Genomic DNA, 59,713 nt, shown 5'->3' on the forward strand with positions numbered 1-59,713 from the left:
GAAGGATAGGGAAGGGAGATAGTTTAAGGAATTGGCTCACACAATTATGAGGACTGGTTTGCAGGGCAGGCAAATTCAGGAAAGAGTTGATGTTGCAGTCTTGAGTGCAAAGGCTGCAAACAGGCAGAACTTTTTGTTAATTAAGTTTTTAATTTTAATTCCAGTATTGTTAACATACAGCATTATATTAGTTTCAGGTGTACAATATAGTGATTCAACAATTCTATACATTACTCAGTGCTCATCATCATCAAAAGTATACTCCTTAATCCCCATCACCTACTTCACCCATCCCCCCCACCTCCCCTCTGGTAACCATCAGTTTGTTCTTATAGTTTTAAGAATCTGTTTCTTGATTTGTCTCTTTTTTTTCCTTTGCTTATTTGTTTTGTTTTTTAAATGCCACATATGAGTGAAATCAGGTATTTGTCTTTCTCTTAACTTATTTCGCTTAACATTATACTCTCCTGCTCCATCCATGTTGTTGCAAATGGCAAGATTTCATTCCTTTTTATGGCTGAATCCTATTCCATTGTACATATATACCACATCTTCTTTATTCATTCATCTATTGATGGATATGTAAGCTGCTACCATAATTTGGCTATTGTAAATAATGCTGCAATAAACATAGGAGTGCATGTGTCCCTTTGAATTAAATTAGTGTCTTTGTATTTTGGGGGTAAATACCCAGTAGTGTGATTACTGAATCATAGGGTACTTCTATTTTTAACATTTTGAGGAACCTCCATACTTTTTTCCACAGTGGATGTACCAGTTTGCATTCCCACCAACAGTGCACGAGGGTTCCTATTTCTCCACATCCTTGCAAACACTTTTTATTTCTTGAGTTTTTTATTTCAGCCATTCTGACAAGTATACTTTGAAGTGATACCTCATTGTAGTTTTGATTTGTATTTCCCTGATGGTGAGTGATGCTGAGCATCTTTTCATGTGTCTGTTGGCCATCTAGATGTCTTCTTTGGAGAAATGGCTGTTCATGCCTTTGACCCATTTTTTAATTGGATTATTTGCTTTTGGGGTGTTAAGTTGCATGGGTTCTTTTAACCCTTTATTGGATCTGTCATTTGCAAATATCTTCTCCTATTCAATACATTGCCTTTTAGTTTTGTTGATCATTCCCTTCGCTGAGCAGAAGCTTTTTATTTTGATGTAGTCCAAATAGTTTATTTTTGCTTTTATTTCCCTTGCCTCAGAAGACATATCTAGAGAAATGTTGCTATAGCTGATGTCAGAGAAATTACTGCCTGTGCTCTCTTCTAGGATTTGTATGGTTTCAGGTGTCACATTTAGGTCTTTAATCCATTTTGAGTTTATTTTTGTGTATGGTGTAAGAAAGTGGTCCAGTTTCATTCTTTTGCATGTAGCTGTTCAGTTTACCTAATACCATTTGTTGAAGAGACTTTTTCCCATTGAATATTCTTGCCTCCTTTGTTGTAGATTAATTGACTGTATAAGTGTGGGTTTATTTCTGGGTTTTCTATTCTGTTCTATTGATCTATGGGTCTTTTTTTGTACCAGTACCATACTGTTTTTGTCACCACAGCTTTGTAATGTAACTGGAAGTCCAGAATTGTGATGCCTCCAGCTTTGTCTTTCTTTTTCAAGATTGCTTTGGCTATTTGGGGTCTTTTGTGGTTCCATACAAATTTTAGGATTGCTTGCTCTAGCTCTGTGAATAATTCTGGTGTTATTATGATAAGGATTGCATTAAATGTGTAGATTGTGTTGGGTAATATAGATATTTTAACAATATTGCTTCTTCCAATCCATGATCATGGAATGTCTTTCCATTTCTTTGTGTCATCTTCAATTTCTTTCATCAGTGTTTTATAGTTTTCAGAGTACGGGTCTTTTCCCCACTTTGGCTAGGTATCTTATTAATTTTGGTACAACTGTAAATGGGATTGTTTTCTTAATTTCTCTTTCTGCTGCTTTATTATCGATGTATAGAAATGCAACAGATTTCTGTACATTGATTTTGTATTCTGCCACTTAAGTGAATTTGTTTATCAGTTCTAGCAGTTTTTTGGTGGAGTCTTTTGGGTTTTCTATATGTAGTATCATGTCATCTGCAAATAGTGAAAGTTTGACTTCTTCCTTACCAGTTTGGATGCCTTTTATTTCTTTTCTTGTCTGATTGCTGTGGCTAGGACTTCCAGCACTATGTTGAATTAAAGTAGTGAGAATGGACATTCTTATCTTGTCCCCGACCTTAGGGGAAAAGCTCTCAGTTTTTCCCCATTGAGGATGATGTTGGCTATGGGTTTTTCCTGTAAAACCCTTATTATGTTGAGGTATATTCCCTCTAAACCTACTTTGTTGAGGGTTTTTTTTTTTTTTTTTAATCATGAAATGATGTTGTACTATGTCAAATGCTTTTTCTGCATCTATTGAAATGATCATATGGTTTTTATCCTTTCTTGTATTGATATGATGTGTCACATTGATTTATTTGCAAGTATTGAGTCACCCTTGCATCCCAGGAATAAATTCCACTTGACTGTGTTGAATCGTTCTTTTAATATATTGTTGGATTTAGTTCACTAGTATTTTGTTGAGGATTTTTGCTTCTATCTTGATCAGAGATATTGGCCTGTAGTTCTTTTTTCCTGTGGTGTCTTTATCTGATTTTGGAATCAGTTTAATTCTGGCCTCATAGAATGAATTTGGAAATTTTCCTTCCTCTTCTATTTTTTGGAATAGTTTGAGAAGAATAGGTATTAACTTTTTTAAACATTTGGTAGAATTCACCTGTGAAGCTGTCGCCTCCTAGACTTTTATTTGTTGGGAGTTTTTTGATTACTGATTCAATTTCATTGCTTGTTATTGGTCTGTTCAAATTTTTTATTTCTTCCTGCTTCTGTTTTGGTAGATTATATGTTTCTAGGAATGTATCTCTTTCTTCTAGGTTGTCCAATTTGTTGGCATATAGTTTTTCATAATATTCTCTTACAATTACTTGTATTTCTGTGGTTTCGGTTGTTTTTTCTCCTCTTTCATTGGTGATTATGTTTATTTGAGTTCTCTCTCTTTCTCTCTCTCTCTCTCTCTCTCTTCTGAGGAGTCTGGCTAGAGGTTTATCAATTTTGTTGATCTTTTCAAAGAACCAGCTCCTGGTTTCATTGATCTGTTCTATTGCTTTTTTAGTTTCTATATCATTTATTTCTACCCTAATCTTTATTATTTCCTTCCTTCTACTGGTTTGGGGTTTTGTTTGTTCTTCTTTTTCTAGTTCCTGTAGGTGTAAGGTTAGATTGTTTACTTTTAGATTTTTCTTGCTTCTTGAGGTAGGCCTGTATTGCTATAAACTTCCCTCTTAGAACTGCTTTTGCTCCATCCCAAAGATTTTGGACCATTGTGTTTTCATTTTCATTTGTTTCCATGTAATTTTTTATTTCTTGGTTGACCCCTTCATTGTTTAGTGGCATGTTCTTTAACCTCCATGTATTTCTGATCTTTCCAGATTTTTTCTTGTGGTTGATTTCTTATTTTATAGCATTGTGGTCAGAAAAGACACATGGTATGACTTCAGTATATTTTAATTTGTTGAGGCTTGTTTTGTGTCCTAACATGTGATCTACTCTGGAGAACGTTCTATATACACTTGAAAAAAATGTGTATTCTGCTGTATTAAGATGGAATATTCTGAATATATCTGTTAAATACATCTGGTCCAGTATGCCATTCAATGAAATAGGCAGAATTTCTATGTTGCAGTCTAAAGGCAGACTCCTAAGGCCTTTAGGTGATTGGATGAGGCCCATGCACCTTATGGAAGGTAATTTGTTTTAGTCAAGGTCTACTGGTTTAGACGTTAATCACATCTAAAAAAATACCTTCACAGTACATCTAGATTGTTATTTGACCAAACAAGTGGGCACCATAGCCTAGCCAAGTTGACACATAAAATTATCCATCTTAGGGTTATCTTCACTTTTTGGCTAGTATGAATAATACAACTACGAATATTCATATACACATTTTTGTATAAATATGTGTTCAATTCACATGGAATGTATACCTATAAGTAAAATGCTGGATCGTATAGTAACTACATGTAAACAAAATGTCACCTGTAGTTTGCTCCCTAGTACAATTCAGTAAGAATTAAAATATCTGCAGACACTTTCACATTCTTTCTTACTGGGCACATTATGTACTTGTTGGACCTTGAAGTGTTCAACCTTATGGCCAAGGGAAGGGGATATTCCAGCAGGGCCAAGAGGAGAAAGAGACTCCCCCTAGACTACGTGATGAGTCAATGGATGAGCTAAGAGTAGAAAGCAACAGTTAAGATCATGAATCTTGTACCATTACCAGATCACTTCCCTGGCACTCCTGCCTCTCCTACTTGGCTTTACTACTAAAGGGTACCCAAGCCATAAAAAACTTTAGCTCTAATTAAAAATTTTTATAAGATGGAGTTATTATTAGTGGAAAAAGTCACAGCAGCAGGAAAAGTAGGGTAAACTAGGTTGGCAACTTCAGACCCTGGAAAGAGAAATCAGGTAGAGACAAGCTGGTGAGATCACAGTGGGCCAGATAATGCACAGTCCTGCCTGTCAGGACAGAAACCAGGTCATGCCAAATCTCTCTGACAGACAGCAGTGTGTAGTCAAAAGAGTTACATTATGGACTGGGGTAAAAAACTGTGCATTTTAATTCTGGATCTGCTTCAAAATCTCTGTGTGATCTTGGCCCTCTCTGGGATCTCTAAGATCCCTTCTAGCTTCATATCCTGTGACATCCGTGTAGTTAGGCATGGCTAGGCCTCCTAGAACCTCTGATTCCACAGTGACTGGCTTAAGGGAAGAGAAATGGACAACTAGGGAGATAGCAGGGAAAATATGCATTAATCTGTTCAAAACATAAAAAGAACCTTTGCCCACCATGTCACAGAACCATCTTTTTCAACCATCTAACAGAATTTACGTGAACACAGTTAGGAGTGGCTTTGTTTCTGAAAACAGAAAGAAGAGTCTAAGACAATTTTCTTGTGCAGCCTGTCTCAGAAGTGTTTAGGTGGTTATGACGGGTCTGTAGCTGTTTCCTTCCCTCTCTGCCCTCAAGACTTGAAGGTGTATCTTGAGAGTGGCTTCAGGAAGCTAACTGTCAAAGGAAACTGGAGAGGCTAGGAGAAGCTTCTGTTCAGGTGAGGCCTGGAAGAAAAGTGAAGCCAGAAGTCCATAAGTAGCCAGGAGTTCACGAACTACCAAGTGAGGCACATAGGAGTTTCTCGTTCCTTGTAAAAGCTGTTGCTGTATGCCATGGTCCATCATGGGGTCACTAATAGCAGGCCATATACCCAGATGAGAAACGGAATTTTATTTTATTTATTTTTTAGATTTTATTTATTTCTTTGACAGAGAGAGAGAGTGGGCATACAAGCAGGGGCAGCAGAGGGAGAGGGAGAAGCAGACTCTCCGCTGAGCAGGGAGCCCCATGTGGGCTCGATCCCAGGACTCCAGGATCATGACCTGAGTCAAAGGCAGATGCTTAACTGACTGAGCCACTCAGGTGCCCCCTGAATTTTATTTTAATTATCAGTCCCCTAGAAGAACAAGTAGAGGTCATTCTTTTTCTCAAATAAATATCATAGACAGAGTTCATTGAAAACTAGTAACAATGTAAAAAGTACAAAGATTAAAAAGGTGTAACTGATAGCCAGGAACTAACCATAGGTTAATAGTGAGAAGAACAATTTGTCCTCTATTTAGATTTATTTTATGAAGGATAACCATATGTTAAGTGAAGAATTAAGTTTTGAAATATGACTCAATAAGCAAAAAGTGTAGGGCTCGGTTTTAATACTGTAAGTGGGCAAATTTAACACTTTTTTGTGGAATGCACCTGCTTAGATTTAACTATTATACAAATTAGAATAAACTAAAAGAGCTTTTTAGTTGAAATAATATTAACACCAACAATGAGTGCTTACTATGTGCCAGGTACTGTTGTAAGCTATTTATGATCTTATTTACTCCTCACAATGCCAGGGCTCCTGGGTGGCTCAGTCAGTTAAGTGTCTGCCTTTGACTCAGGTCATGATCCCAGAGTCCTAGGATCGAGTCCTGCATCGGGCTCTCTGCTCAGCGGGGAGCCTGCTTCTCCCTCTACCTGCTGCTCCCCCTGCTTGTGCTTTTTTTAAAAAATACAATGTCCTTATGAGATAGGCACTAGGATCATCTCCAGCTTATGAATAAGGACACTGAAGCACAGAGAAGTTAAGTAGGTACTCAAAGCTAAAATAGCTTAGGTAGTAGGGTTGGGATTTGAACCCAGGAAGTCAGGCTCTGGTGTCTGGGCCCTAGTCATTTCAAACAGCAAACAAATTGTGTGGAAAATTCAAATATAGGAAATATTAGGAATCAATTTTACAATTCCAAGGACAGCAACCAGAAAGATCTGGATTTGTGAAATTCATATCTGAACTATTTTAACAGTCACCTGATTTCCTTACCTAATTTCTATATGCTACACGTTGCCACCTTACCAAGCTTCCTGTGATACCTCTATTGTCACATCAATCCTTTAACGAAAAGCCCTTCTGCTTATCTAATAGATCTCAAACTTGAATGTGCAGCATACACACCAGGGGAGCTTGCTCAAAATACTGACTTCCTAAGCTGCAACCCCGAAAATTTGATTTAGTCGGTCAGGGTGGGGCCCGGGAATCTGTGTTTTAAGTAAGCTTTGCAAAAACACTGACCTATGTGCACGAAGCCCAAATACTTTGTTATAGCATTCAAGGCTGCCCATGACCTGACCCAAACTCACCTAAATCCTAATATAAAAGCTCTATTCTAGAATGGCCATTGTCCTCAAACTTCTCATATAGGAGGCATTTCTAACTCTAAATCTCTGCCTACCCCTTCCAACCCATCTGGAATGACCTTCCGCCTTCTTTCCTACTATCCAAAGACTATATATCCTTCAAGGTCAAGCCCAAATTTCAACTGCTCTATAAGACTCTCCTTAAATTCTCCATCCCAGAAAGGTTATCATTCTTCTTCCGAATAATTAAGTCTATACTGGCTGACCCGAATCCTTTTGGTATTTAACTGGTTTCAAGAGTATATGCCTTGCTTCCTCAATGAGACTGATGGTTGCCACTACCCTCACGTGGTTATTTAAATTTGAACTAATTAAGATGAAATAAAATTAAAATTTCAGTTCCTCAGTCACACTAGCCCCATTTCAAGTGTTCAATTGTCACAAAGAACATTTCCACATCACAGAAAGTTCTAGTGGACAGCATGGCAAAAGTCTGTGGCTGTCACAGCTGCCTTCTTACATATTCTCTCTATAAACACTGCTTGCTCTAAAGGTAAAGTAGATACGTAACCAGACCACAAAATGTGATAGATTTTCTTTTTAAACCGATTCCTATTTTCAGTAAAAGGTGCTCACAAGATAAGTGTAAATATTCTGCGTTTCTAATCAAGTTTCAAAATCCTTGGCTTTTCTCACGTCTCATTCTCCTTGACCTCTCTGCTGCATTTGGCATTATATACAGCAGATTTCCCTCTCCTACAAGAAATGCTCTCCTCCTTTGCTTCCACGACGCTGTAACAACAAGAATGATCATCATTAATTTATTGAGCTCTTACCATGTGCCACGCTAAGCACTTTATATACTTCAACAACCATATTAAGTAAATGGTAGTATTCTTGCCATTTTATAGATGAGGCATCTGAAGTTCAAAGAAAATTAATTTGCTCAAGGGCACAAAGCTAGTAAGTGGTGGTGCTGGGACTAGAACCCAAACACCTCTTTTAAGGCTCTTCTTAAGAGTCATTACTAGATCAAATACCCAAAAGAGGCGGGGCAGAACATCAATTCCAACATCAAAGAAGGGAAATAACCCACTCAAGAGTCTCCTCTTCTCTTTTTTCCCTGCCCTTCTAAAACTCTGTCTTATTCTCTCTCACATACTCCTCTGGTAGATTTTCAAGGTCTTAACAGCCTGGGGAATTTAAAGCCAATTACTCAGTAATTGAGAAAAAAGTAACCACAGTAGGTCAGGGAGAACAGGGAACCAGGTACGGCCTTCCGTTTTCAAGAATTTTGTTTTCTCCTAAATACCCTGTAGGCCCTTCACATTAAAATCTGTGTTGTTCAGGACTTACAATTTTGATTCAAGTACTCTGCCAACAGTCCATTTTAATTACACTGGGAAGTATTTATAGCTTTTCTGTTTGCTGGGTTGGGCCTTGTGTCAAGTAGCTGCTACCCAGAGCTAGTCAAATAAGACAAGTGAAGTGCTGGAGGAGTCCAGCTTGAGGTTGGAAGAGTCACCTACTTATTAGTGTTTCACAATACACTGTTTACTGAGACCCTTTAGCAGGTCAAACTCACCATTCCTGGTCAGTAGCCAGAGGGTCAGGATACAGAAGAAAAAGCCTATAGCAACCTTGCCCCCTGCCTTCCTGGATAAGAGACCATCAACCCTGTCCATCTCCCAAACTCACCAGGCTCCCATAATGTAGTCTCAGCAACACAAGGCCTAGCTACTGGAGACAGGGAGCTTAAGTTAATGACTGTGCAGATCCTTTGGAGTTGGAGGCCTCTATTACTTAGGTCAAAGAAGAATAAAGATTATGGGAAATCTCTGTACCTTCCCCTCAATTTTACTGTGAGCTTTAAACTGCTCTAAATAAATTAAGTCTTAATAAAAAAGAAGAAGGAGGAGGAATACTGGCTTCTTGTCCTGCCTATACAACTAACTGGCTCTCTGGGGTGGGGGGGGGGGCGCGGGGAGGTTCAAATATTTAGTGAGAACTTCTTTCCTTTTATTATTGCATGTACCATAAACATAGGATATTGCTTTGTATTCTTATATTTGACATAAATCTGATTATATGGAATTGGATGCAACTTTTTCCTCAACAGTATGCTGTTGATATATTTTGCTCAAGTTCTATGTTGCTACATGTAGTTATAATTCATTTTAACTGCTTTATGGAATTCCATCAGATGAATACACCATAATTTATATATTCATTCTGTTGGTGGTCATTTAGTTTGTTTTCCTTTTTTTTACTATCACAAATAAAATTCTTCAGTGGACATCTGTATATGCATGGGCACATGTGGGAGAGTTTCTCTTGATTAAAAAATCCATGAGTGAGGGCGCCTGAGTGGCTCAGTAGGCTAAGCATCTGCCTTCGGCTCAGGTCATAATCCCAGAGTCCTTGGATTGAGTCCTGTGTCGGATTCCCTGCTCTGCGGGGAGTCTGCTTCTCCCTCTGCCCCCCCCCCCCACTCATTCTCTCAGTCTCTCTCTCTATCAAATAAATAAATAAAATCTTTAGAAAAATTAAAACAATAGAAATCCATGGGTGAACCACAGGACTTCTGTTGATGACAGTCTGTATCAGTACTAAGGCACGATGGTAAAATCCTTCCTCTAGTTACTGCAATTAAAAAATGTTTTGAAATGTATCTAGATTTTTTTTAAATGATGGTAAAGATTTTTAAAATAAAATATTTGAAATTTTAAAAATCATGAATAAATAAATAAAAATTCATAAGTGGAATTACTTGGTCATAGGGCATTCATAATGCTTTAGTAGATACTGCCAAATAGTTTTCCAAAGTAGTTGTACCAATTTTCATTACCACCAATTGATCTAAATCTTCATTAATACATGGTATTGTTAGTCTTTTCTCATTTTAGCCACTTTGATGGGTGTGTAGTGATATCTAATGGGGTTTTTTTTTTTTAAGATTTTTATTTATTTACTTGAGAGAGAGACCATGAAGTGGGGAGCACAGAGGGAGAAGCAGACTCCCCCCTGAGCAGACAGCCTGATGTGGGGCTCGATCCCAGGACCCCGGGATCATGACCTAAGCCCAAGGCAGACGCTTAACCGACTGAGCCACCCAGGTGCCCCATCTTGTGGTTTTAGTTTGAATTTCCTTGATAACTAGTGAGATGGAGCACATTTCATGGGTTTATCATCTGATACGCTTTCTTAAAGCAGATATTGACAGGGACAAGAAAGGGGTAAGAAGGACATGGGGGTAGTGAGCAAGGGCTGGGGGTGGGAAGCAAACACTGTAGAAAGGAGAGACTAAGGGCATTAAATCAAACTTTCTGAGCAGACCAGTTTTTCTGAGGACTAGCCAAGTATACACAGATGCAGGAGCCCCTTCAGAGCAGTAACTACGGATGCTGTAAAGTGCATGCAAACATGTATGTAAAACGTGCTTGAAGTCCAACCATAAAAAAAAAATCCTGGCAGCAACCTATGTCCAAGCTCTCCTTTCTACATCAGCAGCAGTTCCAGCTGCTTCCTGGCATCTCTAACCAGGTTAGGTTCCTGACTGGCTCTCAATGCCCTTGTCTCAAAAATGACAGCACTGACTTTGCAGAGTCCAGCTAGAAGACTATACGATGCCATTGTTGAAGAGCACAGAATAGGAAATATTCTTTTTTTCTCCAGCTTTATCGAAGTATGATTGACAAAATAAAATTATATATATTCAAGGTATACATCATGATGTTCATATATATACATATATATGCACACCCATTGTGAAATGATTACTACAACTAAGATAATTAACATATCTGCCACTGCACACAGTTACTTTTTGGGGGGTAAATATTCTTTTTACTCAGCACAAGTCAAATACAACTTTCTACAGTAGTCGGGCTGCAGAGCAACATGGTTTAGAGGGCTGCTTCTCAAACTTTCATGTGCATGTGAATCCTCTAGGGATCTTGTTAAAAATGCAGACTCTGACTCAAGAGTTGTGAGGTAAAGCCTGAGACTCTGCATTTCTAACATGCTCTCAGATGCTGCTGATCTGAGGACCACACTTTGAATTTAGAACATGAGCTATGTCAAGCAGAGAAAGACAATTATCATATGGTTTCACTCATATGTAGAACATAAGGAATAGCACAGAGGACCACAGGGGAAAGGAGGGAAAACTGATGGGAAAGAAATAAGAGAGGGAGACAAATCACGAGAGACTCTGGACTCCTGGAAACAAACTGGGGGTTACAGATGGGAGGGGGTGGGGGGGATGGGGTGAACAGGTGATGGGTATTAAGGAGGGCATGTGTTGGGATGAGCACTGGGTGTTATATGCAACTAATGAATTGTTGAACACTACAACAAAAACTTATGATGTACTATATGTTGGCTAACTAAACATAATGAAAAATAAAAAAGAAATAATAATAATAATAAAAAGAACATGAGCTATGGAATCACACAGACCTGAGTTTACAGCCCAGCTCACTGGGCTATGGCTTTCTTAGCTGTGAAATCTCTGACAGGCTATTTAATCTCTCTGAGCTTTTGTTTCCTCACCTATAAAAAGATTTAAAAAAAAAAACATTACCTACTTCATAGGGTCGCTGAGGAGGTTAAATGAAATAATGCATGTAAAACGTGTTTAGCACAATGCATGGAAAGAATAAGAAGTGCTAACTATTGTTAATATTCCATGAACTGCCACTTCTACACATCTATGATACTCTGTGGACTGAGGTTCAGAATGATTATCTGGAAGCACGGTAAGAGCCTAGATTAATCAGAGGAAGATAGATTGAATCATATTTAGTCATATTTTATGTTAGGCTTCTTTTATTGTATTCTAAGTCTTTGAAAATTGAGACTTCATCTGTATCAGTCAGGGTCCCAGCAGGAAACAGATGGCACACTCAAATTAGTAAAATTAGTGGAAATTTTAACAAAAGGACTATCTACAAATGTATGAGCAGAGTGTAGGAAAACCAAGAGGGATACAGAGTACAGTAACTTGGGGCTGTTACCACCCATATGCCCAAAAGGATGAGGGGAGGGAACAGATACCAGGAAAAAGGAGAATGTGGCACAGAGGGGTTCCCTTGAGAGAAGCTGTGAGCTTTAGGTAAGAGACAACAGTCAGCCTACAGCAATCCTACAAGGCAAAAGCCAGGAATAAATACCCTAACCTTAGTTTCTTCCCTCCTTTTGATGTCAGATCAGGGATCTCCACTGCCCAAACCCTACCAAGAAGCCAAGAAGGGATGGAAACTCACTGATATAATCCATGTAGGTTAGTCTCCCGGGGCAGAGAGCAGGTGGAGAGTGGATCTGGGGGGATAAGCAGAAGATATATGGTATACCATCTATGACACATATACTCAACCAAAATACTATCCAAACCAGAACACTGTATTCCCCTACCAAGCCAAGAGAACAAACTACTGTTTTGACAAAGCTAAACTCAATTAGTTTATCACTGAATGAGGATCAATAACTTCCAGGCTATTTCCCTTTTGGCTGTCCTATAATCATCCAAAACTCGACACATCTAAAACTGAAATTTATCTTCCTGTACCACCACAACTCAACTTTCCCATTTCCATGAATGGTAGGCTTTGATATGCCAGTCTCTCAGCCTGAAACATTTTTCCATTTCCTCTCTGCATATTTAAATTGTACCTATTCTTTAAGGTCTAACTCAAATACTCTCTCCTCTAAGAGGTCTTCCTCCAACTAGTTTAGCCTACACTGATTTCCCTCTTCTCTGAACCACCATTACCAGTAATTTAATCGCTATTGTCAGGTGCTGTTGTTAACTGGTTTGGGTATACATACCATCATCCCAACTAAATACTATACTTCTTGAAGACAGGAACTATGTCTTAACTTTCTTTTTTCCTGTTTGTCAAGACCAAGCATCTTGAGATTTGTTGAATGTAAGGGTACAATAAACACTGGAAGAATGAAGAATTGGGAAAGAATAGCAGGGAACCAAATTTCAAATCTCATTTTTCTATTAGAGCTTCTTGGAAAAAGCCTAACTGAGGATTTGCCTGGCCTTGTGTAGAAATATGCAGGCATAAAGCACAGCTCTGTCTTCCATCTATCCACTTCACATTTTAAAAACACTCTTCTAAATAACCCTTGGGTTAAATAGAGAATCAAAACAGAAATTACCAACTGTTCAGGAATGACTAACAGGGATATCAACACCCATCAAAACCCATGATATGCAGCTAAAGTGGTACTCATAAGAAAGTTGTAGCATTAAATTCATTTATTTATTCCAATATATTCAAATATATTTCAACTGATAATATGAGCTATTTCAGCTGACAATAAATGAACTAAACAGTCAACTCAAGAATACAGATAAATAACAACTAAATATATCCAAGGAAGGCAGAGGAAAGAATAAATATTTTTTTCAAAATTAATGGCCCATTTCTCACCAGTCCTCCCTCTTACAACAACAAAACAACCCTGGATGAAATAACAATCAAGCATAGGAAGAACCTGAAAAGTAGAAAGGAGAAAGTGGACTTCCTAGGGACTTTAAGATATAAGGAACACTACAGTGGTAAGTTGTCTGGGGGCTCTTTTTGCCAAAATCAGGCAGGGAGCTGAACTCCCACCCCCTCCCAGCAGTAACTAGAAAGAAATGAACCAAGCATGAGGACTTGTGGGAAAATGAAAAAAGGACAGAACATTCATATTATGGGAGTCATAGAAAAAGAGAAGAAAGACTATAGAGCTGAAAAGGTATTTGAAGAAATAATGGCTGAAAGCTTTCCAAAGGCTAAGATGTTGACATTAGTGGACTGTGGTAAGTTACTTATATATAATGTAATAATTAGAGCAACCACTAAAAAAATCTACACAAAAAATATACTCAAGAACTGTATAGATGAACCAAAATGGAATTCTTAAAAAAGGTTCAAGTAACACACAGCAAGGCAGGAAAAATGAAGAGGAACAAAAAAACAGAGAGAACAAACAGAAAACAAAAACAACAAAAAACATAGCAAACTTAGGTTTAACATATCCACAATTATGTGAACTATAAAAGGCCTAAGTAAACCAATTAGAAAATGAGATTGATGGGCACCTGGGTGGCTCAGTTGGCTAAGCATCTACTTTTGGCTGGGGTCATGATCTCGGGGTCCTGGGGTCAAGCCCCTGGGAGGAGCCCCATGCCAGGCTTCTTGCTCAGTGGGGAGTCTGTTTCTCCCTCTCCCTCTGCCCCCCCACTCATGCGTTTGCTCTCTCTCTCTCAAATAAATAAATAAAATATTTTAAAAAATAAAATAATAAAATAAAAAATGAGATTGACAGAGTGGTTAAAAAAACATGACCCCTGGGTGCCTGGGTGGCTCAGTTGGTTAAGCGACTGCCTTCGGCTCAGGTCATGATCCTGGAGTCCCGGGATCAAGTCCCATATCGGGCTCCTTGCTCAGCAGGGGGTCTGCATCTCCCTCTGACCCTCCCCCCTCTCATGTGCTCTCTCTCTCTCATTCTCTCTCTCAAATAAATAAATAAAATCTTTTTAAATAAATAAATAAATAAATAAAACATGACCCAAACATGCTGTCTACAAGATATCCACTTCAAACATAATGATATAGGTAGGTTGAAAATAAAAGGATGTAAAAAGATACATCATACAAAAAGAGTGAAAAAATCAGGTAGACTTTAGAACAAAGAACATTACCAGAGACAGAGGAAGACATTACATAATGATGAAAGGGTCAATTCCACAAGAAGACAGAGCAAACCTAAATATGTAAGCACCAAAACACAGCTGCAAAATACATTAAGCTAAAACTAATAGAAATGAAAAGACAAACAAATCCACAATTATACTTAGAAACTTCAACATCCCTTTTTCAACAATTGCTAGAACTACTAGAAAATCATCAAGGATATAGAAGAACTGAACAATACCATCAACCAGCATTTGCAAGACATTCCACCCACCAATAGCAGAACATACATTCTTTTTGAGAGCCCATGGAACATCCACCAAGACAGACTATCTCCTGGGCCATAAGATAAACCTGAACAAATTTTTAAAAACCACAATGATACAGAGTGTGTTCTCTGACCACAGTGAAATCAAACTAGGAATCAATAACAGAAAACAATGGGGAAATCTCCAAACATTCAGAAATTAAACAACTCACATATAAATATATCATGAGTCAAAGAAGTCTTTCTAGATGTAAAAAAAAAAAAAAAGCATTTGACTAAATTCAACATCCATTCATGATAAAAGCTCTAGAAATCTAGAAATACAAGATAACTTCATTAACCTAGTAAAGAACATTAACAAAAAACTAGAACTAATATAATAATTAAGCTTGAAAGACTGAATGATTTCAGAAACAAGGCAAAGGTGCCTGCTCCCACCACTGTTATTAAACATAGCACTGGACATTCTAAACAGCTCAATAATGCAAGAAAAATGAAATAAAAGAAATAAAGATTGGAAAAGACAAAATAATATTCTCTCTATTTACAGATGACATGATTATTAGAAACCCTCAAGGAATCCAAACACACAATAAAATATTAATACTATACACAATAAAACTATTAATACTACACACAAGAAATTGAATTGATCTAAAGGGAATTATGTTGAGTGAAAAAGCCATTCTCAAAATGTTACGTACTGTATGATTCCATTTATATAATATTCTAAATGATAAAATTATAGAGATGGAGAACAGATTAGTAGTTGCCAAGATTTAGAGACATGGGAAGAGAGATGTGACTATAAGGGGGTAGCAGGGATCTTTGTGGTTACAGAACAGTTCTAGGTCTTTATTATGATGGTAGATACATGAATCTATGCATATGTTAAAATTGCACAGAATTTTGGGACAACTGCATATCTACCTGCAAACAAATATAGTTGAAACCCTCTTATGCCATATATAAAAATCAATTTAGGGGTGCCTGCTGGCTCAGTTGGTAGAGGATGCAACTCTTGATCTTGGGGTTGTGAGTTCAAGACCCACACTGGGCATAGAGTTTACTTAAATAAAAACAAAACAAAAAAATTAAAATAGATGAAAGGCCTAAGTGTAATGGATAAAATTTTAAAACTCTTAGAAGAAAACAAGCATAAATTTTCATGACCTTGGATTAGGCAGTGGCATCTTAGATGTGATACCAAAAGCACAAGCAACAATAGGAAAAACAGATAAATTGGACTACATCAAATTAAAAAATTTGTGCTACAAAGGATACCATTAAGAAAATAAAAATGTTATTACCCAGCCATAATAAAGAATGAAATCTTGCCATTTGCAACAACATGGATGGAGCTAGAGGGTACTATGCTAAGCGAAATAAGTCCGTTCACAGAAAGACAAATATCATGTGATTTCACTCATATGTGGAATTTAAGAAACAAAACAAATGAGTAAAGGCAAAAAAGAGAGAGAGGCAAACCAAGAAACAGACTCTTAACTATAGAGAACATACTGATGGTTACCAGAGAGGAGGTGGGTGGAAGGATGGATGAAATAGGTGATGGGGATTAAGGAGTACACTTTCGGTGGTGAGTACTGGGTGATGTATGGAAGTGCTGGGTCGTCACTATGTTGTACACCTGAAACTAGTACTAATGTTATGGAACCTGGACTGGATCGCCTGATGGAAGAACCAAGTGGCACTCAGAGATCTTGGAGGATAGGAGATTTAACGCTGGCGGGCTCAGAAGAGAGTAGTCTTCAAAGGTCTGAGCCCCAAGCACAAAGGGGGCAATTTATACACTTCTACTTCTGCATACTTGGCACTTTTGGCACCTGCGTGAACCGGGGCAGGGAGAAGAACCCGGATTGGTGCGCGCGGGACGCAGAACAGGGAGAAGAACCTGGAAGAGCCCCAGGGCAAGGACTGGGACTCTCTTGATGGCTTGGTCAGCCATCTTAGGACACAGATTTTCCTTATCATTCCCCCCTTTGATGCCCCTTTAAACACCTAGTTTAGAGGGCATCATTCTGTTTGACTCTGAGGGTTGACTGCAAGGCTTGGGGCGAACACGGACTTAATCATAAACTTAACAGCACACCAGGTAGCAGAAGACCAGGACTGACTGGCGCCAGGAAAACCATGCGCTCAGGAGTAGATAGCAGACGGCCAGTAAAAGTGGGATCTATGACCTTAGGTAGAAGCCTCTGGGGGAAAGTCCAGTCAGGAGGGGCAACAGTGTAGAGTCCGACTCCCAAGATGAGGGAAATCATGCTGATGAGAGCCAGGGACCACGGTCAGCAGGTGTCCATCAGTCGGTGGGGTCTCATGTTCGTGAAATCTGGCTGGACTCTCCACTGGTGTGGCTCCTTGCCCGAATAATGAGCTTTCTTCTTTCTTCCAATCTTTGACCCAAACTGAGTCCCCTGTCTGGAAGGAGTGTACCTGAGACCCTAAGGAGATTGGGGCCCTCTCAAAGGTGTACTTTTGTAATTTATTTAGGGTGGCCCCCAGGGCGTGAAGCTGCTCCTTTATCCCTTTATCTCCAACTTGATGCAAGTTTCCTGGAAGGCTTCCCAAGCACGGGGGAGGCCATCCATATATTAATTCAAATGGGGAGAAACCTGATGTCCCAGGTGTGCAGCGAGCATGCAGGAGACCTAGGGGTAGCAGATCCGGCCATGGAAGTTAATCTCCTGACAAAACTTTGCTAAGGTTCCCTTGAGGGTGTGATTCATTTGCTCTACTGTTCAGAGACCCTGTCTCCTCTTGCCTTGGGTTCAATCAGAGGCTAGTGTGTCCAGTGGACTCAAAGGTTATCTGAGCTTGGAGATAATGTCTCGGCCCAGGAGAGGGATGGAGCAATCAGGCAGATAAAGGAATTCATGTTGGACCTTGTGGCCCCTGAGTTCACACCGGCGAGCCTGGCAAAAGGGCTATTGTATCGCCTGCGTCCCGGTGGCCTCAAGGTTGGTCGCAGTCCTTTTGCTGAAAAGGGCCACTGGGGAGGTGACAACAGAGTGCTCAGCCCCAGTATCAACTATAAAAGTCACTGGTTGGCCCACCACCTTCATTCTGACCGTGGGCTCATGGGGGCCAAGGAGGAAAGAGCCCGGTCCCCCTCAGTCTGAGTCCATTCCCACAAGGCCTATTGGGTCCTCCTCTTGGGGTTCTTCCTTGTAGTGGCTGGGCATTCGTTTTTTTCCAATGCCCTTTCTCTTTACAGTAGGCATATTGATCCCTTGCCAAGGGGGTTCTGGGCTTCCCCCCTTTCAGTGGTTGGGGTCTCCCCGTCTGTGTTGTCCTTTTCTTTCAGGGAGGCGGTGAGGAGGCTGATTTTCTTTTTCATCTTTTTGTTGGCTTCCCATTCGGCTGCGACCTCCCTGTTCACGTAGACCTTATTGGCAATCTCTATTAGTTGGGTGATGTTCATCCCGGCAAAACCCTCTAGCTTCTGAAGTTTTTTTCTGATGTCTGGGGCGGCCTGAGCCACGAAGGAGGTGTTTACTATCTGTTGGCTTTCCTGTGCCTCAGGGTCAAATGGAGTGTATATCCTCTAGGCTTCACATAGTCTTTCGTAGTAGTCCCCAGGGGACTCCCCTGGTTGTTGAGTGACTGAGGATACCTTAGTCATGTTCATGGGCTTCTTAGCTCCTACCCAGATTTCCCAGAGGAGGGCCTCCTGGTACCGGCAGATGTGGGCCTGTCCCTCAGTTGTGGTGAAGTCCCATGCTGGGTCCTCTTCAGGTGCAGCTATATTAGCCCAGGCAGCAGGGTTGATGACTCCTGCTGGTGCATGCTTTTGCAGGTACTCCTGTGCACCTTTCATTATTCTCCTCCTTTCCTCTGTGTTAAACAGGGTGTGGAGTAACTGTTGGCAGTCTTCCCAGGTTGGTCGATGTGTCTGGAAGAGGGATTCTATAAGGTCTACCATGGCCTGTGGTTCCAGTTGCATGAACGGCTGGGTTGGACCGTCCCATCTTCATCGCGCCTCTCGGGTTCCCGCGTCTCTCCTACCAGCATTTGGAGGGTGCTTGCGCCCGGCCTGGGGTGCAGCCTGGCTGCTGGTCCTGGAGAAAGTGGATCCTTTGGGCCTGAGGGCGCCAGTGAAACCGATGGTGGTGGAGTGTCTGGAGCTGAAGGACCAGGTGTAGATGGTCTTGGGGGTATGTACGGTGGGGGCAGGTTCAGTTCATCCTCAGGATCTCCGACTAGGATTTGTGGAGACTGGGGCTTTTGCTGATTTTCTTTAGGTTGCTTGGATGAGGTGATTAAGACCCTGGCCTGTCCCTGCCTATTGCAAGCAAATCGCACCCAGGTGGGAAGGGTCTGAGCAATTCCTAGCCAGGAGTCAATGTACGGAAATTGGTCAGGGTGTCCTGGTTCTCCTGTTACGACTCGCCATACTCGATGAATCGTTGGGGCATCCAATGTCCCTTCTGAAGGCCACCCAACATCAAAGGTGGGCCATTCCAATTCACATAGGGTTCTCAACTTGCCGGGGTTCATCCTGACTCCATAGTCTCCCGAAAACCCCTTTCCCTGAACCTTGGGGCCGGTAGGTGGTGTGGAGTCTCCAGGTGATGTTGAGAGATTTGGTCAAGACCTGTACAATGTCTGCCACAAATGTGGGTCCATGGTCACTATGGATTGTTAATGGCAGGCTGAACCAGGGCACGATCTCCCACAAGAGGACTTTAGTTACTTCCCGGCTTTGTTCCGTCCTGGTCGGGAAGGCTTCGACCCACCCAGAGTATGTGCATACTATTACTAGGAGATATTTGAACCCCCTGCTGGGCTGCACATCTGTGAAGTTTACCTCTAGATCTTTAAAGGGGTCTGCTTCCATCCTCTGGACAGGTGGCGGGGACCGTGGTGCAGACCGAGCATTATTTTTCGTTCACTCATTGCTCGGCACAGTGCTGGCAGCTGACTAATGTAGTAGTGCTTCATGAGAAGGGCCTCTAGTGCAGTTTTTCCCAGATGAGTGAGTCAGTGGTATTCCTTGACTAGATGCCCTCCAGTTGCTGTTGGAACAAAGATGCGCCTGTCTGGCATCATCCACCATCCCTTTTCAGTCAGGGTGGCTCCCTCAGCCACGGCCCAGTCCTTTTCCTTTTTAGTGTAACTGGGCAGAGGGACTTATTCTGGGGGTATTAGGGCCATGGTGAGGGAAGGGGCTCTGTCTATGTCCTCACTGGCTGTGGTCTTGGCTGCCTTATCTGTCAGACGATTTCCCCGCGCTATGGGGCCGTCTCCTTTCTGGTGTCCCTTACAGTGCAGGATTGCTACTTCCTTTGGAAGCCAGATGGCTTCGAGGAGCCTCAGTATCTCCTCCTTGTTCTTGATAGCTTTTTCTGCTGCGGTTAGGAGGCCCCTTTCCTTGTAGATGGCTCCATGTATATGTACAGTAGCAAAGGCATACCGAGAGTCAGTATAGATGTTGACTCACTTGCCTTCACCAAGGGTGAGGGCTTGGACTAATGCATACAATTCAGCCCATTGAGCTGACCATCCAGCTGGTAATGCCTTAACTTCTAGGACTTCAGTGGTTGTGGTTACTGTATAACCCACTTTCCAGGCACCCTCTTGTAGGTAACTGCTGCCATTGCTGAACAGCGTGAGCTCTGGATTCTTTATGGCTTGATCTCGCAGATCTGGACGCCTTGCGTAAACTTCATCAGTCACCTCGGAGCAGTCATGGTCTGGTTCCCCCTCTTCCATGGGGAAAAAGGTTGCTGGATTTAATGTCCTTACTGTTTCGAGGGTGACCTGCGGGTTTTCGCAGAGGAGCCCTTGGTATTGTGCTAGCCGAGACTTGGAAAGGAACTTGCGTTCATGAGGGACACAACTGCATGAGGGACCTTGACGTTAAGTTCTTGCCCCAGGGTAAGTTTGTCTGCCTCCTTGATGAGTAAGACTGTGGTTGCCAGCGCCCTGAGACACAGTGGCCATCCCGCTGCCACGGGGTCCAGCTTCTTTGACAGGTAAGCAACTGGCCGTTGCCAGGGCCCAACGGTCTGGGTGAGTAGCCTGAGCGCTATTTTTTCCTTTTCAGTCCAGACAAGGGGTTCTTGATCTGGTCCCCCTAAGAGATCATAAAGGGGTCTTGCTATTGCCAAAAACCCAGGGATCCAGATGCAGCAGAATCCTGCAGCCCCCAGGAATTCTCCTAGGCCCCTTTTTGTCTGGGGCTGTGGCAGGGAGATGATGACCCTTTTCCTCTCTGGCCCTAGTTCTCTTTTCCCTTGGGTGAGGAGAAAACCAAGGTATCAGACCTGTTGTTGGCAGATTTGTGCCTTCTTCCATGAGGCTCGGTATTCCGAGTCTGACAGTTTTTTTTCTGAGCCACTTAGGTGCCCCCGGGGGTTGCTTTTTAAACACACAGATTCTGGGATATTCCCCCCATCCCACCCATTTTGATTCAGTGAGTTTGCATAGGCAGGGTAGTATTATACCCTGTGCTCATCACAACACGTGCCCTCCATAATACACATCACCTGGCTACCCCTTCCCCAAATAGTTGTTTTAACAAGGTCCTCCCAGGTGACTCTTATAAAGGAGGTTTGGAAACAATGTCTAAGCCTTGCTGTTCGGAGTGCAGCCAGTGGACCAGCAGGATCTGTATTGCCTGGGGTAGCTTGTTTAAATTGCCAGTGTCAGCCCTACCCCAGACAGACAACCAGAATCTGCCTTTGAACAGTGTAGTAGCTTGGCTTTTGATCTGACCTCTTCTCTGTTTTCATTTTAGTAGGGTTCCTCCCCCGACTTCCTTGCCCCAGTCCTCTCCAGAAGAGCCAGTGTCCCCTACCTCTCCCTACCTGAGACCTGTCCCATCCCTGGGGGATGCTTGCCCCAACCTCCCGCCACCCAGAGACGACAGGGAAAGGTGCTCTGTGAAGCTAAAGAACCTAAACAGCTGGACATCTTGCCTTGTTAGAGAACGCTGACTTGACTCCCAGGTCCTCCGACCTCCACAATTTCCAGATCCCCAGGCCTGTCTCATGATCTCAATTTTAGTTGCTCCGCTTTGTCTCCATCAAGTGTTCTGAAGCATTTCACATACGACTGGGCTTAGGCAATTTGGCCAGACCTTCTTGAAATTTTTGATCATGGTCTCTAGAACCGTAGGTTTACTCTGCCCTGACCCCATGGTGATGTCCCGGGTGCAGTGGCGCAGAGACAGACAAAGGGGGAGGTGCCTCCTGAGATGAGGAGACCAATCAGATACCTGTCTGGCCATGTCCGGAAGGAGCTTAGGTGAGGCTTAACCGTAGCAGTCTCAGCGTTGTGACTTACAATCGGAAACTATTCCGATGCCGCCATAGACTGTATGCCATTCACCACGGAATCACAGATGGGCCCACTCAGACTCTGTAGGCTTCTGGGGACCTTAAGGGTGCCTACCCGTGGAGTCACAGAATCAGTCTGCTTGAGCAAGCTAGGTTGGACTGCACATTCACTCACACATTCAGACTCCAGAAGTTATTACATTCCTTCCCTGGGAATCCCTACCTGTGAGACCTCTAAGACGTCTCTGGGAGGTGATCAGGCTCCCCTTCCACCCCAGTAGGGGGTGGGCCTGTCTGGGTCCTGGGGCCTCAGGCCTTACCGGAATCTGACGTTGGGACCAGGTCCTCACCTGCCAAGTCTCCTCGAGTCCAGCGGGAACAGCGGAGCATGGCCAGCCCGAGGTGACTGGGGTGGGAGACTGCCGAAAATTAGGCAGGGTGCCCCTTCTCCATTATGATGCCTCGTTCCATCACCACCCCGCCATTGTCCCCAAAGCGGTGGCAACAATGCACTAGTGTGGCTGGGTTTCCCAGTCAGGGAACCAAATGTTACAGAACCTGGACTGGATTGGCCAACGGAAGAACCAAGGAGCACCCGGAGATCTTGGAGGGTAGGAGGTTTACTGAACGCCGGTGGGCTCAGAGGAGGGTGGTCTCCAAAGGTCTGAGCCCCGAGCACAAACAAAGGGGGCAATTTATACACTTCTACTTCTGCATACTTTGCACTTTTGGTGCATGTGCAAAGTGGGGCAGGGAGAAGAACCCGGATTGGTGTGTGCGGGAAGCAGAGAAGGGAGAAGAACCCTGAAGAGCCCTGGGGCAGGGGCTGGGACTCTCGCTGGCTCGGTCGGCAGTCTTAGGACACAGATTTTCCTTATCACTACACTTTATGTTAACTAACTGGAATTTAAATAAAGACTTAAAAAAAGAAAGTGAAAATGCAACCCACATGATAGGAGGAAATTTTGCAAATTATATATCTAATAAAGGACTTGAGGGCGCCTGGGTGGCTCAGTTGGTTAAGCAACTGCCTTCGGCTCAGGTCATGATCCTGGAGTCCCGGGATCAAGTCCCGCATCGGGCTCCCTGCTCAGTGAGGAGCCTGCTTCTCCCTCTGACCCTCCCCCCTCTCATGTACTCTCTCTCATTCTCGCTCTCTCAAATAAATAAATAAATCTTTAAAAAAATAATAATAATAAAGGACTTGAATCCGGAATACATAAATAACTCTTACAATTCAATAATCCGGAATACATAAATAACTCTTACAATTCAATAATAAAGAGACAAATAGCCAATTTTCTTTAATGGACAAAAGATATAAATAGATACCCTCCAAAGAAGATACCCAAATGGCCAATATGAAAAGATGCCCAACATCATTAGACATCAAGGAAATGCAAATCAAAACCACAATGAGATACCTTTTCACACCCACTAGGATGGCTATAATAGGAAGGACATAAAAAAGGGTTGGCAAGGATGTGGCAAAATCAGAACCTTTATCCACTGATGGTGGGATTGTAAAGTGGCGTAGCTGCTTTAAAAAACAATCTGGCAGTTCCTCAAAAAGTTGAGCATGGAGTTACCATAAGACCCAGTTATCCGACGTGGATGGAACTGGAGGGTATTATGTTGAGTGAAATAAGTCAAACAGAGAAAGACATGTATCATATGATCTCACTGATATGAGGAATTCTTAATTGCAGGAAACAAACTGAGGGTTGCTGGAGTGGGGGGGGGGATGGGGTGACTGGGTGATAGACACTGGGGAGGGTATGTGCTCTGGTAAGCACTGTGAATTGTGCAAGACTGTTGAATCTCAGATCTCTACCTCTGAAACAAATAATGCAATATATGTTAAGAAAAAAAAAAAAAGAAGAAGAAGAAGGTAGCGGGAGGGGAAGAATGAAGCAGGGGAAATCGGAGGGGTAGACGAACCATGAGAGACAATGGATTCTGAAAAACAAGCAGGGTTCTAGAGGGGAGGGGCGTGGGAGGATGGGTTAGCCTGGTGGTGGGTATTGAGGAGGGCACATTCTGCATGGAGCACTGGGTGTTATGCACAAACAATGAATCATGGAACACTTCATCTAAAACTAATGATGTAATGTATGGGGATTAACATAAGAATAAAAAAAAAAGACCCAGTTATCATATGATCCATACTTAGGTATATGATCAAGAGAAATAAAAAGATATGTCCCCCACACAAATTTGTACATAAATGTCCATCACAGCATTATTCCTAATATCCAAAAAATAAAAACAATCCGAATGTCCATCAATTGATGAAAGGATAAACAAAATGCGGTATATCCAGTAAACTGGAGTATTATTTAGCAATAAAAAATGAAGTACTGATACATGCTACAACATGAATGAATCTTCAAAATATTATGCTAAGTGAAAGAAGCCTATCACAAAAGATTATGTATTGTAGGATTCCACTTATATGAAATGTCTGGAATAGGCAATCAATAGAGACAAAAAGTAAAGTAGTGGTTACCAAAGGCTGGGGGTGGGAAGAAAAGGCATGTGACTTTCATCCAAGAATACCCTACCCAGCAAAGTTGTTATTCAGAATTGAAGGGGAGATTTCCAGCCAACAAGAGCTAAAGGAGTTCATCACCACTAGACCAGTCTTACAAGAAATGTTAAAGGGATTTCTTTAAGCTGAAACAAAAGGGTGCTCATTAGTAATAGGAAAACATATGAAAGTACAAATCTCACTGGTAAAGGTAAATACATAGTGAAATTTAGGATAATCAAATGTTGTTAAAGTGATGGGTTAATCACTTGTAAAGCTAATATGAAGGTTAAAAGACAAAAGTAGTAAAAATAACTACAGTAATTTGTTAATGGATACACATGATAAGAAGATGTAAATTGTGACATCAAAAACATATTGAGAATGTGTTCAAATTTAAGTTGTTATCAACTTAAAACAGACTTATGAATATAAGTTGTTTTATGTAAACTTCATTGTAACCACAAAGTGAACCTATAGACAATATACAAAAGATAAAGAGAAAGAAATCTAAGCATACCACTACAGAGAAACATCAAATCACAAAGGAATAGAACAAGAGAAGAAAGAAACAGAGGAACTACAAATCAACCAGAAAACAATTAACAAAATGGCAATAATTTCTTTAAATGTAAATAGACAAAATGCTCAAAAGACATAAGCTGAATGGGAAAAAAAGTCTGTATGTTTCCTACAAGAGACTCACCTCAGATGTGAGGACACACAGAGACTGAAAGTGAAGGGGTAGAAAAGGATGTCCCATGCAAATGGAAACCAAAAGGAGGCTGGGGTAGCTATACTCATATCACACAATATAGACTTTGAGACAAAGCCTGTAGTAGGAGACAAAAAGGTCATTACATAATGATAAAGGCATTTGTAAATCATTTATGCATCCAACATAAGAACATCTAAATATATAAAGCAAATATTAACAGACCTGAAGTGAGAAATAGATAGCAATACAATAATAGTAGAAGACTTTAATATCTCAATTTCACCAATGGATAGATCATCTGGACACATGAGACCAGATGGACTCAATAGACATACAGAACATTCCATCCAAAAGCAACAGAATACACATTCTTTTTAAGTGTACACGGAACATTCTCCAGGATGTATCATATGTTAGGCTACAAAACAAGTCTTAACAAATTTAAGAAAATTGAAATCATATCAAGCGTCTTTTCCAAACACAATGGTATAAAACTAGAAATCAATTACCAGAAAAAAATGGGAAAATTCACAAATAGGTGGAGATTAAATATCATGCTACTGAACAACAAATAGGTCAAAGGAGAAATCAAAAGATACCTTGAGACAAGTAAAAATGGAAATACAACACGCCAGAACTTATAGGATGCAGCAAAATGTTCTAAAATTGATTGCAGCAATGGATGCACAACTCTTTGAACATAATAACCACTGAATTGAAGATTTTAAATGGGAGAATTGTTTGGTTTGTGCATTGTCTCAATAAAGCTGTTATTGCAAAAAATGCACAGACTATACACATACAAATGAGTGCATGTAAAACTAGTAAAACCTGAATACAGTTTGTATGTTTTATCAATGTCAGTTTCATGGTTCTAATATTGTACTATAGTTACATAAGGTATTACCATTAATAATAGGGAACACCAGGTGAAAAGTACATAGGACTTCCTTGTACTATTTTTACAACTTTCTGTAAAACTATAATTATTTCAAAATAAAAAGTTAAAAAGGCAAAAACAAAAAATCCTGATGATGGATGCTTATTCTAGCTCTATTCATAATTGTCAAAAGTTGGAAATAGGGGCGCCTGGGTGGCTCAGGAGGTTAAGCGACTGCCTTCGGCTCAGGTCTTGATCCTGGAGTCCCGGGATCGAGTCCCACATTGGGCTCCCTGTTGGGTGGGAAGCCTGCTTCTCCCTCTGCCCCCCCCATCCTCTCTCTCTCTCTCCATCTCTCTCTCTCTCAAATAAATAAATAAAATCTTAAAAAAAAAGTTGGAAATAATTCAAACATCCTTCAAAGGATCAAATAAATACACTGTAATACATCTATACAATGAAATATTACTCAGCAGTAAAAAGAAACCAACTATTTATACACACAAAAACTTGGATGAATTTCAAAGCCATTAGGCTGAAGTTAAAAAACTAGTTTCAAACTGTGATTCAATTTATATAACATTCTCAAAATGACAAAATTGTAATGATAGTGAATAGATTATTGGTTGCCAGAAGTTAAGAGTGTGTAGGGGGAAGGGTTGAGAGAGAGGCATAACTATCAAGAAATAGCAAGAGGGAATTTTTTGGGGTGATGCAATTGTTTTATATATAGATTACGGTGGTGGATACATGTGTTAAAATTCATGGATATATGTGTTTTTTTAAGTCTATCTTATTTTTTTTATTTTTTTTTAAAGATTTTATTTATTTATTTGACAGAGAGAGACACAGCGAGAGAGGGAACACAAGCAGGGGGAGTGGGAGAGGGAGAAGCAGGCTCCCCGCAGAGCTGGGAGCCCAATGTGGGACTCGATCCCAGGACCCTGGGATCATGACCGGAGCCGAAGGCAATCGCTCAACCGACTGAGCCACCCAGGCGCCCTAAGTCTATTTTAAAATATGGTAATTTTGTAAAAAGAAAACAAATGCTAAAAGAAAGGAATGAAGAGTAAACCTGTAGATTAAACGAGATGTTAAAATATCAAGTTTTCTAAAATGGGCAATACTACAGTGTGTAAGGGAATGACATCGGCTAATGGCAGAGTAGCCAGCTCCAAACTCCCATCCCTCCACAGAAACAATGAAAAACAAGCAAAAACTGTCAGAACCAGTTTTGTCAGAACTCTGAAAAACAAAGGTTTACAAGCAACCAAGTGAACACTGAATTTTTTTTTTTTAAAAAAGGAAACAAAAATGGCAAGAAAGGTTTGTGGTGTTTTTACCTACCCTTGCCTCACCCCTTCCCCAGCTCAGTGGTGGTCTCAAAGATGGCACCTTGCATTCCCAATGTGGGACCCTGGTCCGTGGTTCCAGAGATGGCAGAGCAGACCTTACTCACAAATTATTGTGTGGATCTGTTCTAACCTATCTGGGTTCTAGTCTTTGTTTCCCCTAAATCAGAATTCATTCAGGGCAGAAAAGTGATGGGCATTGCTCAAAAATATTGTAAGGTAAACAGAATCCTGCAGCTGCCTGGGGCAAAGATTATTGTTAAGCCATACCATCAATATACCACCTAAATCCTGGGAGGAAAAGCCAGGAAGAAAGTTCCTTTGGGAAATTAGAGCACTCAAAAGTGCCTGTGTATACTGAGGAATTTAGAAAGCTACATACATATCCAGGGCAAGATGTATGCTCAGAAAAGACGTGAGAAGACCCTAGGCTTGCTCCCCTGGCTGATCTCTAGGTTCAGTGCAAGCAGGAAGTGAAAGCTAAGGCAGAGGTGTAAACAGCCCATATAAGAATTGGAGTCCCCTGCCTTGGGGTGCCTGAGTGGCTCAGATGGTTAAGCGTCTGCCTTCGGCTCAGGTCATGATCCCAGGGTCCTGGGTTTGAGCCCCATGTCAGGCTCCTTGCTCAGTGGGGAGCCTGCTTCTCCCTCTCCTTCTGACCCTCCCCACCACTTGTGCTCTCTCTTGCTATTTCTTTCTCTCAAATAAATAAATATTTAAAAAAATAAAGAATTGGAGTCCCCCAATTCAGAGCCAATCTGCAAAAACTAGAAGAGGTGAGGGTTTTTTTTCTTTTGTTTGTTTGTTTGTTTTAGTTCCTGGTGTTCAAAGAAATCTCTTCAAAACTAGTTGAATACAAGCTAAAAAACCAAGACACCAGTGACAACATATAACACAGAATATAGTTTTCGTAAAAATAGTTTAGAAACGTCATGAAACAAACAGATGACCATAGCCCTCAACAATAAAAAACAGAGAACTCTGGGGAAAGTGGGAATCTGATTTCCAGAGTTACCACGTTATATTTAAATGTCTAATTTTCAATTAAAAAACCGTAAGACATACAAAGAAACAGGAATGTATGGTTCATACACAGGAAAAAAAATGAACTGGTAGAAACCATCCCTGAGAAAGCCGACATGAGACTCATTTGACAAAGATTTTAAATTAACTATCTTAAATATGCTCAAGAGAGAAAGGAAACTATGGACAAAGAACTAAAGGACATCTGGAAAACAATGCATGAACAGAATGAAAATATTAATAAAGAGACAAATTCTAAATAGAACCAAGTAGAGATTATATTTTTTTCAAGATTTTATTTATTTATTTGACAGAGAAAGAGATAGCAAGAGAGAGCACAAGTGGAGAGGAGAAGAAGCAGGCTCCAGGAGCCCAATGCGGGGCTGGATCCCAGGACCCTGGGATCATGACCTGAGCTGAAGGCAGACGCTTCACTGACTGAGCCACCCAGGTGCCCCAGAACCAAGTAGAATTCTAGAGCTGAAAAGTACAATAGCTAAAATAAAAAAATTTACTAGAGGGATTCAATAGCAGATTTGAGGAGGCAGAAGAATCAATGAACTTGAAAATATGATCATCAAGATTATGAAGTCTGAGGAGTAGAAAGAAAAAAGAATGAAGAATGATGAACAGAGCTTCAGAGATCTGTGGGACACCATCAAGTGGACCAACATACACATTATGAAAGTCCCAAAAAGAGAAGAGAGAGAGAAAGGTGAAGAAAGAATATTTGAGGAAATAATGGCTAATCATTTCCCAAATTTGATGAAAAGATATGAATCTACACATTAAAGAGCCCCAGTGAGCTCCAAATATGATACTCAAAGAGATCCACCCTGAGACATAGAGTCCCATAATGTGTCAAACTGTTGAAAACCAAAGGCAAAGAGAGAATCTTAAAAGCAGCAAGAAAAAGTGACACAACACATACGAAGGATCCTCAGTAAGATTATTAGCTAATTTCTCATTGGAAACATTGCAGGCCAGAAGTCAGTGAAATGACCTGGGTGGCTCAGTCGGTTGAGCATCTGCCTTCGGCTGAGGTCATGATCCCAGGGTCCTGGGATCGAGTCCCACATTGGGCTCCCTGCTCAGCGGGGAGTCTGCTTCTCCCTCTCCCTCTGCTGCTCCCCCCTGCTTGTGCTCGCTCTCTCTCTGTGTCAAATAAATAAATAAAATCTTTAAAAAGAAATAAAGTGCTGAAAGAGGGGCACCCAGATGGCTCAGTCAGTTCAGCATCTGACTCTTGATTTCAGCTCAGGTCATGATCTCAGGGTCATGAGACTGAGCCCTGCATTGGGCTCCATGGCAGGCAGCCTGCTTGGGATTCTCTCTCTTACTCTCCCTCTACCCCCCCCACCCCCCACCCCATGCATGCTCTCTCTAAAAATAATAATAATAAAAATAAATTAAGTGCTGAAAGAAAAAACTGTTAATTAAGAATTCTGTAACTGGCATAACTGTCCTTCAAAAATGGAGTAATTAAGACATTCCCAGATAAACTAAGTTGAGGAAGTTTGTTACCAGTAGACCTGCCCTACGGGAAATGCTAAAGGGCATCCTTCAAGTTGGAACAAAGATACTAGATAGTAACTCGAAGTCATACAAAGAAATAAATATCTCCAGTAAAGGTAACTACATAAATATAAAAGCCAGTATTACTGCATATTTGGTTTGTAACTTTGTTTTTATTTACTACACAACTTAAAAGATAAATGCATAAAAATAATTTAAACTTGTATTATTGGGCACACAATATACAAAATGTAAGTTGTGACAACAAAGTTGGGGTGGAGTTGCAAAGGAGCAGAATTTTTGTATGCTATTGAAGTTAAGCTGGTTATCAATTTAAACTAGATCGTCAAGGGCACGTGGGTGGCTCAGTTAGTTAAGCGTCTTGGTTTCAGCTCAGGTCATGATCTCAGGATCCTGGGATCAGCCTGAGTTGGGCGGGGGGGGGGGGGTCCTGGCTCAGCGGGGAGTCTGCTTGTAGATTCTCTCCTTCTCCCTCTGCCCCTCTCCCAACTCGTGCGCACTCTCTCTCTCTAAAAATAAATAAATCTTTATTAAACTAGATTGTCATGAATTTAGGGTGTTATGGCAACCACTAAAAAAATCTCAGTGTCTAGGGATACATACTTAGGTGATTAAAAGCATAAAGAAGCACAAGGAAGTGACTCCTGAAAAAGTCAAGATAGTGGTTACTTTTGCAGGGAGGGAGTAGGCTGTGATTTAGATGGGGCACATGGAGAGGCTCTGGTGCGGCTGACAGTGTTCTATTTCTTGACCTGGGTGGTGGTTTCTAGGGTGTTCACTTTATAATAACTCTTTAAGCTATGTTTTTTTGTGTGTAGTTTTCCATATGTGCTTCAAGTAAAAAGTTGTTAAAAATAAAAATAACAGGGGCACCTGGGTGGCTCAGTCGGTTAAGCATCTGTTTTCAGCTCAGGTCATGATCCCAGCGTCCTGGGATGGAGTCCCGCATCGGGCTCCCTTCTCAGCAGGGAGTCTGCTTCTCCCTTTCCCTCTGCTCCTTCCCCTGCTCATGCTCTCTTTCACTCACTCACTCTCTCTCTCTCCCAAATAAATGAATAAAATCTTTAAAAACATAAAAAATAAATAAAAATAAAAGTAACAGGGATGGAAAGAGGAGGGGAAAGGGAAAAAACCTGGGCCAAGGAAGCCATCTTTGAAGAGGTGACAGGAAGATGAGAGAAATGAAAGATGAGGAGGAATCATTAAAGTGAAGGGTAGGAGGAGAGTATTTGAGGCAGAAAACAGGAGGCAGGATAGAAGGGGTAGGATAGAAGGAGGCCTTGATGCAAGAATATGTAGTTGTTCATATCCCAGCAACAGGATATATGTGTGGATGTGTGTGTATATAGATTTATTAGAAAGTACTGGCTCATGCCATTATGGAATCTGGCAAGTCCCAAGATCTTCAGAGTGAATCAGCAAGCTCAAGACCCAAGAGAGCTGATGGTTTAGCGCCAGCATGTGTCTGAAGGCCTGAGAATCAGGAGAACTGATGGAATAGTTCCACTCCGAAGGCAGCAAGCCCAAGATCCAGGAGGAGCCATTGTTTCAGTTTAAGTCGGAAGACAGGAAAAAAGCCAATGTCCCATTTCCAAAGCTGTCAAATAGAAAGAATCTTCTCTTACTTGGGGGAGGGTCAGCCTTTTTGTTCTATTCAGGCCTTCAACTGATTGGGTGAGGCCTATATATTAGGGAGCACAATTTGCTTTACTCAGTTAAATGTTAATCTCATCCCAAAACAGTCTCACAGAAACACCCAGAATAATGTTTGACCAGGGACACCTGGGTTGCTCAGTCGGTTGAGTGTCTGCCTTCGGCTCAGGTCATGATCCCAGGGTCCTGGGATTGAGTCCCGTGTCGAGCTCCTTGCTCAGCGGAGAGTCTGCTTCTCCCTCTCCCTGCCGCTCCCCCTGCTTGTACTCTCTCTCCCTGTCAAATAAATAAAATCTTTTAAAAAAAATAATGTTTGACAAAATATTTGGGCATCCATCCTGTGGCCCAGTCAAGGCAACACATAAAATTAACTTATTGCAGTATGTGTATTACAAATGTACGGAAGAGCTTCACTGAAGGAAGTAGGATAAGTACTGACCCAAGTAACTTCGCAAATAAGTGGAATCTGTAACAGCAAAAGCAAAAGGAAGTGCACTATACTCTAGCTGATCAAGTTCCCCCCAGGCATGAGTTAACACTTATAATACTGCTATATATGCATACTGGAATTGAATAATCAAGTCAATAGATCATGGATGATGGAAGCTGGGTTGCTCATTGTCGGGGTAGGAGGTTACAGATGAGCCAAGGGAGTAGGCTGGAATGATCCATGTGGTGATGGGTTAGAGTTGAAAACATCAGTACGATCTCATGTTTAGTTCAATATACATAAACATTGTCACATAAACATTTACAGGTATATATACAAGTTAGTATACAAACATACATTTCCTTGCTCTGTCGTCTGAGAGGGCCTAGAAGCAATACCACATCAGTAGCAATGAGCACATCTACTACTCAGATCTTGATTTCTAAGACCATTCTCTAATGAAAGGATCCAGGACTCCTCAAAGAAATGGCTGATTCTATATAGGGCAGGGAATACAGAAGATGAGCCTGAAGCACCTGATAGTGCCAGAAAGTAATGAAGTGCTCAAAAAAACAAACAAAAAGATGGAGGTATATCAGAGGGATACAGGAGTCTATTGGAAGAACACCCAGTACCAAAGTTGGAACAATTTGAGCAAAAATAAAAAAATAAAATAGTATTGGATTATAACTCAAAGAATAAATACCCATGAATCCATATTGTATTAATAAATGATTTAATAAACAAACAGGTGAAAATAGACAAACTTCCCATACAGAAGAATCCCAAATAATTTATGCAGATACTCCACTTTTAAGGAGGTGGAGCATACCTACCCATTCCTGAAGTGTAGGCTGCACATAGTGACTTTCTTCCAAAGAGCCTAGTATGGAAAGGGGAGAAGAGAGTAACTTTACAATGGAGAGACCTGACAAACACCACCTCAGCTGGGTGATTGAGGTCAACATCACCAGCAATACATCATGTTGATAGCATGTATTCATGATATGTATGATGTAATGAGAAAGGCCTTTGCTTGTGTGGTTTTCCTCCCAAGAACATGTAACTCCAGTCTACTCATGAGAAAAATATCAGACAAACACCAAGTGAAGAGCATTCTACAAACTACTTGACCAGGACTCCTGTCTAGGTCATCAAAAACAAAATCTTAGCAACTGTCACAGCCCAGAGGAGCTAAGGAGACTTAACAACGAAATGTGCTATGGTATTTTAGACAGGATCTTGGAACAGAAGAAGGACATTCAAAAATAGTGATTCATTAATTTTAAGAAAAAATGTACCATACTAGCATAAGATGCTAAGAATAGGGGAAACTGGGTTCAGGGTATATGGGAAATCTCTGTAGTATCCTGTGATTTTTCTGTTTATCTAAAACCATCCTAAAAAAATGAAGTTTATTTTTAAAAAGTTCACTAAAAAAAAAAGAATAAGTAAGATACAGTTTGGCCAGAAGAGACAGAGAGGGCCAGAGCAGAGGCAGTTTCTTTGGTACCTAAAATCATCTCATTCACACAGCCTGTGAGATCCTTAACCTAATATACAGGTTCTTTTATTTAAAAAAAAAAAAAGATTTTATTTATTTATTTGAGAGAGCGAGAGAGTGCAGAGGGAGAATGAAAGGGAGAGGGAGAAGCAGACTCCCCAAGGAGCAGGGAGCCTGATACAGGACTCGATCCCAGGACCCCGGGATCATGACCTGAGCCCAAGGCAGACACTTAACTGGCTGAGCTACCCAGGTGCCCCTAATATACAGGTCACCTGGAAGCCAGAACACCTGGATTCAAATTCTGACTTTATCACATACTAGCTGGGTAACCCTAGGAAAATTACTTAACCTCTTTGTGAACCTCATCTCCAAAAAGTAGGAATGACAGTCCCTAATTTTGTCAATGCTGTAATAAGGATTAAATGAGTTAATATGTATAATGGATTTAAATGAGTGCTGGCACATACCAAGTTCTATATAAATAAATATACACTTTGTATAATATATATAAATACTTTGTAAACTAAAAAAAAAGACTATGATGACTAAAAATTCATTTAGTAATTAGCTGTAATCATATAAGGTAGGAAGGTGTGGGTTTGGTTGCTATGAACCAGGCAGCAGTTGCCATAGATATGTCAGAACCTTGACAGCCATTGTTAGGCCATTGCCATACCCTTCACAAGCAGGCAACTGAGCTGTATTAATCTGGCAAGAAGGCTAGAAAGCTCAATACACCTTCCTATTACTCTACACATCTTATGTCTTTCATCCAAAAAGAACCAACTTCTAATCAGATAAATAATTAACCACCTCAAGGTAAGCAAAATATATCATTATCTCCATTTTACAGAAAAGAGATCTGAAGGCTTAATTTAGATTATTTCATCCCAGGATACCTAGGAGAGACACTAGAGATGAAAGAAAGGACCAGTAACCCCCCAGTCCCATTGTTTTCCTCCTCTGTTATCCTATTTATCCTTCTTTAGAGTGAGTTCTTGAGGAAAGACTTGTGTGGTGTCAGTTTGACTTTTCTTGGTGACACTAACAAATACAGAGAGCCTGAAATCAAGCTGGGAAGCTCTGCCAACTATCAGGACATAGACATGAAGCTGCTGCTGGCCTCCTCTCAAGGGGAGATGGCTATCATGGAACCCAGACAATTAGGCTCTGGTGTTCAGGCTCCGGGTCTTATCAGCTTCAGGAGCAAAGTGGGAATAAGGCTGGATTTGATCACAGGCCATATATAAGGTTTCCTTTTCATGGGGCATAAGCCATAGCCATTCTCCAGGAGGTCCTTATGGGGAGCCAAATGATTTTCCTAGGGAATAAACTGTATAAGTAATACTGTGAACTGCGAGTCTCTATTTGGGAATGGCAATTCTCCAAAATAGGGACTGACTCTGCAGAACCTTGTTACGTTATCCATGGATAAGATGGACATGCACTGTGCTCATGAGGTAGCTAGGCAAAGCCCATCTGAGGTATCAGTTGAAGTGCTTTGCTAACCCAATTGGAACTTCCCCCAGCTCTGGGCTCCAATATAATTAGTCATTAGGAAAATGAAATCAAAACCACAATGAGATACCACTTCATACCCGCTAGGATAGCTATAAACAAAAAGACAACAACAAGGGGCGCCTGGGTGGCTCAGTGGTTAAGCATCTGCCTTCAGCTCAGGTCATGATCCCAGGGTCCTGGGATTGAGCCCCACATCGGGCTCCCTGCTCAGCGGGAAACCTGAGTCTCCCTCTCCCACTCCCCTGCTTGTGTTCCCTCTCTCGTTGTGTCTCTCTCTGTCAAATAAAATCTTTTAAAAAAAAAAAGACAACAACAAGTGTTGGTGAGGATGTGGAGAAATTGGAACCCTCCTGCACTGCTGGTGGGAGTGTAAAACGTTGCGGCCACTTTGGAAAACAGTCTGGCACTTCCTCAAAAGGTTAGACATAGAGTTATCATATGACTCAGCAATTACACTCCTAGGTATATACCCAAGAAAACTGAAAACACATGTCCCTACAGAAACTTGTATGCAAATGTTTATAGCAGCATTATTCATATGAACCAAAAAGTAGAAATAATCCAAATGTCCATCAACTGGTGAATGGATAAACTATGGTATATCCACACAAGGGAATATTATTCAACCAGAAAAAGGAACAAAATACTAATACACACTACAACATGAAGAAACGTTGAAGTGATTGTCTAAATTGCCCTTTTTACTTAGGTGGTCACTTCCAAAGACGGCTGCATTTTGAAATCACCTGGGGGTACTTATGCAGCTCCCTAGAATCTTTGGGAGTGGGGCCCCTGGACTGATGTTTGAAATCTATTAGACTAGGTGATCTCTAAAGTCCCTTACAGCTCTAGAAATTGTATGTAATCTATGACAGTGGGTCACCAATACACACATTTTTGAAGCAGAAGCAATAAAAGAACCAAGCCCAATGGGTAGCTGTTACTTAGGTCTCCCATTAGGTCCTTCTTAAAATCTAATCTGGTTCTTCTCCAAGGTTTTGTTGCATGCCCCACCCCACCCAGGAGTGAATGAAGATATTCCTAACAGGGATGAACTATGGCTGAAGGGACAGACCACAGCTGATGTTATCATGCCCGTGGTGGGTTGCTTTAATAAGAAATCCCCCCACTTTGCAGGTACCTTCCAGTGGACTTGAGAATTACCAGTTTTTCCCTCTATGACATTTAGAGACAAGGTTGGATAGCATGAAGTTATGGACTTCTGACTTCAGGCTTTGTTTATCAGCACTTGTGTGATAAGCTGACTTAGGTTCAGTGTTAATAATGGGGGTGGTTTCTCATTCCTTTGTTTCCCTTAATATTAAAGAGCCAAGCTGAATCATGTTCCGGCTGCTGACCTCCTGCTGGTCTCGGCTAAAGACAACTGAAGAGACACGAAGGTAATATTGCAATTATTTCTCTAGACATAGTCCACCATTTCCTCCAATGTCTCTGCCCAAAGTCCCTCAAGGAATGAATCTTCATGATATACATTGTGAGGGAGAGTGATTAAGCAATATCTGCAAGATTGGAGGCAAGGTTGGGGGGCAGATGGCCAATTCTACAAGGCAAGTAAATCAGGGAAGAAATGCATCCTTGGAGCCTTTAAGAAGGGGTTCCCATACCACTTTCTACCACATTGGCTGTGCTTTTTACAGTACATGCATTGGGATTCCTGCAGGCAGAGCCTCAAACGTCAACGAAGAATAGAATTCTTTGTTTATCCCAAGAACTAACAGTGCTTTATAAGGCTTTGGCTCATTTTTCTTTTCTATTTCCAGGAATGTGACCATCATTATCATTGGATTGGACAACTCGGGCAAAACTGTTCTTGTGGAGGCTTTCCAAAGATGTAAGGAATTAAGAGCATTAGATACTGGTTTAGGTCTCCCATGGGCCCCAGGGACCAATGAAATAATCATTCCGTCCTAGCCTTACTTCATGACCCTCAGGTTCCCTCTTTTGAAGATAAACACTTCCCAACACACACACACACACACACACACACACACACACACACACTCCTCTCCTTGGGTATTATCAGCCTGTTTATGTAATGTCTGTCACCTCTCCCTTTACAAGATGTCCTAATTGAAGGTCCTCTCATAGTGTCAGTATGAATGAGCTCAAACTATGTAAAGTACTGTAGTCAATTATAAAGGATAGCAGGTTGAAAAAGGTGTCTAGTTTCAGAACTCAATTAAAGTGGAATTTGGTCTAGATAAGAGAGACAAGTGTGGGATGACGAAGAAGTTTAATAACATGAAACTCTCCGTGACAGTTAATATAGAGGGTTGGAGCTTGAGAAATGTTGTCAGTTCAGAGACATGCAAGCTTAATACCAGATCCCCAGTTTAATACCTTGACATTTCAAGCAACAGTTACACAGAATTTCAGGGAGCTACTATTCTAGTTGTGAAGACCCATCTAACTGCTGGCCAGCCAACCAGGGAGCCCAGCATAGGATGCCCTCCATTGAAGTTTATAAAATAAAAGAAGGGGTATGACGATGTTGCTGAGCTTTACATTACCTGGGCCCTCAGCAAAGTACGGGAAAGGGCTCACCTGTCTCCTCTGCCACTTGTTTGCTTGAAGCCTGCATCAATTTCCTTGCACTACAGTGACTGCCTGCTGGCTGATCTTACCATCTCTAGTTGACTCCCCACTCCAGTATTCAATCCACACAGTTGCCTGAAGGATCTAATACAAAGATATGATCATGGCACTTCCCTGCTCAAAACCAAAGCCTCCCCTTTATCATCAAAACAAAATGTAAATTCCCCAGCAGCATACAAGGTCCTCCATGATTTGGCCTTTGATTTCACCTCCAGCTTCCTTTTCCCATGCCCTCTGCATATTGCCCCCTGATAAAGCCAAAACACATTATTTGCCACCCCTCTGTGATCATAGCATTCTAGTTCACATGCCCACACTCTGCGCATGCCATCTCATGACCTATCAATTCATCCACTTCACTATTTAACTGCTTAATCAAATGCCCTGAGACACAAGCCTAAGCTTGACCCCAGCTCGACCTGGGCCATCCCTAATTCCCACTGCCTCCTTCCTCAGCTCCTGCTCTGTTCTGTGCCTCCCTCTATCTTGCACTTACCACAACATCACTGTACAATAGCAAGTACATCCCCTAGACTGTGAGACCCTTGAGAAGTAATAGATCTTTTCACCTCTGTATCTTTAGTCTCTGTACTTTTAGTACCCTCAGGCAGGTACTCAATAAATATTTGTGGAATGACTATTCTCCCTCATTCTCCTCAGGCAACATACTGCCTCTTTACAACTTCTCCATCCCCCGTCCTCTCCCCTTATAGGCAGCAAACTTGACTCCCTGCCTCTCCCAGTTCTCTGATAGGCAGAAATGGTAAAAAGGCAAGGAGTAGCAGGAAAATCAAGGAGCTAAGATAAATCACAGGATTACTGATGAAAGTGGGGATAATTCTTAGAGCCCCAACGCAGCCCCACCCCGAGATTCCCACCCACTCTGGGTGGGGCCTGGGAATTTATCTTTTAAAAACTCCCCAGGTGTTTCTGATGGCCAGCCAGCTTTGGGAAGCATTCATCTGCAATTTGCCATGTGCTATTTTGTCTATGAGAACAGTGTCTGCTTTTTATTCTAATTCCTAGAGGAGAGAGCCTCTCATCTGTTTAATGTGTTACTATATAACTTGCCTTGTGCTTGGTGACTAACCTGGGGCTGATTCATAAACCAATAGGTGTATGGTTGTGACTTCGTTCAGAGAATAGTTTTGAATGGTCAAGAAGCAAAGTGTCACTGTTGTCACAATCCGAAGGCTGTCTCATCTTTGGCCATGCATGACAACCAGAGTCAATCTAGTAGGTGGCTCTGTACCCAAAATACAATAGCTCGCCTCCCCTGCTCCTGCAGATGTTTATGATTGCCAAGAACAGAAAATAACCTAGGAAGGAAATTCCAATCTACAAGTTCTAACTTGTGTGAACATTTGAAGATGCCAGCTATAAAATATTTTGGGGGACATTAGCCATTATTGTCAATGACACCATTCACTGTAACTGTTTTGCCTGTCATGGTCCCGTGGGGCAAGAAACCCAAACATGAGAACAAGTAGCTGCCCTAAATGAGGGCATTTAGAGCAGTGCCTCTCAAATCCAGCTATACATTTTAGTTACCTAGGGAGCTTTAAAAAAAAAAAAAAAAAAAAAAAAGATGCTTAAGCCCCACCCCAGATCTATGGCATCAAACCTTCAAAGAACGAGGCCTGGTGTCATAGGGTTTAAAAGCTCCATAGGTGATCCTCGAGCACAGTGAGTACTGAGAGCCAAAACTCAGAACCACCTGGGGGTATTTCACACCTACTGACCCAGGTGCCTGGAGGTTCAGATACTTTGGTCCGGGTGGGCCCACAGATTCGAAATCTTAAGAGCACCAGATGATGCTGAGGCACAACAAGCATGAGTTTGATTGCTTTCTAAGGCAGTAAGTCTCAAGCTTAAAAGTGCAGAAAAATCACCTGGGGATTTTCTTAACTAGGAGTTTGTTAAACATACGAATGCTTGGGTCCCAAACATAGAGGTTCTGATTCATTTGGTATAAAGTAGAACTTAACGATCACCTCCGTGTATCTCTGAATCAGAGAGTCCCCAGCCTGTGCTTTATGAAACACTATGCTAGGCATGGAGAGATAAATTAGACTCAGTACCTGTCCTCAGGGAGTTTAGAAATTAATAGCGGAAATAAGAGAAATGTAAAATATCAGGAAACAACTTCTCATGGCTTCTAAGGTTCACCAACAATAGATTGCATTATCGAAGGGACTGGTAAGGTTTCAAGTACAAAGAAAAAAAACTAGGGAAAATATTTTGCTCTGACAGGGAAAAAATAAAATAAAGCTTACCTGGATGCAGGAAACAAGATTTAAAAATTACTTATGGAGTTTCAACCTATTTACTCACTATTTTTAAGTAGTCTAATACAGACATAGCAAATATCACATCAAAGTTGTGACTGAAAATTATATGTTATCTGAAAACTATAATTAAAAAAGATCATTGACTAACATGAAAACAGGAGTTATAAGATCACATTAAAATGTAATTATATATTATACACACACATACATGTAAATGTGTATATAATCATTTTCAAAGATTTGAAAGCATCTTACTAACTTCTCAGCTAAATGACTCATTCTGGCAATCCCATGGAAAATGTCATAGGTAGATCTAAGGCTATATATAAATAAGAAGCTATGGATTCTGGTGTTAAAACTCCCAGGTATGAGTGTAGAGAATCTATAAAATCATTTTACTACTAATGTGGGGAGAGAGCCAGGCTAGGACTCTCAGTTCAAAAGACTGAAATGTGTATTAAACTGCCATTTTGAACTGCATTTCTATGGGACCTGAAAGAGGCATGAAATGTTCTATGGGATTCTATGCTCTGGCCATAGCCTTGAAATGGTAAACATATCTGAGTTTGGAATGGTTTCTTGGAGGAAATATGAGGAAGAGGACTTCATACTTTCATCCACAGTAACAGACACCATAAACATTTGTTGAACACCTACTACACGTAAGGTAATGCAGAGCCCCTCCCTGACAGAGCTTACATTTTAGTTGGGAAGACAGGACACGCACAGAATGAGGTTAAGAACCAGTTCACTAGACCACGTGCTCAATGAGAGAGAGAGAAATGAGAACTGGACAGGTCAGAGAGGCTTCCTAAAAAAAAAGTGGTATTTGAGCTGGGCCTTGAAGAAAGGGTGGGAGAGAAGGGCCTCTTGTTCATTCATTCATTCATTCCACAAATATTTGTTATGCCAGCTGTGTGCTCACAGATACAATGGTGACTAGAACTGAAAGGTTCCTGTCCTGTTGTAGCTTATAACTCAGATAACAAAACCATAGAATTTATAACACTAATATGTGCTGTGAGTGGTAAGCCCGGAAGAAAGGCACCTTGTCCAGACTGGGGGATGGTGGTGTGAGTTAGGGAAAACTCCCTAGAGGAAACAAGATCTAAACTGATATATTTTCAAAAAGACATTAAGCAAACAGAGTAGTGGGAGAGTGTTCTAAGCAATGGGAAATAGCATCTTGTGAAGGCCCAGGGCAAGACAGAGCATGGCATTCTTGTGGCATGGGAGGAGCACAAGCCAAGGAGCAGAGGGAGGAAGAAACTGGGTGTGTACCAGGAGCTCTGTGGACACCAGTCAGGTCTGGCAGGTTAGGAGGCAAAGGAGTCAGTATTCTATCCTGTGAGCAGTGGGCACTCACTGAAGGTTACTGAGCCAGGAAAGAGTAGCATGACAGAGTGCTGGTTGAGGAAGATGAATCCGTGAGTGTGAGCAGGATGGCAAGACGCCTCAGTTGGATTCCTCAGGGCAGGCTCTGGTCAAGGTTCAGATTGTTGTTTAACACATTCTTACGCCTAACCCCTGCTTTGTGGTTGCTTCTCCTCTCTTCCCCTATGCCCAGTACTTCCCAGTAGGATGGACAATTGTATGAAATCTGAACTGACTACGCTCTTGCTGGATGAGTATGAAATTTCCATCTATGACCTGAATGGAGACATGAAGGGCCGAGAAATCTGGCCGAACTACTACGCACAGGCACACGGACTTGTTTTTGTCCTGGATTCCAGTGACTTCGGACGTATGCAGGAAGTGAAGATCATCTTGACACATCTGCTGTCTGATAAAAGAGTGGCAGGGAAACCTATCCTATTGTAAGTCTCTGCTTTTGTGCCCAGTTGCCCCTTCCCATGTACCTTCAGAAGAGAAGTAGGCAGAGGAAGGGTGGCCCCTTTGTCACACCCAGCTTGACCTCCTCTTCCCTTTAGCTCAGTGAGGGGAAGAGGGCCGGTCCTCTGGGGGTGGTTTTCAAAAGCCACTTTCAGTCTCTGACCCTGAGAAGGTGGCAGAAAACAAGCCCTATTTTGTATAATTGATGCCAGTGGACTCCTCCTTTGGCAAACTACCCAAGAGTCATGTAACTAGCATTCATTCCAGGGTGATAATTCCGGTGGCCCATCAATCCTCATCCTTCCCCCACTCCCTATTTGCTTTTTTCATTCCTCATTAGTACCCCCAACTCAAGCCTGAACAGAGGTTGGGAGAGTGTGTAAAAACTCCAAATCTGTTCATATCCTGGTTAGCAATTCTAATTCAAGTTTGATGGCATAGCATAGAGGAAGTGAGAAACGAGGCCTGGAGATTATCTTGAATTCAAAGTATCTGTCCTCTTCTTTCCTCCACTGAGAGTTGGCTAGAAATATTTCTGCCTCATCCCATCGGTTATGTTTTTAAAGCTAGTTCCTGGATATGTAGTAGTTATACTAGATTGGTCCTCTTTCCCTTCTTTCCCTCCTCTTTCCCTTCTTTGCTTGCCCTTGGCCTCTATTTCGGTTACACTCTTCCTTTTCTCTTCCCTCCCCCTCTCCTATGTCCTGCTCTAGCCTGGCAAACAAACAAGACAAGAAGGATGCCCTCCAACCTTGTGATATTATTGAATATCTACTCCTAGAAAGGCTAGTGAATGAGAACAAGTCCCTGTGCCGAGTGGTAAGTATCAACCCCCCTTCCTCCCCTCCCTCACCCTCACCCTCTCGAGCCCAGCTGATGCATCCCTTGGCCCATTCCATAATCAGCCCCATCTGCCGGGTCTCAGGCAAAGCCTCTCCCCCACAGGCAACATCTACAGTGATGATTTCTGACTCAATGCTGACAGTAAATAACACATTCTTATAACACTTTCACATCTGTTTTCTCATTAGGCCTTCAAAATAGCTCTGTACAATTAGAAGTTTCAACATCCTCATTTTATGGATAAGAAAGCTAAGGCTCAGAGGCTATGAGTGACTTCCCAAGGTCACACATCCGGGACACGACACCACAATCACTTTTTTAAAGGACCTTAACTTTTGTCTTTCGTCTTCCTTCTCAGGAGTGAGCGCTGGGTGTCTCCTGGGAAGTCTGAGAGCGTCTCTAGGCATAGCAGAGCTTCAGTGTACCTCTGCTCTTGGCCGAGAATAATTGGGACTTTGGGCATCGGGGGTTCCAGTCCTGTGGGCTAGAGCCTTCTCTTCTCTTTTTGTCACAGGAACCCTGTTCAGCTATCAAAAACCCCCAAAGAAGGAACCATCAGCCCATAATTGAAGGGCTGCGCTGGCTATTAGCTGCCATTGGGGATAAATATGAAGAGCTGTGTACTCGCCAACAGCCTCTCGCCTCGAGTATCCCAACCTCCAAGGGCACCAGAGGCTCTGGGGAAAGATGCTCATCAGACAGGTACTGAGCTGCCTCTATTAGGTGTACTACGAAGAATAGATTCAGGAGTCAATCTTCAACATAGGCAGGGAGGTCTGGGTGGTGTTTGGATTCTGTGCAGTGCTGAGCAAGTGTCTCAAGATCAGCTGGCCCAAATGGGGCTAGGGCAACGACCATGAACATTCCAACATTGTTAGGTCTACCCTCCCTTCATGTTAGTGGGATGAGTTGTAGAAAGGTAAAGCCAAACCTATCCGTATTAGAGCTTCTCCAAAACAGGGTTTCTGTTGCCTGGTTTGCCACACGGAGGCGCACAGAAACAGGAGCCCCTTAAGAAGCTGATTGGAGACATTTTATGGCGAAAAGTCTTAAAGCTACCCTACATTCTCTGCTTTTGGTTCTCTGTTCCCCCCATTAATTAGGAAAGATGAGAGAGAACAGAGTATGGAAAAGAAGAAGAAAAAGGAAAAAAGAAAAAGAAAACAGGAGTTGATTAAGGTTTTGAGGACTAAAAGACCTAAATGTCCTCTTGCTCTGTCATCCCTTTCAAGGTCCAAAGGCATACGACAGGGATGGGGTAATAGCTACATTCAATTAAGGAGCCTGAAGTGTATTTATTTTCACTACTGCTTTGTCTTTCCTCTCTTCCCCAGCTTTGCTACCAGGATGGGAATGTCCAAAGAAAAAAGACAGCATCTAGGACAATGCTCAGTGGAAGCTAGACCCCTAAAGCCAATCCTACAGGTAAGTGGCTCTTTAAATGTTGCTGCCCCAGCAACCAAGCCCTGAACTGTCGGAGCACCAACTGACTTTTTTTTTTTTTTCCTCCATCTTCTTGCTGTACAGAAAGAAGGTTTAAGATTAAGGCCCAAAAAGAATATATCAGTAACATTTGCTTTAGATGAACCCATGGAGGAGGGTGAATGTTCTGGCGGAAATAGAACTCGGAACACTACTGAGCTTTGCTACAATCAAAGTGATGACTTGCAGCCCCCAGCTCCATTTGTCAGTGATGATCTTTTTGAAGGTAATGCTGGGCCAGTGGTCAGCCAGAAAAGAAAAGATATATAGGCCTTCTCTCACAATTTATCAAAGAGTATTCCTATTTTGAGTCTGAAACTCATTTCTCATACTGAGATTGGTGGTTAGAAGAAGCAGGTGAAGTACAGGGAGAGTGCTTGGGGACTACCCTCTGGTAGCCCAGTATGATGCCCCAGCACCCCAGCACTGGCTGACACTGGGTGGGAGGGGTGGGGTGGCTGGGTGATGGACATTGGAGAGGGTATGTGCTATGGTGAGCCCTGTGAATTGTGTAAGACTGATGAATCACAGACCTGTACCCCTGAAACAAATAATACACTATATGTTAATAAAAAATCAAAATTTAAAAAATCAAAAAAATTAAAACGTGGAAACCCAATATTGTGTACAACAGCTAAAAGTTGGAAATAAGCTAAAGGACTAATAATGGGGAACAGCTAAATAAATTTTGGTGCATTCATACAATGGAATACTATGCAGACATTAAAAGGGATAAGGTTGACTTATATTTACTGACATGGAAAGTTTTCCACAGCCTGATATTTTGTTAGAGAAAATGGTGAGGTGAACATGATAACCACTACACTATGGAAACTTGTTAGAGAAAATGGTAAATCAGAGTCTAGCATGTTCAGGGTGACGTGTATACATGCACAGAATATCTGAAGGGAAATCACCAAACCAGCAGTGGTTTTCTCCAGGGGTGAGATACTAGGTGATTTTGAGAAGCAAAAGGCCTAGGTGACTTTCTTTGGATGTTTGGTTTTTTGGAAATTCTAGTTTTTATAATAAGCATACACAACCTCTCCCAATACAGTAAAGGCATTTTTTTTTTTTTTAAAGCTATGAGACCTTGAGGGCCCATTGTTGTTAATGGCCACTCCTTCTCAGTGTTCCTTGGGACCCCACTGTCCGTGATGGTCAACTGTCAATATTATGTCACCTCTGCTCTCCAAGGAATCTAGCCCTTCAGGCCACCCCAGAGCCTTGGATTGTTACACCTATACGGAGGGGCCTAGCCTTGACCAGGGCCACTGAGGAGGAGAGAGGCACTGCTCTGGGGACGAGGGGTGAGGATGAGAGCAGAGTGGAAGAAATCTGGTAGAAGAGCAGAGGAACTGTTTTTCTAGATGTCAGGAACTACCCCTAAATCTCTGTCCAAAACTGAAATCCATTTTTCATTTCTATAACCTCAGAACCCAAGGCAAAAAAAAAACTGGAGGCATGGGACACAGAAGAGATGTTACTGGAAAATCCCTGTGAAGAAGCCTTTGGATCCTGTGGTTAGTATTCCTTATATGAAGGGGAGAGGGAAGAGAGCAAGACTGAAAGTATGAGGGCAGGTGTCTGGAGGGGTGCAGTCTACGCCCCCTTGGGTGTAGGGGCCAACACCCTCCCAACCGGGAGTGATCTGGAAAGGACAGGAAACCTGGTGCTTAGCTTCACTTTGCAGTGACTGGCTGTTTTCTTTCTATTAGACTTTTAACAGAGTACTAAAGAGAAAAATGGAGGGAAGTCCAAAGAAACCATCTCCTATCCTTCTTCCCTCAGTAAATGGGCTCATCTCTAGAACCATCAGGACTGCTCGGTTTTGTTTTGGTTTTTTTTTTTTTTTTCATTTCTATTTGCTAATACTTCTAAAGTCTCTCCTACCTACAAGTCCACCTACTCTAACATCACATCCCTGTGGAGACTCCCACTGTTTCTACACATCTGCACTCTAGCCATCAAATGAAGCTTATACCTGCCCCGAGAGGCTCAAGAAAAGTTAGGTGGCAGCCATTTGAGAACGAAGATGACCTTTGGCAAAGAACAGAGACGTTACGTCTCTGCACCTGGATGCTCCTCATGCAGCCCGCGAACAATTTGTCATGGGTGACCAACTGAAATCGAGCCTTAGAAGTAAAGGGTCAGGTTGGAATTACGTCCCCCCCCAACCCCTGCGGTTCTTGGGTGTAAGGGCACTGGCAGAAATAAACAGAACTTCACTGTTGAGAACTGTGCCCTGCTGAATTGTCTTTAGTCATGCCTCCGGAAAAAAACCCCAAAAACTCGGTTTTAAATTTCCACCGATGGTCTGCAAAGCCTGGCTACAACTCCCTTGCTACGGCTCCAAGAAATGGCAATTGCCGCCTCTTCCAACACTTTGGTTAGGTCTGCAAAAACTGTAGAAGCGGGGCGCCTGGGTGGCTCAGTCATTAAGCATCTGCCTTCGGCTCAGGTCATGATCCCAGGGTCCTGGGATCGAGCCCCATATCGGGCTCCCTGCTCAGTGGGAAGCCTGCTTCTCTCTCTCCCACTCCCCCTGCTGTGTTCCCTCTCTCGCTGTGTCTCTCTCTGTCAAAGAAATAAATTAAATCTTCAAAAAAACACAAAAAACAAACAAAAAACTGTAGGAGCTTGAACACATTCAACCCTCCATCCCATGGAGGGTGAGCGTAGTATTTACTATTACTACGACTATTACTTTCACCACATGTATCGGGTGCCTTCTGGACGTCAGGCCTAGGTACAGGCCTAAATTCTTCACATTCATGATCTTATTCACAACAACCCTTAAGGGTGGGCGGTATCCCCTCCTGCATTTTCCCAAATGAGGGAGCCATGGAGCAGACAAGCTAAACAACTTGCCCAAGGTCCCGCACCCTGTTAAGAAGCAGAGCAGGGAGTTGAATCCAGATCGGACTCTAGAGCTGGCAGCAGGCCAGAAAGATCTGCCTATGCTTTTCTCAGACTCCATGCAGAAAGAGAAAGCTTACATCCAGGAAAAGTGCTGAAGTGTAGCCATGCCCGAGTCAGGAGAATTACATTGATAGGGACAAGCACACCAAGAGTTGTAGCAGACTCGGGTGACTGAGTCCTTCTGTCTGGCCAGGTGCTGGGCTAAGTGCTGTACATACAATTGCCTTTCTTCTTCACAAGCTATGAGGTCGGTCCTATTATCATCATTTACAGAAGCAGAAACTGACATTCAGAGAGGTCAAATCATTTGTCCCGGGACACCCATGAGGAAGTGGCAGAACCAGTTTTCAAACTAAGGTCCAACTCCAGAACTCATGCTCTTAACTCCTACCTTATATTGCCTCACCAGTCCAGATAAGCCAACTAGCCCCTAATTGTTTCTGAGGGATAGAAACCTCGCACTGAATGATCAGTCTTACAACCCCACCTAGAGGGTCTGACACTAAGGCTGCATCATTTGCTATTATGCATTACACACGGCCTTATCTCCAAAAGAACTACCCGAGACACCTTCTGGATCTTTTTTTTAAAGATTTTATTTATTTGAGAGAGAGAGAGCATGAGTGGGGGGAGGGGGGGGCAGAGGGAGAGAAGCAGACTCCCTGCTGAGCAGGGAACCCCACACGGGGCTCGATCCCAGGACCCCGAGATCATGACCTGAGTGAAAGGCAGACACCCAACTGACTGAGCCACCCAGGCGGCCCCTACTCGTGGATGTTGGATAGAACTCTGACTGAGGCTCAGCCTATTAGTCATGGAGCTGGAAGTAAACTTACAGAGCCTCTAGTCCAACCTCTGTTGTCAAATAGATGAGAAGTTTGGGGTACAGAGAGGTTAAGTGACTTGCCCAAGATTGCATAGCTGATCACTGACAGAGCTGCTCTTAAAATCCACATCTCCTGTGTGCCCGAGCCCGTATGGTATCTTTCCTGTCCCAAAATACTGCTTCCTCCTTGGGTCTTCCCTGGCCACTCTTGACCCACCTACTTTCTTCCAGTTTGCCTAATAAATGTTACTGGAGAATTCTGTTGACAATCATTCTCACCCAGGGATTCAGCAAATACCTCTACTGAAGAAGAGTTCTATCAAACAGGAAATGTAATTCAACAAACTCGTCTTAAGAAAACTGGATCATCCACATTTGTCTCTACAGCATGTATGTTTATAAGACAGGCATACTTTCCCAGCCAAGAGGAAAGTGTGGTTAAAAGGGGGTGGGAGTGCTACCTATAAATGTGGGCAAGTTGGGGAATTTAAGTTGAAACAACCTGATAAAACCACATTTCAGTATATTGGCCCACTTCCCTTTGTACAATGTACGTGTTCCTGAGCGTCAACCAAATTTTTCCTACATAGAATCCATCAATCACAGAGTTATTTAAAGAATACCCCCAAATACAGCCTGCATACCTCTCTTTATTTTTTGAGTGAATCTTAATTTTGTTGCTGCAGGCTGTTACTGTACTTTCCAAATCCCATATCAAGCTGGGTAACCCTGGCAATTTCCCCCAGTGAAGACAAAAATAAGAGTACCTACCTCACAGAGTTGTTGTCAGGATCAAAGGGGAAAATCCATATAAAAATTCTTAGCATAGTGCCTGGCACATATTAAGTAGCTCATTAAATGTTAGCTACTATTATTATGATTAGGGGAGAAGCTTAGATCATTAGACAGCTACATACCCCCTTCTGGGAAAGTGATCCTCTTTTCTGTAAAGGACAACCCAAAGAGAGATGCCTTGGATTCTAATGTAAAAAGAGCATGGAGTGGTGGGGGGTGGGAGGGATGGGGTTGCTGGGTGATAGACATTGGGGAGGGTATGTGCTATGGTGAGCGCTGTGAATTGTGCAAGACTGTTGAATCACAGATCTGTACCTCTGAAACAAATAATACATTATATGTTAAAAAAAAAAAAGGGGGGGGGCGCCTGGGTGGCTCAGTTGGTTAAGCGACTGCCTTCAGCTCAGGTCATGATCCTGGAGTCCTGGGATCAAGTCCCACATCGGGCTCCCTGCTCGGCAGGGGGTCTACTTCTCCCTCTGCCCTCTTCCCTCTCGTGCTCTCTGTCTCTCATTCTCTCTCTCTCAAATAAATAAATAAAATCTTTAAAAAAAAAAAGAAGAAGAAGATAGCAGGAAGGGAAAAATGAGGGGGGGAAATCGGAGGGGGAGACGAACCATGAGAGACTATGGACTCTGAGAAACAAACTGAGGGTTCTGGGGTGGGGAGGGGATGGGTTAGCCTGGTGATGGGTATTAAAGAGGGCATGTACTGCATGGAGCACTGGGTGTTATACGCAAACAATGAATCATGGAACACTACATCAAAAACTAATTATGTAATGTATGGTGATTAACATAACAATAAAAAAGAGCATGGAGAATTTAGGGTGACTATATAACCACTGCTAACCACTGCCTCCCATATCCTTTTCTTTGAAAATTTTACATCTGCCAAAGAGGTCTTACAAATCCATGTCTCAGCATAGCAGCCCAAGACCTAGATTAAGGATAGTTTCTTGACCCTCAGGGGCAAATTTTCTTTCAGGCAAGTGGTTGCCTTGGGAATTTCTCTCCTTTCATTGTCAAGGTCTTGGCCTCCCTCCTCTAGGACTTTTAAAGCTTAGCTCCTTGTCAGAGGCACTTTGTGAGCAAAAGACCCTGGTCCATCATTCAACAAGGCCCATATGGATCTGAGTACTTGTCCATTTTGTCTTGAAGGACAGGCCTGGGTTTTCTGACTAGAGAAATCAATATGCAGCGATAGAGGGAGTCCCTCTGTTTGGAAGGGGTTTCAACTCCTGGCATCTACTCACCACTCTCCATTTATATGTTGTTTCTACCTGCCTGGAGGACAGGTACTGGTATCTGGTGTGATCTGCAGAACACAGGTCATATAATGAGTACACAGTAAGAGTTAAGAAAGAACAGTGATCAATTAGGATTAGGGCATGGAAACCAGTAGAAGCTAACATAGCTATAAATCCCTGACTGTTTGAGTGTTTGGTGCTTGGACCATACGAGTTGTGTTTTGAATATCACTCTTTCCTCCCAGGAACCAATTAGAATCACTCATTTTCAAGGCAGTTGCTACTAGTGAGACCTAACCAAGCGCACTGAATAGAACACTCTTCTCAGGAGAATCCTGCCAACTAGAATTCTTAACCATAAAATGCCACTGGCCATGGGTGGGGTAGAGGTCACGCCTGGACTCACCTGCTTTGTTGCGCATCCCTTTTAACCCTTTACTGGATGCCCAAACCTGGGATTTCTGACAGGAAGGGGTGTAGAGAGTGAGGGCTATGGCCCAGCTTGCCAGGCCTGGAAACCATCCCCACATCCTACTTCATTTTTCACAGGGGTGCCTCGAAGAACTTTAGCCATGGCACCCCCGACCGATGCCTTACTTCTTTAGCTATAATAATCCACCCTCCCACTCTCCGTGCCTTTTCTCTTGTATCTCTATGTGAAATGCAGGTGGAGGGAACCCAGGTGAGTGAGAAGGCAGCAAGAACTTCTTGCTGTTGGCACGGAGATAGCATGAGCTGGGGGTCGTGGGGGTCAGGGGCTTGTACTTCCATCCCTATGCCTCTGAAGTGCACGGCTTGGGGCCAGGAGGCTCTGCTGTCAGGTGGTGGGCAGAGTGATGTTAACAAAGCACTCAAAATGTGCTGTGTGAGGATGATTCAAGGATCCCACGCCATCCCACGCTCATGTTAGTCTCCACTTCCAGGAACTAAAATAGACCTCTGGTGCTAAGAAACAGCAAGCCTTTTATATCTGCTTAGAGAAAGGAGCCCAGTCCTAAGAACTATCATGCCATTCAATACAACGGAATGTTACCCGGCCATTAAAGATGACAATTACGTACGCTGCACAAGTGGGAAGCAGAATGTAAAATAATGTTAAATGAAAGCAGCAAAACAGAAAACAGCCTATACACATGCTGATCACAGCTATGAAAAACATACATAGAAGGGTTCATCCCTAAAGAACCTAAGAGAACAAAGAGTGCCACAGTCCTTTTAGACTCCACTCCCCCTCCGCCAACCCCTTTTGAAATTGTCATCTGGTCACATTAAGGTTACAGAAACACCTGCCTTTTAGCTGATAACAGGAGTTCACGCCACAGTTCATTTGATCCAGGGAATAGAGAAGGAACTGAGTGCTCAGGGGGCTGGTGCTTTAAAATGGGTTGGATCCTTACGCTTCCCACTCCTCTCATGTTCAGGGCACCATTTCAGGCTTAGCACTACAGTGAGAAATTCCTTCCAAACACCTAGCTGACCAAACTCTAAGATGGGAGCTGAAGACAACATATATATTTGGACCTCCTTTTTTTTCAGCTTTTATTTATTCTTTCAGTTTTTAAGTCCAGTAAACATACAGTATTAGTTTCAGGTGCACAATATAGTAATTTAACACTTCTACACAACACCTGGTGCTCATGACAAATGCCCTCCTTAATCCCCATCACCTATTTTACCCATCCCCCCACACCCACCCACCCTCTCTGGAAACCATCCATCAGTTTGTTCTCTATAGTTAAGAGTTTATTTCTTGGGGCACCTGGGTGGCTCAGTCAGTTAAGCATCTGCCTTCAGCTCAGATCATGATCTCCTAGTCATGAGATCAAGCCCCGTGTCAGGCTCCCTGCTCAGCAGGAAATCTGCTTCTCCCTGTCCCTCTGCTCCTCACGAGCCCCCCCAACTTGTGCCTTCTCTCTCTCTCTCTCTCAAACAAATAAAATCTTTTTGAGAAAGGAGTCTGTTCCTTGGTTTGCCTCTCTTTTTGTTCCCTTTGCTCGTTTGTTTTGTTTCTTAAATTCCACATATGAGTAAAATTATATGGAATTTGTCTTTCTCTGACTTGCTTCACTTAGCATAATACTCTCTAATACTCTATTTGTCATTGCAAATGGCAAGATTTTATTCTTTTTGGGGCTGAGTAATATTCCATTGTATATGTATACCCCCTCTTCTTTATCCATTCATCAGTTGATGGACACTGGCTGATCCATCGTTTGGCTATTGCAGACAACACTGCTATAGACACTGGGGTGCATGTATCCTTCTGAATTAGTGTTTTTATATTCTTTGGGTAAATGCCTACTAGTGTAACTGCTGGATGGTAGGGTAATTCTATTTTTACCTTTTTTAAGGAACCTCCATACTGTTCTCCAGAGTGGCTGCACCAGTGTGCATTCCCATCAACAGTGTAGGAGGGTTCCCCTTTCTCCGCATCCTTGCCAACACCTGTTGTTTCCTGCGTTGTTGATTTTAGCCATTCTGACAGGTGTGAGGTGATGTCTCATTGTAGTTTTGATTTGTATTTCCCTGGTAAGTGATGTTGAGCATCTTTTCATGTATCTGTTGGCAATCTGTAGGTCTTCTTTGGAAAAATGTCTATTCATGTTTTCTACCCATTTTTAATCAGATTATTTTTCCTTTTGGTTGTTGCCTTTTAGAAGTCATATTTTGGATACTGACCCATTATCAGATATGTCATTTGCAAATATCTCCTCCCATTCCATAGGTTGCCTTTTAGTTTTGTTGTTTCCTTCACTGTGCAGAAGCTTTTCATTTTGATGAAGTCCCAACAGTTTATTTTTGCTTTTGTTTCCCTTGCCTCAGGAGACATACCTAGAAAGAAGTTGCTATGGCCAATGTCAAAGAGGTTACTGCCTGTGTTCTCCTCTAGGATTTTGATGGTTTCCTGTCTCACATTGAGATCTTTCATCCATTTTGAGTTTATTTTTGTGTATGGTATAAGAAAGCGGTCCAGTTTCATTCTTTTGCATGTAGCTGTCCAGTTTCCCAACACCATTTGTTGAAGAGACTGTCTTTTTCCCATTGGATATTCTTTCCTGCTGTGCCAAAGGTTAATTGACCATATCGTTGTGGGTTCATTTCCAGGTTTTCTATTCTGTTCCATTGCTCTATGTGTCTATTTTTTGTGCCAGTATCATGCTGTTTTGATCACTACAGCTTTGTAATAACTTGAAGCCCTGTAATTGTGATGCCTCCCCCTTTGCTTTTCTTTTTCAAGGTTGCTCTGGCTATTCAGGGTTTTCTGTGGTTCCATACAAATTTTAGGAGTGTTTGTTCTAGCTCTATGAAAAAATGCTGTTGGTATTTTGATAGGGATTGCATTCAATGTGTAGATTTCTTGGGGTAGTATAGACATTTTAACAATATTTGTTCTTCTGATCCATGAGCATGGAATAAAAACTTCTTTGTGTCATCTTCAGTTTCTTTCATCGGTGTTTCATAGTTTTCAGATTACAGGTCTTTCACCTTAGTTATTAGTTTTATTTTTAGATATCTTATTGTTTTTGATACAATTGTAAATGGGATTGATTCCTTGATTTCTCTTTCTGCTGCTTCATTATTGGTATATAGAAATGCAACAGGGGCGCCTGGGTGGCTCAGTCGGTAGAGTGTCTGACTTTTGATCTCAGGTCTCGATCTCAGGGTTGTGAGTTCAAGCCCTGCATTGGGCATGGAGCCTACTTAAAAAAAAAAAAAAAAAAAAAAAAAGGAATGCAACAGATTTCTGTATGTTGACTTTGTATCCTGCAACTTTACTGAATGCATGTATCAGTTCTTGCAATTTTTTGGATGAGTCTTTTGGGTTTTCTATATAGAGTATCATGTCATCTGCAAATAGTGAAAGTTTTACTACTTCCTTGATGATTTTGAATACCTTTTGTTTCTTTTTGTTGTCTGATTGCTGTGGCAAGGACATCCAGTACTATGTTAAATAACAGTGGTGAGAGTGGGCATCCTGTCTTGTTCCTGACTGTAGAGGAAAACCTCTCAGTTTTTCCCCATTGAGGAGGATATTAGCTGTGGGTTTTTCATATATGATCTTTATTCAGTTGAGGTATGTTCCTTCTAAAGCTACTTCGTTGAGGGTTTTTATCATGAATGGAAGCTGTACTTTGTCAAATGCTTTTTCTGCATCTATTGAAATGATTACATGGTTCTTATCCTTTATGTGGTATATCATGCTGATTGATTTGCAAATGCTGAACCATCCTTACCACCCTGGAATAAATCCCACTTGATCATGGTGAATGATTCTTTTAATGTATTGGTGGATTCAGTTTGCTGATATTTATTGAGAACTTCTGCATCCATGTTCCTCAGGGATATTGGCCTGTAGTTCTTTTTTCAGTGGAGTCTTTATCTGGTTTTAGTATCAGGGTAATGCTGGCCTCATAGAATGAATTTAGAAGTTTTCCTTCCTTTTCTACTTTTTGGAATAGTTTGAAAGGAATAGGTATTACCTCTTCTTTAAATGTTTGGTAGAATTCACGTGTGAAGCCATTTGGCCCTGGACTTTTGTTTGCTGGGAGCTTTTTGATTACCGATTCAATTTCTTTGCAGGTTATCAGTCTATTCAAGTTTTCTATTTCTTCCTGTTTCAGTTTTGGTAGTTCATGTTTCTAGGAATTTATCCATTTTTCCCAGGTTGTCTTATTTGTTGGCATATAGTTTTTCATAATATCCTCTTATAATTATATTTCTCTGGTGTTGGTTGTTATTTCTCTCTCATTTGTGATTTATTTGGGTCCTTTCCTTTTTCTTTTTTGTTAAGTCTGGCTAGTGGTTTATCAATTTTATTAATTGTTTCAAAGAACCAGCTCCTGGTTTCATTGATCTGTTTTAATAGGCTTTTTTTTAGTTTTATATCATTTATTTCTGTTCTAATCTTTATTATTTGCTTCCTTCTGCTAGCTTTATGCTTCATTTGTTGTTCTTTTTCTAGCTCCTTTAGGTGTAAGGTTAGGTTGTTTATTTGATATTTTTCTTGCTTCTTAAGGTAGGCCTATATTGCTATATATTTCCCTCTTAGGTCCGCTTTTGCTGTATCCCAAAAGTTTTGGATCACTGTGTTTTCATTCTCTTTTGTTTCCATGTAGTTTTTCATTTCTTCTTCGATTTCTTGGTTCATCCATTCATAGTTTAGTAGCATGTTGCTTAACCTCATGTATTTGTAGTCTTTCAAAATGTTTTCTTGCAGTTGACCTCTAGTTTCATAGCATTGCTGTCAGAAAAGGGGCGTGGTATGACTTCTATCTTTTTGTATTTGTTGAGGCCTGATTTGTGACCTAATATGTGATGTGTTCTGGAGACTGTCCCATATGCACTTGAAAAGAATATGTATTCTGCTGTTTTAGGATGGGATGTTCTGAATATATCTGTTAAGACCATCTGGTCTAGTGTGTCATTCAAAGCCATTGTTTCCTTGTTGATTTTCTGGTTAGATGATCTGTCCACTGATGTAAGTGGGGTGTTAAAGTCCCCTACTATTATTGTATTATAATCAATTAGTTCCTTTATGTCTATTAATAATTGTTTCATATATTTAGGTGCTCCCATGTTGGGTGCATAGCTACTTACAATTTTTATGTCTTCTTTTTGGATTGTCTCCTTTATTATGATATAGTGTCCTCCTTTACCTCTTGTTACAGTCTTTGTTTTAAAGTCTAGTTTGTCCAGGGGCACCTGGGTGGCTCAGTTGGTTGAGTGTCCAACTCTTGGTTTTGGCTCAGGTTGTAATCTCAGGGTTGTGACATCGAGCCCCGCGTTGGGTTCCACACTCAGCGGGGAGATTCTTTCCCTCTGCCCTTCCCCCCACTCATGCACTCAAGCTTGTGTGCACTCTCTCTCTCTCAAATAAATAAATAAATCTTCAAAAAAAGTCTAGTTTGTCCAACATACGTATTGCTACTCCAGCTTTCCTTTGACACCCATTTGCGTGATAAATACTTCTCCATCCCCTCATTTTCAACTGTGCGTATTTTTAGGTGTAAAATGAGTCTCTTGCAGGCAGCATGTAGATGGGTCTTATTTTTTTTATCCATTCTGACACCCATTTTATCCATTTGTTTGAATGGAGCATTTATATTTGGACCTCTTTTAGGTCAGGCTGCAGTGTTTTGAACCAGGCTAACTTATACTGAAAGAAAGGAACTGCTTTTTGATAGGCTGCCAGAAATTCCTTATCGTAAAATAATAGCTACATGCTACTCCTGCCCCTTGTCACCTTGTCACAGGTAATGCATATGCCCATAACTGGGTATCTGGGTGAGCACTATTCTATCCCTGGAGCCCTGGCCTGAACACCTGCCCACACTTGGTTTTACTAGAATTAGCTTTCAATCAGTATGCTTAGTTTTTAAAAGACTATGTTTAGGGTTTTTTTTTTTTTAATTTCGAAATAATTTTAGATGTGCAGAAGAGCTGTAAACGTAGTACAGAGTTCCTGTATACACTTCACCCAGCTTCCCCTAACATTAACATCTCACATAACTCTGGTACGTTGATCAAAACTATGACACTAACAATATAGTACAATACTATTTACTGAACTACAGACTTTATTCTGACTTCACCGGTTTTTCCACTAATGTCCTTTTTCTGTTTAGGATCTAATCTAGAATCCTACTATGCAGCATTTATAGTATGTGTAGTTTTAAAAAAAACAAACCCACCCCTGGAAACTAGTTTCCTTTTAGGAAGTGGAAAAGGTAAGTCAGTAGAGGTTGTGTGCAATTTATGATCCTGAGCTATTCTACCCAGAAGGGAACTTTATCACTTCTGTACCAAAGCCCTTAATTCATGACACCTCATCACGGTTATTTTCAGAAAACATGTCTTACATTAGCACTTCTCACAGCAGTACAAAGGGATTTGACAAGTGGGTTATTTTAGTAACCAATATTTTGAGGGTGACAAAATGAGAGGGATGGCCTTATCTGTTTTCTATGCTTCATTTTTTTCTCCAAACTCTATTTAAACTTTTTACTAGAAGTTGCAATATTGACTATAACATAAATGCTGAGAAACACAAACACCAACAGGGAAGAGACTCTTTCCGATGTGTCATTGGTTTTATTTGCCTGAAATTAAGTACTGAAATCTTACAGAAACCAAACTGATTGGGTTATTTTGGCTTGTTAATCTCCAGAGAGAGAGAATAACTCTAAGAATAACTCTCGCCTTACTGCACGCAAACTAGGAGCCAGGCAATTTGCGAGGTGCTTTACAAATAATGTCTTGCTGAATGGGTCATGACAATCCCATGAGCTACGTACTATTATTACCCTTCTTTTACAGGGAGAGGGGCAGGGAATAGAGGGTTGGAGAGGTTAAGTAACTCACCCAACGTCACACAGCACGTAAGTGATGGAGCCGGGATTCAAGGCCAGGTCAGACTGATTCCAAAGCTGGTCCTCTTGGCTAGCATGCTATATTGTCTCTCTGAGCACCTGCACATTTCAGACACTGGACTGGGTGCTAAACAGAGATACAACAGCGAACAGGAGATAGCCCTTATGGCTTCAAACCTTACAGTCTAGCTGGAGGAGGAAAACTATTAAACAGCTAAGTATATATAATAAGGACCTCTCTTCTCAGATATTCCTTGGATTGGTTACAAATCAAGGTGATCAGTAAAATGCAAGCAGGAAATGCCAACACTTTTAAATATTTAAATTCCTTTTTTAGGTCCTCAGAACAAAAGCCTCTCCCCCTCCGTGTACTCTGAGGATCCCTAACAGGAATGGACTTGATATTGACATGTTCCTCCACCAAATGAATCTGGGCTGGATGTCAGCATTGCCATCCCACTTAATCTTTGAGAAGAAACAATGGGAAATATAATGTGGAAATACATATAATGATAGAACCAAAGCAGCTGATGGAAAATGTTTAAGTCTGGGACATAATTATATTCCATTTCAATTGTCCTTTTGCACTTGAATTAATTGGTAAGCTCTGAGGGAGCTTCAATTGGTTCATGACTGCATTTTATGGCCATGCCATTTTGAAATACAGCTCTTAGAAAAATGACAATGGGGCGCCTGGGTGGCTCAGTTGGTTAAGCGACTGCCTTCGGCTCAGGTGATGATCCTGGAGTCCCGGGATCGAGTCCCGCATCGGGCTCCCTGCTCAGCAGGGAGTCTGCTTCTCCCTCTGACCCTCCCCCCTCTCATGTGCTCTCTCTCTCATTCTCTCTGTCTCAAATAAATAAATAAAATCTTAAAAAAAAAAAAAGAAAAATGACAATGACGCCCCTGTAAATTATAAATTGGCAATGTGATTTTGAAGATGAAGGGTTGGAAGACTTACAGCTCAGCAAATGACAATAATTCTCTTCTCCCTTCCAAACCCCAAACCATCAAATACCCTAACCTCGTGGTTCTCAACACTTGGCTGCACATCGGAATCACTGGGGAAACTTCAAAATTACCAACTCCTATGTCCCACCCCAGAGGCTGTGATTATTTAATTGGTGCTGGGTGTGGCCTGGGTTTTGGAAGCTTTAAAAGATCGCTGCGGAATTTTATTATGCAGACAAGTTTGGGAACCACAGCCCTAATCGGAGGATAATAACCCCGACCGCACATTATAATCACCTTGGGGGATCTTTTAAAACTCCAGATCCTTGAGTCATACCCCAGATCAATTAAATCAGAATATCTGGGGTTAGGGACCAAGCCCCAGGAACCAGGAGCTTTTTTTAAAAGCTCCCAGATGAGTCCATCACGCAGCTAAGACTAGGAACCACTGCCATACGTAAAACTCCAAACCTGCACTCAGGGCAATGGCAAAATTGCACTCAGAGGTTCAGCAACTCTAGGTTGAGCCTAATGAGAAGAAGCTAGTTCTGAAGACAGGTCAGAAGCAGGCTGAGGAGAATTCCTTAAAACAACTGTCCTACATTAATGTTAAAATGAGCTCACTTTTCGGGGTGCCTGGGTGGCTCAGTGGTCAGGCGTCTGCCTTCAGCTCAGGTCATGATCCTGGGGTCCTGGGATTGAGCCCTGCATTGGGCTTCCTGCTCAGTGGGGAGCCTGCTTCTCATTCTCCTGCTCCCCCGGCTTGTGCTCTCTCGATCTCTCTCTCTGTCAAATAAATAAATAAAATATCTTAAAAAAATGAGCTCACTTTTCTCTTGCCATGGGTGAGGGTTACTTTAAGGCTTGGCTAGAATTACTAGGAATTGATGGTATCTCAAGCCCACTCTCTACCACACCTACCAAAATAACTGCTGGAAGAATGGGAAAGGGAATGCTTTCAAGGGATGAAAATCTTTTCAAAGGAGTGCAAACCAGTGCTTAGAGACCCTGGGTGGGTCTAGACGAGGAGGAAGCAAAAAAGCAAGATATTTGGTCTATGCATTACACACCTAGTTTTTTATCTGCAATCTGATGTGCACTGTCACTCATCAAGTCAAATACCAGGCTTGGAGACAAAAACCCCAGACCATGGTTTTCAGCCTTACTTGCACATTAGAGTCATCTAGGGAGTTTTTAAAATAACGATGTTAGGGCCACACCCAAAATGAAGGCAATCTGACTTTCTAAGGAGGTGACACCCAGGAACCTCTGTTTTGAAAGGTCCCCAGGTGATTCTAATGTGCAACCAAGGTTGAGGAAC

At 41.8% G+C, this 59,713-nt stretch overlaps 1 protein-coding gene and 1 long non-coding RNA gene across 2 annotated transcripts; one reads left to right on the forward strand and one right to left on the reverse strand.

Annotated features, from left to right (window-relative positions):
• Positions 1–29,965: 29,965 nt before the first annotated feature.
• On the reverse strand, positions 29,966–58,236 carry LOC135361947 (uncharacterized). The gene is made up of 3 exons (XR_010406213.1): positions 57,434–58,236; positions 33,023–33,069; positions 29,966–32,032 (listed from the first exon to the last, which is right to left on the reverse strand). It is a non-coding gene; the product is annotated as an uncharacterized LOC135361947 (long non-coding RNA).
• ARL13A (ADP ribosylation factor like GTPase 13A) lies at positions 36,556–44,549 on the forward strand. Its single transcript, XM_064574798.1, has 7 exons — positions 36,556–36,614; positions 36,996–37,066; positions 41,689–41,938; positions 42,668–42,773; positions 43,312–43,499; positions 44,132–44,222; positions 44,325–44,549. The coding sequence occupies exons 1-7, from the start codon at positions 36,556–36,558 to the stop codon at positions 44,547–44,549; spliced, it is 990 nt and encodes a 329-aa protein (XP_064430868.1).
• Positions 58,237–59,713: the final 1,477 nt, after the last annotated feature.

This window comes from Mirounga angustirostris, unplaced genomic scaffold (assembly GCF_029215605.1).
Source record: "Mirounga angustirostris isolate CCGP_5_RB_7025 unplaced genomic scaffold, mMirAng1.0.hap1 SCAF_11, whole genome shotgun sequence".
NCBI lineage: Eukaryota > Metazoa > Chordata > Mammalia > Carnivora > Phocidae > Mirounga > Mirounga angustirostris.

Bases quoted from the DNA above. Each gene is read 5' to 3' on its own strand.
- ARL13A (XM_064574798.1), top strand. From the start codon at position 36,556: ATGTTCCGGCTGCTGACCTCCTGCTGGTCTCGGCTAAAGACAACTGAA. The intron at 36,615-36,995 runs GTAATATTGCAA...TTCTATTTCCAG, and splicing joins ACAACTGAAGAGACACGAAG to GAATGTGACCATCATTATCA. The intron at 41,939-42,667 runs GTAAGTCTCTGC...GTCCTGCTCTAG, and splicing joins GCAGGGAAACCTATCCTATT to CCTGGCAAACAAACAAGACA.